The sequence below is a fragment of the Limanda limanda genome, chromosome 3, assembly GCF_963576545.1.
Source record: "Limanda limanda chromosome 3, fLimLim1.1, whole genome shotgun sequence".
NCBI lineage: Eukaryota > Metazoa > Chordata > Actinopteri > Pleuronectiformes > Pleuronectidae > Limanda > Limanda limanda.
Window position 1 is genome coordinate 6900414 of NC_083638.1, and position 53108 is coordinate 6953521.

Below are 53108 nucleotides of genomic sequence, written 5' to 3' on the forward strand. Positions count from 1 at the left end.
TCTCTGCAGTTTTCCTCTTTCATCTTTTTCGAATTATCTCCACAAAGGAAGTTGTTGTCTGTTGTCTGTTTGTCTCTTAGCAGGTTTACGCTAAAACTGCACTAACGACTTTCACCAAAATTGCTGTAATGGTCGTTCTGATGGAGAAGCGCGAGTTTCTCTTCAGCCGTGCGCTCTCTAGTTTGGTTAATGCATTTTCTACTTTTAAAAATCGGACTAACAACCTGTTGAGAAGACGTCCCAGTCATGATTTCAGGATTTTTATTTCAGGCCTAGATTAATTTCAACACTTTCAGCAGGAGCACATCACCGGGATGATAATTGCCTCAATCACAGCAGTGGTCTTCATTCACTGATGATGCACTGAGCAGCTTGTGTGTGTTTTTATCTTTAAGAGAATATAACCAGGCGGTGGGTGGGGACACCGGGAGCCCACGGGACCCTTTGATTATTGATTCCTTGTCCGGTGAAACTAAAAATACCCCCCGGCGGAGCGGAGAGTCACAACATCATCTGTTCCTCATTTAGACGTAACGCACTTAACATTGTTTGTCCTTGGCAGCGAGTCATTTAATAATGCAAATGTGATGTTGGCTCTTTCTGTTACGCTCGTGGGTAAATATGAACTCAACCCTCCCTCCCCCCATCCCTCCTCCTGGCGGTGCTGACACACTCACACACTAACACACTCACAACACACACAGACACACACACACACACAAGCTTCAAACTGGGCACATGTTGGGATAAAGGCTGCCTCGACTATGAAAAGGGGAAAAAGTGAAGACAAGAGAGAAGCTGAGGAAAGACCTGGGGGGGGGGGGGTTCTAAAGGCTGATTTGCAGGTGAAATGATGGCACACTCTGCTTTGTGGCCATTGTCCTGAGCTCTTGCCAGATGGCCTCCTAAAGTGCTTCAGAGCAGAACCCCCCCCCCAACAGACACACACACACACAAACACACACACACACACACACACACACACACACACACACAGTGGGGGTGCATGTGCGTCCGTGGGGTTCAGTCTCACTAATGGGCTAATTTGGCAGCTACAGCTCATATTAAGTGGTTTAATTTTAAGATTGACAGCCTGGTCCCTAGGATTGTGATTATGGAATATCTCATAAAACCTCTCATAATGCATTTCACATTAGATAATATGATGTAATATACGACAGATGATAAGCTTGACCTATGTGGAAAATGTGTCTGCAGTATAAAAACACACGGTATAAAAACCTGCAATAACTTTAAAGATGTTTTGTCCAACTTATAACTTGAATTGATTTTTTTTCTATATGTTTACACAGGGACACTTTAACATTATCAGCGTGCTCATCTGCCTCAGAGTCAGCATAAAACCAACGATCTGTTTTCTCACAGGACTGCAGCTATATTGAAAAACACAATCATCTTCAAATCTATATACCGACGGCGTAATTTATAAATCTCAGACCAGTGTTTTGAAGCTTTACGATGTTTTTTTAAAAGCTGAAAACTCAGGAAAGCAGCTGAAGTGTTCATCATGTGTATAAAGAGCAGTCGGACAAGAATGGGACTTAACGGCTTAATCTGTGTCCAGTGCAAGATTTTAGCCACAGAAACATTTTCACAATGCACCAGAGACATGTTGCACATAAGAATGTTTCATTTCCTATGATACAAATAACTGTTTTTGCAGTTATCTTCTGCAGGAACCCTGGAAGGCATAAACTTTACTGGACTATTTGTGAGGCATTCACTGGAGAACTGAAGTAAACTTTCAGAACTGTTGGGATAAGGAATCAAATCAAATCAGTGAAGAAAGTTCTGCGCATAAAAAATGTTTTGGGTGCGTGTGAATAATCAATTTGCATTAATCAACGAGTGAATTCCAAGTTGTTATTTATCATGTTTTTGTTTGCAAATGGAAAGTCACAATGCTGAAAGGAAAACACCCCGGAGCAGAAAATACAATAAGACCAAAATAAGGAATCAAACAGTTTATTAAAACTGAAATATTTGTTAAAATTTACAAGCTTCTTGCGTCTCAGCCATTGAGGACAAAATAGTGCTTTTTGTAAATATCATTAATCGAAGCAGCTCCGTACATTAAAATCCATTCAAAAGATACAAGAACAATAGGAACAAAAATACATTCTCTTGTTTGAATGTTCAAAAACTTGAAAAAACAACATCATGATAAGTTAAACAAACATTTTTAGAATAAATAAAAAAATGCCCATAAATAATATAAATAACACAAAATTGTAGAATTTCATGTCAGGAACACACACACACACACACAAATAAAAATGAAATACTTTAAATTAAAATAACGTTAAATCCCTTGGGTCCAGTCCAGGTAGATGTTCTGCATGTGGAAATATACATAGTCTTTAAGTTTTGTTCGGCAGATTGTTCATCTTATTGTTTTGCACTGAGTTGCGTCACTGGAGCTTGTGTGGGTCTGGATCTTAGTGTCTGTCGATCTCCTCCTCTTTGCGAAGAAATCTGCAAGAAGAAAGAAGAAGTTAGGATGAGACCAAGTTCTCCAAATAAGAATATGTTACAGGATGAAGTAAAATATTGAAAAACACATTGTGCATTTGTAGTTTTCTGCTTGTTCCTCACCTGTAATTCGTGCGTAATTCCGGGCTTTGGCTGCGGGTTTGGAGAGAGACCTCTTCCTCCGGACGGGCGTCACCTCAGCGGGTCGCTTGGTGTTGAGGATGCGGGGACAGTTCTCCTGGTTGGTCCCTGCGCTTCCTCCACCATCCACACCATCACCTCCATCACCACCAGCACCATCCTCCTCCTCCGGGGTACCAGCAGCCTCCCTGGGCTCCGCAGGCTCCAGGTAGAAAGCAGCAGCGCAGTCCGATGGCATCTCCTCCCACTGGAACCGGCCGGGCAGCGGAGTCTCCTCCTGGAAGTTGAAGTTCCAGCGGCGGGTGTCCTGCTCGCTCATCTCCCGCAGCCGGAGCTTCAGGTCCCGGCGCAGCTGCTCCTGGTCCACGGGGCCGAACAGGCTCCGGCACACCGACTCCCTGCGGCTGATGGAGGTCATTGTGCAGATGGGGGTTTTCCTGGAGAGTCTCTGTGCAGATTGGATGAGTGAAGCTGCTGCTGTCTCCGTCTCTTGGCCTCTTGGTCTGATGCGTGATTTGGCTGCAGGGAGCTTTAAAAGCGACGGGACGCACGAAGCTGTGTTTGTACACAATGAGAGCAGGACGCTGATTGGCTGCGGAGGTCTGAATTGGAGGTTAAAGGGGCGGAGGGTGAGGGTCATCCATTGTGTGATGACGACCATTGACACAATAAATAAAAAACTCATTGTTTATATATAAATGAACCAGTTCAGCCAATGATGGCCTTCGGGTTCTGGGCTAAACTAAATGGATATGAGCCTAAATCTGGGTTTGACCCCCAGTGACCCCAGTGGTAGATGCTGAATAAAGCCTCAATTATCACAAAAGAAACGTGGGCCACCTTTGGCACCTTTATCTGACATGAGGTATTGTTATGGCCCAATTTCCATCTTCCCTAGTGCTATTTAGCCCGGACGTGGGCCAAAACAATCTTGGATCCAACCTGCCTGTTTGGAAAGGGCTGTTTACTTGGCCTGTGTTGATGCTCTGCAGCTTCTGGAGAATTATTTCTTGTCTTTAGCGAGTGCTTTACAATATACTGCCACTTTTTATTGTTTGTGCTGGATGTTGTGTGCAGAGTTGAAAACTTTGCGTTCATCCTACCTGGTTTATCTGCAATGAGGATTTTATAGTCAATGATTTTCAGACCCAAATCCAGAACTTTTAAAGAGAAAATCTCTGTAACTCAGGTCCATATAAAGCATTAAGGCAACAAAGTGAACATTACACTATTACCTTAAGGACAAACTCTGTACCCGGAAGTTATTCCATAAATGTTGCTTCCAAGACGGAGATCAGCACCAGTAACTAAAGTATAACTGTCTGTGTCAGGTGGATGTTGCTGCTGTAGTTTATCTGTGGACGTGGAAGAAAACATGTTCAACTTGCCCCCGATGACTTCTGCAGAGCGTGTTAATTAAATTTGTATTAATTTGAACCTGTTGTGGGTCTGAACTGCACCAAAGTTACCACGGATGTTCCCGAGGACATTGAGAATTCACATACCAAGTGTCAAGCTGATGAAATGAATGGTTTCCACAGACGTAGATACAGCGGTAACGTTTTTCCTAACCAACCATCAGTCTTTAATCTTATCCTTGGTGCATGTGACCTTTACATTTTGAAGTGTTGTCATTGTGAGTCCATCCTACTTTTCATTTCATTTCCCTGTTGCAGCTGTTAGTGAGTAAAAACCCTGGTTGCAGCCGTTCTGTTCCTGTTCAGCCTCTGTGCATTTCTTCTTCTCAGTGAACTGAATCAAGATGCAGTACTTCAGCCGAGCCTCCAGGGAGCGGTGATAAGTGGCCGCTACCGGGATTTCTGCCTGCGGGCCAACGAGGGCAGAGTCTTCTCAAGACTGAGAGTTAAATGTATGGTCTGAAATGAGAACATGGTTCAAATCAGGAGAAGAGGTTTTCTTTAAGTTACATATAGGTCAGGACGAGAGTAATTAAAAAGTCTTTGCTTTAATTGCTTTTCATTCCCATTGGAAGATGAGTCTCCACAGGTTGGAGTTTGTACAAATGTTCCAGTTTTGACATTTCCTCTCGAAACCCAAATCACGTGTGTGATAATTAATATCTGAAAGTGTAATTTCTACTCAAGTAAAAAATAATTTCTTTAACTTTGACTGAGAAACTTGAGGCTGGTCCTGTCCTCACTCACCTTATCAGACTCTTAAAGCTCCCAGTGAAACCACAGACTGGTTTTCTGAACACACACTGTGCAGCTCCACTGGAGACATGGGGGGTTATGGGTCTTGCACCAGGGCACCTTCACTTGGTCATGATCTGGCCAAAACTGACTGGGATTCAAACCTTCACAGGGTCATTATAATATGAAAAAATGGTTTGGAATATTGAGCCACGAGTCTGGAAAGTTGCTGCTCGATGTGTTCGGCTCAGTTCAGTTCAGTTGTTGTGTCCCAGGTGGGAAACTTAGCTCGAGTCAGGTGCACAAGATAAACACAACAGTACAGGTAAAAAAACAATAATAAAGTGAAAGTACAGATATGTTTCCAATGCAGAGGTGTCTCCATAACAACTAAACAAAGACTGATCCACAACACCCCCGATCCCCAAAATGACCGATCGGAGAATAAGCTTCACTACGTCTCTAACTTTGTTCTGCTTCGGAACAAATAACTTTCAGATGTTGTGTTATTGATCAGAGTTTGCTACGGGCTGCAACTTTGTTTGTGAACTTTCGTTATATAAAAAAATATCTTTTATTTGCTTTGTATTCCACTTTAATTTACTCTGATCCCGTAACCTCTATTCTGCTGCTTATCGAACAAGTGCTATTTATGAAGAAACCAGGATTATTCATATAGACCTTGTAATTGCAGAGCTATACTCATTTATTTTAACAGGCACAAGCCTGAGGATCGGGGCCAGGTGGAGAGATTAAATTATTTTCCTATTTTCCACTGATTTGAAATGTGTACAGTTATAAAATTGTATATTGGTACATAAAACATGTAGGAAGTAAGTCACGTGACACCTGAAGTGTGTCTGTGGCCAGCAGGTGTGTGTGGTGCTGATGAGAGGAAAGAGGCCACAGGCCAACCGACATGCAAAGTGACGGAGATGAGGCAAGGCCGCGATTGGCCGGAGGGAGAGTCCCACCTTTGACCCACTTCCTGATGGCCCAGGTACTTCACCTGAGGGACAGAAGGAAAACGTCCCCTCACAGGTGTGGTTCAGCAGGAGGAGTTGATCTTTCCCAGACATGCAGGGGAGAAAAGAGATACCTCTGGTGAGTGTTTATCACGTTTGAACAGGCCTATGAAAGAATGTTATATATTGTTTATAATGACAAGTGTTTAAACTTAGAACTTTGCGCCTACTCTTTGTATTTTTCTACTTTATGTGTTGCATGATGAAAAATTGCATATGGTTTTATTTATTTCTAATTTAATGGAGGAAATAATTACACATTTGACTTGAAGATGAAGCCCAAGTTGTGGATTTGGTGTTTTTCTGAACCATAATTCTGCACCTACAGTATTTCTTCATAAAAACCACGTCCTAAATGAATATTTATAATGATCAAAATCGTTTTATGTATAAATCCTAACTCTCATGCCTTATTGCAATAATTCAAAAAGAAAAAATACCAATAATTTATTCGAGATTGGAGAATCATTGAAGAATCACATCAATAGTTTTCCTCAAAAGTTTATATTTCTTTCTTTAGGTAGATACATACATTTATTCTGTGTTTTTTTATTCCAACGATGCATCTTTTGGATCTTGTGTCTAAACCGGATTTTTCATCCCCACAGTTTAACATTGACTCATATGCTGTAGTTGTGTATTGGCTTTCTGCTTCAGTTACACAAATTGACTCAGACGTCCAGGATCAGCTTCTCTTCTTCCCGAGAAAAGAGGAGTTCATGGTGAAGCCCCACAGACACACAGTTGGCCCCTCCCTCCCTCCTTCTACCTTTGCATGCAAATCGTCCTGTTTGCATACCCAGTCGTCTTCTCTCTCCCCGACCCGGACTCGCAGTCAAATAAAAGCTCCCACAACAAGCTGCTCGCTTACATTAGAGCAGATGGCTCCACACTAAATGACTCTCAGCGTGCCTGTTAACCACTGCGCCACCGCTCTATTAAAACACTTCCCTTTCAGTTCAAGGTGCACAGAGAGTCTGCTGCTTTTTGTCAGAGAAATACAAACTTCTGCTGCATCTTTTATTTTCATCATCTTTCACGAGCGGCTCAAGTGCCCGATGCAAATAAGGCCGGCAAATGAAAGCCATCGTTTACTCAGGCAAAGGGATAATCTTATTAAAAATGAATGAGTTTCTTTTCTGAACCCGGAGCCATTTATTCCTATGAACATAATCATTGCGAGAAATATGGACTGTGGCTGTTTTCAGGTTAAAACTCTGCACACACCACATTGTGCACACTTGTATAGGGAGAGTTTTATGTTTAAAGGGTCTTGTTGGAGCTAAATATGAATGTTTCATGTTCTATATATATATATTTATATATATATATAAACACCTATGTCATCTACTATATATGAGTGACAGCATTTTGTGGTTCAAAGTTCAGGCAGGAAGCTCTTTGCATATGAGGCGAGGAGGAAAATCCTGATAATTTTGCATTGACCACAAGTACTTCTAAGGACCTTTGCATATGTGATAAGTGAGTGGTTAGTGAGTCATAAAGCATTAAGGGAAGAGATTGGACGTAATATCTCTGTTCTACATTTGTGTGCAAGGGGACGCTGCAGCCACGGACACGATGCCTCCGATGTGGGGATGTACTGGAGTGGTCAGAGGAGCACAGGTCTGTGTGTGTGTGTGTGTGTGTGTGTGTGTGAACCGATGACTCATAAACTAATCTATACCATACGTCCATGACTATAGTTCAAAGCTCTTATCTGACGCAAGTGACAGCGCTGTTTATTATTCAAGGTGAAAAAAGAGAAGAAAAGAATCAGATCCCCAGAAAACAGACGTCCAGATCAGTCCGGTGATTCACGGACAATAAGAGGCCTCAGCTGATTCCAAGTAGAGTTTCCCGTTTAAATTATTCATGATATACATTATTCCCGAGCTGTAGAATAAAATGCTCCCCTCCAATGTTAAATACTGAGAAAAGCAAAGTGCTGCATCCTTGATACAGTAGATTAAACCATAAAGCTCGTTAAGTACCTCCAATGAAACTAAATCATACAAACAAGGTTTTTTGTTCAAAGAAACAAACCCGTGTTTCTGCATCTGGATCCACTTCAACACGAGACGCCTCAGATGCCCAATTAAGGGATGAAAGTGAATATTAAATTACACTCGAGATTAATTCAGTTATATGTCAAACAAAAGAAGAATAAACCGGCATGTAAACCAAATAACAAAAGAGGGAGTCAACATTTGTTTTCCTGTTGAGGAGGAACTTATTGAACAGGGAACATAAGTGGCTTCATGGTGGCATTTGTCTTTCACTTCCCTTTGATCCACAGGTTCACTGTCCTGCAGCGGCGATCAAGCTTGTTCCCTGATAACATGCAAACGAGCAAACAGTGACGGTGAAACTAGATTTTGTAGGTTAGAACACTGGGTGGTTAAAAGAGAGATTGTGAATTTCCATGTAGAAGCTGTAGAGATCAAAGTAAAACTTCACCTTCAAATTCAGGCCGAAGTTCCTCAAACCTAAATTATCTAGATTGTCCCTAACCAAGTAGCTAAGGTGTTGCGGCGCCATACAAATAAAATTGAATTGAATTGAAAGATTTGGATATTGGTTTTCAGCTATAATAAAAAAGGTGACTCTGGGTTCAATCAGACTCTAAAAAGCTGAGAGTTGAATCTTAAGTCTGCGTCGGAAGGTTCCTCGGTACTTTCTCGACTCCTGGAAAGTGCGAGGACATGATGTTCCAGGTGAGCAGTTCACCTGAGACTGCGCCTCGGGAGGCAGAACTTCTTTTTCTTCTTCTTTTAACTTTGTGCTTTTCGTAGAACCGACTGTATCTTTGTGTCTGTCAGTGTCCTGCTGGGCTGCTCCTGCTGCTCCACGGCAGATGAAACACTGGAGAAAGTAGCCAGAGGCCTGGCCAGCAGAATGAAAAGGGAGAGGAGTCACTGGGCAGATGGAAGAGTGGGCGACATCGACTTCACTGGCTCCACTAAGAAAAGAGGAAAGGTGAAGAGCAGGCAGCATGAGAGACACTGTGGGTTTTTATAACGTGAGTTGGCCTCGAGCGCCGCTGACTTATCAACTTGTCCGTTTGTCCAGTTTGTGAGGGTGTCCAGCAACACGGACCCGGTGCGGATCTACCAGATGCTGACGGAGGAGTGGGGCCTGTCTCCTCCTCACCTGGTGGTGGCGCTGGTGGGAGGAGACGAGCTGGCCCAGATGAAGCCCTGGCTGAGGGACACGCTGAGGAAGGGACTGGTGAAGGCGGCCCAGAGCACAGGTCCCATAAACCTCATCTGTTGACTGGCTGCAGGATTAATATAGAAACACATCCAAGAGATAAAAGCTGTTTTTTTTCTACATTGAGATGCACAAGGCCTAAAATAAGAGTTATAAATTATTTATAGTTCTCCATGTGTTTTTTTAAGTGCATGATTATAAAAATATTTTTTCATCAATTTTAATGTATGTAAGGAGGACTAACACTGAAGGCTTTATAACCATATAGGGCTAAAAAATCTAATTAGCACCATCAATGGACCAGCTGCTTATAGGAAAATAGCAGAACCCAACTTTCCAACATAGTCAATATTCCTTATTAGTTTTTCTGGACCCCACAGAAAACACACAACCACACACAATCAAACACACACACACACACACACACACACACACACACACACACACTCATATGCATCTGCTTCTCTGTTCTCCAGGGGCCTGGATTTTGACTAATGGGCTTCGTTTCGGCATCACCAAGCACTTGGGCCAGGCGGTAAGAGATCACTCCTTGGCCAGCACCTCCTCTAAAGTTCGTGTAGTGGCCATTGGCATCGCACCCTGGAACATGATCCACAACCGGGAGGCTCTGCTCTCAGCCAAGGTTTCACCCACACACACACACACACACACAAACACACACAAAGATAATCCAAAAAAACAGCAAAGCAGAAATGGCTACGTCTCCCTGCTTCTCAAGGTGGATGAGCCCGCTGCCTACCAGCCACAGGACCTGCCGCACGGCTCGGTGTATTCCCTGGACAGCAATCACTCCCACTTTGTGCTGGTGGAGGAGGATCCCAGCCGGCCCGGAGCCACCAGTGAAATGAGGGTGAAGCTGCTCAAGCACATCTCTCTCCAGCGCACTGGCTACGGAGGTAAAGCCCCTCCAAGTCACTGCTGGGAACCAGTAATAGGATGAGAATCGTTTCCTCAAGTGGCGATAAAAAAAATGCCAGAATGCAGATTTGACTCCATTAGATGTTGAAGTCCTGCATTGGCTGTTTCTTATATGAAATGCACAGAAATATAAACCGGAAAATGTGCTTAAATATTAAAAAGTGGGAGTTCTCATTCTGACAAATGGTCCCTTTCATGGTATTAAATGTTAGATGTGTTAACCAGTATTTAACTGTGGTTCTGTTTGTAGTTCAGGTAGCTGCTTTATTCACTGCCAGCTTCAAAAGAGCCTGATTCCTATTTCATCTGTTGGGGAAAATCATATGGTTTAGAATTGTAGACATATAAAGGGGTGAGAGTCAATGTGCTCAGAACAGTCGCCTCGGTTTCTGCTGTTGAACCAAACACTTTAAGACACACTACTTCACGACGCGTCTGAGTAATCAAAGGTACTTTGGGGGGTTTTTCCTTGTAAACAAACAAGTTGTTTACTCACCGTGTTCATCTCGAGGTCTAAGAAATGTGTCCAATGCATTTTCTTCCTCAAGACAAGATTTGTAAAAGCCAATGTTTTGAATAGTATATATAGTTTGTACCTTGTGTTCTTGTCGTCTGCAGTTTCAGGGCCATCGCTGTGATGCTTTGTGTTTTAACCACATAGACTGTGAATAAGGATGGAGGACACAAAAAGGAAGCCAAAATATCACAAAATTGGTTTATTTTTTACCCTTTTTCTCACCTACATATTTTATATTTGTCCTCAGGCCTCCGAAACGGTCTTAAATTCACCAATCTGATCAGGCAACATCTTCCTTTTAGTCTAACTGCTCACAACTGGCAAAAAGAAGCTGCGGAATAAAAGCTATTTGTCACCATGAGTACGAAAAACCACTTTGGGCAGAGATGGGTTGTTTTGCAGTTGGCAGGAGAAATGGATGCATCATTCACACGAGAGCGGACAGGAAATAACAGAGCGGCAATAACTTGAGATGCAAACAATAGTATCATGAATTGTTGCTGCTTTCAGGTGCAGGCAGTTTTGAGATCCCTGTCCTGTGTCTCCTGGTCCACGGGGAGCCCAGGATCCTGAAAGTAAGTTGGATTTCATTATGCATCTAGCACGATTTCTAAACAAGGCCACCTTTTCGGAATAAAGCCAGATATCTGCTGTGTCATGTGAACGTGCATCATCTGACTTTGAACGCTGCTTTAAGATTCAGGCTCCGAATCAAATCTTTCTGTTTACACAAAACGAATCTCTGCGAGTTAAAAGCCTGTCAAGACACCCATTCATTTGCATAACTAGACCCATATCTGAGGAGATTAGAGGCGACGTCTTGCGCCGATCAATTCGCTCCTCTGTTGATATTTACCGGCAAAGTTATTAAGTCCAAACAATGAGCTCGTCTGCCCGTCTCCACACTGTGTCCCCTTCTGCAGAGGATGTACAAAGGCATTGGCAATTCCACACCATGGCTGATTCTGGCCGGCTCGGGAGGCGTGGCCGACATCCTGGTCACGCTGATGAATCGGGGCTGCTGGGATACGGACGGCGTTCGGGAGCTGCTGCTGGACACCTTTCCAAATGCCCACCACAGCACAGACATCAGTAACTGGGTCAAGCTGGTGAGAGCCATGTGCACACAGCATGGAGGCAGCCACATGCACAGACACACACATCACAAGGCTCGAGCGGTGCCAGAAAAATGGGGCACAGTGGGAAAGAGTGAGAGAGAAAGTAACGTAATGAATGCTAATGTTTCATCCTTATCTCGAAAAATGTGTATGCGATGACCTAATTAACAATATGAAGGAGTTGGGGGGAATAATATAACGTATTCTATTCGAGCTGACAGTGAAGGGGTTGAAAGTCAAAAAGAAAAATGCACTTTATTTGAAAATCTGTCCACCTGCCATTCAGATCCAGAAGGTTCTGGATCACGGGCATCTCCTCACCGTGCACGACCCCCAGCAGGAGAGCTCGGAGCTGGACACGGTCATCCTCAAAGCTCTGGTCAAGGGTAAGGTGCTTCTTCTGAGGGACGAGTTATCAAGGAACCTGCCAAAGAAACCTCCTTGAAAACCCGTGTGATGTGTGTGTGTTTGTGTGTGTTCATCAGCTTGTAAGAGCCAGAGTCAGGAGGCTCAGGACTTCCTGGACGAGCTGAAGCTGGCCGTGGCCTGGAACAGGGTGGACATTGCCAAGAGTGACATCTTCAATGGAGACGTGGAGTGGAAGGTGAGAGACGTACAGAGACACTTTATCAGAGGTTTAATTACACTCCAGGAAGTATCCTTGCCCTACATTCACTGAGGCTAACGCTGTGAAGTGCGTATTTATATATTTACATTTCCTGGTATAAAGGATGGCACCACTTGTACCATAGGATGACATTGCTGGCACGATATGACATAACATAATATATCACATACGTTAGACCCTATTACTTCATTGTATGACACCGTTCTTGACCTTATAGTGACATCATGATGACATCATTCCTGCAATGTGATCGTTTATTGTTTTTTGATCCATATAAACTTTAGGTCTTGTCTATTGTCTTTCAATACGCCTTAAAAAAGTATTTTTGATCAATGCATGATGTAATTTTGTGAATTCTTTGCGACTTCTTTATGACGTCTCTTATTGGATGACATCACAAGATGGGGATTAGGGATCGAGCCCTTTTAGATCGAGACGAAAGCTGATTCATGAGGCACTATAACAAAGACACATGATCTCTGCAGGCAACCGACCTGGAGGAAGTGATGATGGACGCACTGATCAACGACAAACCCGACTTTGTGCGCCTTTTTGTGGACAACGGCGTGAACCTGGGCGAGTTCCTCACCTACGGCCGTCTGCAGGAGCTTTACTGGTCCGTGTCGGAGAAGAGCCTCCTCCACAACCTGCTCCTGAAGAAGTACGAGGAGAAGCAGCTCCTGCTCGGAGCCGCCCGGACGCATGGTCCGCCCGGCAGCCATCCGCCCGACCAGGGGAAACCACGCTTCACGCTCTTCGAGGTTGCCAAAGTGCTGAAAGACTTTCTCCACGACTCCTGCAAAGGCTTTTACCAAAAGATTCCCACAGTGAGTGTGTGCGCCGGTAAATCACATGCAAACGAATTTCAGCTGATAGGTTCCATTTGGTGTCGTTGTGTCGCAATTATTCAAATCAGGCTTATTTATGCGACGGACATCTGTGACTTTGTGCAATTTGCTGCGGCTTGATTGAATTTGAGGGAACTGTTGGGCCTTGACGGAGGTGAACGCTCCACTGAGTGACTTTCTAGTTTGAAACTCTTAAAGGGTATAAAGGTTGAAGATGCAATGAAATGTGACCTCATCTTCTACTCGTTGGGAAGAAACGTAAAATAAAGTCCTGGCAGTTTTGAGTTAATCCGACTCTTCTGTCCCAACTTTCAAGTCCCTCTCCCCCAAATTGATTTTCCATTGGTTTGAACTTCGGAAGGATCTTCTCCTTCATTACGTCTTATCTCCAGAAACTATTCTAACCCTGAACCTGAAGGTTGCCCAGAGAACACATCTCTGCCTCGTTAAAGAAAGACAATAAACAACCATTTTCTGTGTCTGCCCTAAAAATTCAATGGGTTCCACCCTTTCAAAGATTCATGGTTCCTTAGTTTTTGACTAATCTAGTTAATGGACAGAGCAATAAATACATTACCTCCTCGGCAGAAAGTAATTACTCATTTTGTTTCCTCCCAGGGAATAATTTACAGTTTTTGATGAAAAGAAAAAACGGCTGTGTTCGACTGAATTGAAGTGGACTGTTGGGCCTTGGTGTGGTTATGTGCTCAGTTTACCGATGTAATGGGAAAATTGAACATGATTTGTGCATCAAAACTCTGTAATTTTCTGCTCTCCCATCACCATTATTCATTATTATTTCACAATAACTGGAGAAAAGTAGAGAGGAATAAAAAACAAGCCTGCTGGCACATCCTAAAAAAAACCTGTCTAAACACTGTATATCCTCAGCACCCTCTCTATGTGTTAACAAATAGTCGTGCTGTCTTTTGGCTGAAGGTGTGATTCCTCATCTTATATCATAGAAATCCCTTAATGCTCTTTTAAATTCCTACAGTATACATCTTGTTAACAGAAAAACAGACAAAGAGGCAGAAATAACCCTCTTGGCAGAGGAAGTGATTGGCTCCCCAGTGAAGACCGCCATAGATTGTGTGACATCTTTGCCTGTTGTGTAAAAGTTGTGTAAATGTAATACATGTGGAGTCGTGTCCGTGTGCTCCAGGAGAAGCCAGCGAAGGGCCGACTGTTCCACAGCCAGAAGAACCTGGCGGAGTTGGAGGAGCGCTGTGAGCATCCCTGGAGGGACCTGTTCCTCTGGGCCGTGCTTCAGAACCGACAGCAGATGGCCAACTACTTCTGGGCCATGGTCAGTCTTGTCAGCTACTTTCACTTCCTGCTCGTGGTGTCTCAGCGCTGTGCGGTCCAATCAATAACGGCTCCTCCATGTGCCCGGCATCGGCAAACACCCCTCAAAGCCGACCGGAGTGGGCTGAATTACACGCTGCTCGTTTGTATTCTAGATTCAGCGTGAACCAGAGTGATGTGGGCCAGTGTGGCGCCGGCGCAGGTCACTCCTGCCATATGAAAATGTCACTCCAGATAAAAGAGCCCGGCAAACGGCGTACTTATCAAAAAACCGGAGGTGAACTAAAAAGCCATCTTATCTCCAAGAGCATTATTCAAATGAAGGTCACGCCAGTGTGCAGGGGGAACAGATTCAGCAGCAGTAAACCAGCAGCAGGTCCTGAGGAAATTAATGAGTATATCCTGACATGTAAGTGATGCTGTGTGATTAGTTAAATGACACCAGTCAGTGGTAACTGCTCTTTGTTTTTTCCGCATCTTTTCATTTCTTCACAGCGCTTCCCTGAACTAAGGGAAGCAATTATTCTAATCTCTCAGGCGGTCACCCTTTCCTATGTCTTATTTCAAACATTATCTGAAATTATGGTAATTGTATTCAGTGTGTGTGTGCCTGTGTGTGTGTGTGTGTGTGTGTGTGTGTACATCCCCCCGCTGCTGGAGCCTGGTCGGGATATCTGCATTCATAATTTGATTGTTTGAAGTATCTCTCATGTTGAAGGCCTCATCGCAATTATCTTTGCGCGCTGGCGTATGCAACCAGCCCGATAGCTCACGTACACATGTATAAACCCAGAAGTTGACATTATACAGTATAATATCATGGGATCATTGTTTTTTTTAAAGAGGGGTGTGAGCCATCCGCTTTTGTATGTTGGGCCACAGTTACACAATTGTCGTGTTAAGCCCGGTTTCCTCTATGAATCATCAACTCTTTAAATACTTCAGCCTATTAAAATGAATCTCTTTAGGACCAAATGAGGATTTTTCTCTGTGAAAAAGAATATATGGGTTATTGGTCAGCGTCTCTGTTCCTCTAACCATCATCTAACTGGACAAGAAATCAATCTGATGTTAAAACACTGGTTTGAAGAAGCAGAAATAAGTTTATTTATTGTCTTGACGAGAGATTGATGAGAAGATCAATACAGCTTTTTTTAAGATATGCTTATTTTAGCCTAGCGAGTGGAAACAAAGGGAAACAGCCTGCCTGCCACTGTTCACAGGTAATAAAACCAATAAATTAATTATCAATATGTCATATCACGTTGGATTTGTTGAGAATTTCGTAAATACTACTGAATACTCATTGGTTGGAAAAGCAACATGTGATCCTGAGGCCTATATCCCCAAAACTCTTGCTTCTTCTCCCCCTGCTGCTGTTTGTGTTCATTGTGTGTCTCTTTGTGGTGATTGCACACATCCATGTGGTCTGTTCACTTCTCTCTGGGATCATTTTGTGTCTTTATTGTGTTTTTCTTTTCTCTCCTTCTAAGCAATCCCCTTGCACAGAGGTTCGGCCCCAGTGCCCCCCCCCCCCCCCCCCTCTGGCCCTGGGCTTGTTTAGTAATCCATCAGTGACCCGAGCTGACAGCGGGTTCAGCCGACACACTGGCACAATCCAAATCCAAGATTTTGATCAGATGTGATGCTGTCAAAGCTTTGAGCATATACATACTGTTGGTTAACACAGGGTAATTGTGTGTGTATATATAGCATAGCTCTAATTTACATCCTCAGATCAAACAGTGAACCTCAACAAACACGGGGAAGTGTATCTATTGCAGCCTGATGCCCTCAGTTCACCCATTCACGTGCAGCAGACACAGCGCTCCACAATTCCAAACCTGATTTCTCAGATCCCTCTTTCAGACTCATTTCTTGGATTCAGCTTTCTTTTAATCCTTCAGGGCCCCGAGGCGGTTGCGGCGGCGCTGGCGGGTTGTAAGATTCTGAAAGAGATGGCGCGACTGGAATCCGAGGCGGAGTCTGCACGCAGCATGAAGGAGGCCAAGTACGAGCAGTTTGCCCTCGGTGAGTGTGTGCACCGCTTGGTGAGATCACAGGAGAGAAAAGAAAGATAAAAGGTAGAAACAGAACCGGAAGATCGTTCGCTGACCTCTAAACAACACGTGCACAAGATGATCCCGCCGATGGGGAATAAAATATGATTCTAAATGTGTGGAGTTTTGCAATGTAGCCGAGTGGTTGACTCTTTTTTGACTGTGGCAGATGTGTTCGGAGAGTGTTACTCCAACAGTGAAGACCGGGCTTATGCTCTGCTGGTGAGGAGAACTCAGTGCTGGAGCAGATCCACAGTCCTCAACTTGGCCACCGAGGCTGACGCCAAAGCCTTCTTTGCCCACGATGGCGTTCAGGTAACAAAGACTCCCCAACACAATCTTTAAACCACTGCAAAACATTTCACTTCCAAGCAATCCTTTCAAAGTTGTGTGCCTGTTCTAAATCCGCCTGTTTGGACTGAGCTGGTCTCTGGTGCTGTGTTGATGCTCTGCAGAGTTTAGCAAAAGTGAGAAAGCTTTACATTCATCCTACCTGGTTCATCTACAATGACAGTTTTATCCTCAATGTTTCTCTTTATTATTCAAGCGTGTGTGAATGTTTTACTCAGCTGTTGCTATTTTTTCAAACATTGCACGTTGACTATTGCAGAGTTTTACTCTTGCACGCGACACAATCCTCACCACAAAGTTCACAGCTCTTCAAAATAATAGTAGCAGCTGTTGCTCAGCTTGATCGAAAACATCACAACAAAAACAAGAGCTGGGATTTTACTTGCCCCCAAAAAAGAGCCATTCTAATGATGCTGTTGCCATGACAGGGATGAGCGTCACCAGTGAATGTTTGTGTTGGTCGGATATGGTGAAATTAAATAATATCAAATTATCTAAATGATCTACTGGTGAGTTTGACCCAGTTGCCGACCACATGCAGTTAGTTTGTCCGAGGACATAGAAGAAGACATGTTCCGCTCCCTGCTACCACTGACTGCTAGTTACCTGTTTATTCAATTTCTATTAATATTGAACTTGTCCCAATCGCACTTCCTCAGGTAATTTACAATAAACAAGCGTGATGCCGATTCAGTGAATGGTTCGTTGTGTGGAATAAGAAGGTAGATGCCTCCTTTAGTGAATTACACTGTATCCCAGCAGTAAATAAAACCTTCCCCAGGGTTGTGCTTACTTTTTTTTTAAAATCATATTTGTGCTGCCCACTGGACTCCATTCACTGAATATCCCCCAGCAGACGTCTCTGTCATTAGAAAGTCATCATTGGGAGTTAATTGCAATTCACTGTCAGCAGGGGATGTTAGCGCGCCGAGACTTCTCCTGAAAGGGAAGTGATATTTTATTTAAGGCACACAGATGGAATAATGTCGCCGTTCACAATGTTGATTATAACTCAGTACATGCGTCGCGTTTCAAGAGAATCTGCATTTTCCTGGTGTGGTTCTGACATCGTGCACAAACCAGGACATGGACGTGACTCTGTTCTAAACTGTGACTTGACAGTTGTGGTTTCAAACATCATATGAAACAATTTGATCAGGAGGGATCTGATATTTTTCTTGTAGGACTGTAGGGCAGAAATATAACAATGGCTGTGCTGCCCTCTTGTGGTTTACCTAATTCAGCTAAGTGATCTGAACTCTCCCTGCAGGCCCTCCTCACTAAGATCTGGTGGGGGGCGATGACCACCGACACGGGCATTTCCAAACTCGTGGTGTCGTTCTTCTGTCCGGCGCTGATCTGGACCAACCTCATAAAGTTCAGGTGATCGTAATAAGCATATCTGAATATTTTTTCTCTTCATCTGTAAAGATATATATTTAGATATATATATATATTATTTTCTATTCTAAATTTTTGATATTCTATTTTCTTCTATTTTATTGATATTCTATTTTATTCTATTTTATACTATTTCTATTTTATTTTTTTGGTTGAAATTACTGAGCATTGCTTAAAAGAGAGCCTGTGACCCAAGTATTTCATTGCCAGTGACTGCTTCATGTTATCTCTGTGCATTTGACAATACAAATTTTAATCTTGAATCTTGAATCATGATCGATCTCATGCTGCCTCAGCTTCTGCCTGCCTCATGTGGATTGACTGAATGTCAGTTTTTGGTCTGTTTGTCATTTTATTGTTTTGATGTCGTTTTCTTGTCTGAGTCAGATCTGGCTTTTCTATGATTTGATGTCTTTGCTCTTATATTTCATTTTTTGCTGCACCTTGTAAACTCTCTTTTTGAAGGACGTTATAGAAATGTATTATTATTATAATATTATTATTTTGCTGTGTGTCTCAGTGATGAGGAGCTCGATAACCGTACTGGCCGCGAGCAGCTTGTGGAGCTGGACAGTCTGGATACAGAAAAGGCTTTGCTCTTAACTGACGACGATGATCCTTTGTGAGTTTACAGTCTTTACTTAATTACTTTACTTAAATCTGTGTTAAGTAATATGAAAATAAAGTTATTTAGCTATGAATTCCAAATCTTAAGCTTTACTTTTGATGTTTTATTGCTGCATTTCCTTTTCCTATTCGCATCATTTATTTCTAAAATGTGTTGCTTTTGTTTACTTTGCAGTCAATGACCTCAACCTTAATTCAGTTTAAGCATAACAATCAAATGCACGACTACACCAATACACGTAATTTGTCTCTCTTCTATTTGTTTTGCAGCCAAGTTAAACACATTTCACACACAGACGTGAATAAAACACAACATAGACGTATTAAATATAGGTAAAACACACACTCACATCTCTTAACCACTCTTTCCTCCAGGGACTCTGGAGATCCTGGAGATCCAGCAGCTCAGAGCTGTGCCTCGGTCTGGTGGCGTTTCCTGCTCCGCCGGTGGCGTCGCTTCTGGAGCGCTCCTGTCACCGTGTTCCTCGGTAACGTCATCATGTACTTCGCCTTCCTCTTCCTCTTCACCTACGTGCTCCTGCTGGACTTCCGCCCGCCGCCACCCGCTGGCCCAGGACCCCAGGAGATCATCCTCTACTTCTGGGTCTTCACCTTGGTGCTGGAGGAACTTCGACAGGTGACTGGTTCTATTGTGAAGTGTTGACTTTAAGGTGTTTTTTCGTTATCCACATCAATGGTGGTGCGTTGGTTTGTGCTATTCCCGGTTCAAAACTCCAGAATTTGGCTGAAGTCTTTCTATTCGGCACGTTCCTCTCGTGTCCTTGTGGGTTTTTACAGGGTCCTCCGGTTTACTCCCACAGTCCGAAAATTGTAGATGGGGGTAATGTTAACTGGAGACTCTAAATTAAACGTGTGATTGTGATTGTGAATGGTTGTTTGTCTCAATATGTTGGCCCGGTGGGTCATGTAGTGACCTCTCCAGGGTGTAGCCCGCCTTTTGGCCTGTCAGCTGGCTCCAGCCTTCCCCCGTGACCCTCGAAGGATAAGCGGTATAGATGATGATGGATGGTCGGACGCATGGATGGATGAAGGCACTTTAGGTCAATGGGAAACTCAACAATTCTCTGCGATGGACTCGAGACCAGTCCAGAGTCAGTCTCTCACTCGATGTCAGCTGGGTCTGGCTCCGGCCCTCCACTCCTCTCAAAGGACAAGCAGTTCAGCTCATGGATGGATGAATGGACATCGATCAACTGATGCATTGTGACACTTATTTTGAATAACTGTTATTTTTACTAGATGTGTTTGCATGACAGTGTTTATGGAGGAGCTGATGCGAGTCGCTGCATGGAGCTCGTCCTCTCCGGGGGTTTTAAGGATTCATGAGCCTCTTTACCTCTCAGCCTGAGTCTCTCAGGTCGAACAAGCACAATCCACTCATGCCGTCGAAGCCTCCTCCCCTGGGCACAGAGGCCCCAGATGAGACAAGACCTTCAGCTCTGTTTCCTCAGCTCAAAGATTTCCATCGTGCATCTCAGGAAGTCCCTGAGCTGAACAGAGCAAAGTCACAGGTTTCCAAAAAAAGAACGGCGCTGCCTGAGGCGGTGCTGGCATGCTACCAAGCCCAGCGGGAACCATGTGCCTTCAAAGTGATGGCTGGAGGGTGCATACCTTCCCTGAGGGAGGACAGCGCCACCGGGGGCACTGCTCTTACTGTAACTTCTCACAGGACAAGATTAAAGACTGTAGATGTAATAGCATTTTAAAACTGATAAACGTACTGACGCAAAGCTCCTCACTCTCACTAAGCTGTGACAAAACATCTCGATTGACGTGAACCCAGCCTCCTTCATGTTAGTTGATGGGACATCCATCCAATTAAAAAGTTGAAGTACACGTTGTTTTCTGAAAGATGGTTTCTGTGATTTTAGGTAGTTCAGATTACACTGATGTAATTCCCAGTGCAATTTTTTTTTCCAGTAAGTTTAGGTTAGTTAGATTAGTATTGTCAAAATGTTTACTATATTACAGGAAGTGCATTTTGAAATAAATTGACGATCAGATTCACAACTGCTCATCCAAAAATCAACAGTGCACTCAGAAATACTCATGCAGAGTTAAAAGTTGAAGTTGTTGAGAAACTTGAAGTACAGAAAGACAGATTCCTCCATTTATTATTTGCAGAAGTGAAAAATAAATATTAAAAAGACTCATCAGAGACCTAGATGCTAAACCTACCAAGAATATATTTTCATTATATGTCTTAACTGAGCTTAATATAAATATATATAACAATATAATAATATAATACAATATATATAGTAAAGTTATGACCCAGGCTAAAAGCAGCTCTGTTTGTATGTCTGAATTAATAGGTTTATAATAATAGTAATAGAAATGTAATGTAATAGGGCCGCGTCATTAGAACAAGAGTAGATGAGACTGTATTTGTACACTGCATGGCTCTGCGTGGCGTGAAGGAAAATTTCTTATTCAACTGAAATAACATAAGTCTCCCACAAGTCTCACACAAGTCCAACACTTTCTAGGTTTTAGAGCTGCAGGCGCTGTTGCAGCAGTAATGAAATGGCTTTGGCAGCCAACAGGGGAAAAAAAGCTGAAATGAAGATGACAGGAGGAGGCCTCCTACACAGGAGCACGATCCTGCTGAGGAGCTGGGCCTCAGATAAAACATCATCAGGGAGAGCCAAGGAGGTTTGACAGTCTCTGAACACTCTCATCCTCCCGAGAGACGCTCTGAAATCTGCCCACTGAGCTCAGGGTCGTCTAAGAGGGACGACGCCACTTTCCCAGAGAAGTGATTGGTCGGACCTGGATGTTTTTCTTACACGTTTTCCTCAAACACAACCTGCTCCAGACATAGGTAAGCGTGCAGGTTTTACCCCTGTGAGAAGTGAACCACAGCCTCTACGCTCCAGTTTGTCTCGTCGTGAAAGCAGCACACGTCTCCCGGCTCAAATCATTGTTGCCACCAGGAGAACATGCAGTGTTGTATATTTTTTCTGTGGAATCGCAGGTGGCCCAGTTCAGGCCACAGGAGACACTGAACCTCGCACTTCAGGTGTAGGAGACATTTCACAGGGGTGAGAATGTGGGACGCTGCAGGTGCTTCTAATGCAGCCGGGCTGTGAACCTGCTAACTCCCTGCAGTGTGTCTTAATGGAGCTGCAGCGTTTGACCTGGAGGAGACGTGACAAGTCAGCATCAGGAAAAAAATAAATCACTTTGGTTATATAATAACTGATGTTTATAAAGGTTTTATTAAGTCTCATTTACCTGCAAACTGCACAATTGCAGAATCCCTCTTCTAGTATTTTTCATATTTAATTTTTTCCTATATTCCTTTATTTATTTTTTTATTATGTATTTATTCATTTTTGCACAAATACACGACAGCAAATTCCTTGTATGTATAAACTAAATATTTTGAATATTGTGATTTATTGTGTAATGTAAATAACACATTACCAAAGTCCCAATCTTTGAGGCAACATTTTCAATAGAATGTATGAAAGATGCACGTTAATATCATGCAGTGTATACAATTTTTTTTCTTTTATAAATCAAAACACACATCAGTTTCTGTTAAATTACCAAAGTTAACAAAGAATATTGAGCAATAAAACATAAAAAAAGTGAAACGCAGTCTGAAAGAGAGGCACAGTGAGGCTGTGTTATAATCAATATTTATATTTGATCATTATTATTTCCTGATACTATTTCATTAGCATTTTAATGTTGACTATATTTTATGATCTAAAAGTTGTTTTATTGTTTTCTTTTCTATTATTGATTGTTTTGCTTTTGTCTCTAAATCTTTCTCAGTTTTTTAATACATATTTAAAGCACTTTGAATTGGATATGAACTGTTTGATTGATTGATTGATAATATTATGACACAGAGCTTTTTCACGGATGAAGAGATGAACATCCTGAAGAAATTCAAACTGTATCTGGAGGACAACTGGAACAAGTGTGACATGGTCGCCATCTCACTCTTTGTTGTCGGGGTTTCCTGCAGGTCGGTAACATTAAAATGACCCTGTTCGAAAATAACTACACAGCTTCTATACTTACTTAATGTTGTTATGAGTATTAATGTTTGTCTAAATTGGTTTTGCAGGATGGCCAGTGGCACCTATGAGGCCGGCCGGACGGTCCTGGCCATAGACTTCATGGTTTTCACGTTACGTCTCATCCACATCTTCGCTATCCACAAGCAGCTCGGGCCCAAAATCATCATTGTGGAGAGAATGGTGGGAAAACCAAACACGAGTCAAACACGAAGACGCTGCCCACCTGAGGGAAATTAAATAAAAGTCTGTTTCCTTCTTGACAGATGAAGGACGTCTTCTTCTTCCTCTTCTTCCTGAGCGTGTGGATGATTGCGTACGGCGTGGCCACTCAGGCTCTTCTCCACCCCAACGATCCCAGGATCGACTGGGTGTTCCGCCGAGCCCTGTACCGCCCCTACCTGCACATCTTTGGTCAGATCCCCCTGGAGGAAATAGACGGTAAACTACACTGGCACCACTTTCTTTTGAAATGTTTCCGGGTTCGTACAAACAATAGTTTTGTGTCTTCTTGTTCTTTCGGATCACAGCTGCTCGCATGCCTCAAATTAACTGCACCAATGACCGAGAGGAGATCATCTCGGGCCTGCGGCCGCCGTGTCCCAACGTCTACGCCAACTGGCTGGTCATCCTGCTGCTGGTGATCTTCCTTCTCGTCACCAACGTCCTGCTGCTCAACCTGCTGATCGCCATGTTCAGGTCAGGAGGGGAGAGAAGCCACAGAACTGTCCATATATCTGAGGAAATGAGTTCCTCTCTTTAGTCTTTGGAAGATCGGAGGACACAAACCCGGTTGTTTTATTGTGTTTTTCCTCTTGTTTTCCTCCTGATACCCACAGCTACACATTCCAGGTGGTGCAGGGCAACACGGATATCTTCTGGAAGTTCCAGAGATACAACCTGATCGTGGAATACCACAGCCGCCCGGCGCTGGCTCCACCCTTCATCATCATCAGCCACCTCAGTCAGATTCTCCTCAGCTTGGTCAAACGGCCCGAGTCCAAGCAGGAGCACCTGGGTACGAGGGCTCCATCTGCTTATTTCAGCACATTTTTTCCTTCAGGAGCCTGTTATGACATTCTGCCTCATTTCAAGCAGATGAAATAGTTTTCTTGTGGCTTATCTGGTTAAATTTAATTAAATGGAATAGAGGCAAACACACACTTGGCTGTTATCTCTGACCTTCACCTTCTCTGTGCATGGAAATGCCTGTTGTTTAATTGGTTTTTGGAATGACTCATGTTGTGTGTGTGAGCGTGTGGGTGTGTGTTTTTGTGTTCACGCTTTTCTATTGCTGTCTCGGTTTTAAATCGAATGTTGTGAGGACATTTGATCCTTTCCTAACTACTTCAAAGGGTTTTTTTGATTGTAAAGTTTTAAGTGTATTTTATTTGTCTATTTATTCAACATGGACAGATAGATAGATAGATAGATAGATAGATAGATAGATAGATAGATAGATAGATAGATAGATAGATAGATAGATAGATAGATGATAGATAGATGGATATGTAGATAGATAGATTGGTTGATAACTGTGTGTGTGTGTGTGTGTGTGTGTGTGTGTGTGTGTGTGTGTGTGTGTTTGTATGTGTGTTGTCAGAGAGGGAGCTGCCAGTGGGGCTCGACCAGCGGTTGATCACATGGGAGACGGTGCAGAAAGAGAACTACCTGGCCAAACTGGAGCGGCAGCACTGGGAGAGCAGTGAGGAGAGACTAAAGAGCACCTCCTCAAAGTAAATCTCAGTTTGTCAAACACTCTGATTCTAATAGGATGTAATAATATTCAATAAATCAGCTCTGATAAACCCAGTGCACCTGACCAGCACCACAGCACAGCTTGTTATAAACCTCTTCTACCTTCTAGTGGTGATAATGGATTACTGCAGCACTGAATCTGGCTGTGACTGATTTTTATTTGTGACCCAGAGTTCAGAGCTTGCTGAGGATTGTCGGTGGGGTTAAAGACCAAGAGAAGCGCCTGGCGTCCATGGAGGCTCAGGTAAACAAAACCTTTACAGCAAAGTAAAACACCCGTGTTACACATATTCTGCGGGTTTGAGCCTATTATCAACCAGTTTAAATAAACCTGTCATTTCTCTCTCTCTAGGTCAGATACTGTGGAGAGGTGTTGTCCTGGATGGCCGAGTGCTTTGCTCAGAGCACGCTCAACTGTGGGAAAGACGCTCCAAATGCTCCGGGTGAGTGTCAAAGCCCGACACAGGAACTGACTTGTGATGTACTGTGTGAAAATACCGTTACTGTGCATTTAATATTAATGTGGCCGTTACTTTTCAGTGTCTCTGACGGGCTGCGAGGCGAGCGGCACCAAGGACGCATCTCCAGGTCAACCAGAGAGAGAGGTCAAAGAGGAAAGTGGAGAAGTCAGACCCGGTCACCCAGGATATGGAGCTAACAAGAAATATCCTTATATCGATGAATAATATAACAGTCAATCTCTTTATTTATTATTAATATTATGGTACATCGTTCTGTAAGATGATGGAGATGTTGTTTGGACTTTAATTTAAATGTATAAAAGGAAGATGCCTGCCTGGTGTTTCATTGTTGTCTCATGTCAGGACACATTGATGCGTCTGCAGCTTCCTGTTGTTGACACACATTCTAACAACACGGCTCTGACTGTTCTGTGAAACACAAGGTGGAGCAAGTCATCACATGAGTCACTGTGGTTCCTCAGGAACGTGACAAGCACATACAGGAATAAAACTCAGCTAAAAGGCAGTTTTTCCTATTATATTGTAACAATGACAATGTTTACATGGACACCAATAATCCATTATTAACCAAACCATTAAGACAATACTCTGAATAAGACACTGGCATGTAAACAGCAATTTCTGATGACCTTAACCTGAATTAAGGTCAAACTCTGAATAAGGAATAATCAAATTAAGGCATGTAAAGTCTTCCGACCTTAGTTTCACCATGTTTACCCCTTAATCACATTACTACATCCTAGGGGAGTTTTTACATCATTTACGACACTGACAAGTACATCAGACTCTGTAATGTAATTATGAAAGGTATATTCTATTAGCAACTCATGTAAACGTTGTCAATTATTGATATTAAGTAAAACCATTGCTTGTACACTGAAACCAATGCAATGATAAAGCCAGCGTAAAATCTTTTATCCACATCTTTAAAAGCTTAACAGGCAGCATAATATATCAGAGTATGTGATGTACATCTGCTCTCGAAATATTTGTATAAGTCACATTTGGCAGGAGCTACGAGTGAAAGGCACAAATAAAAAGTACAATGAGCAGCTTCTGCTCCGCTGTCATGCTTTCCGCAAAAATATACAGTGTTGACGAAACAGAAAAATGCTCCGTGTTGACAAAACTTGTGCGTCAAAGAGACACAATAAGGTCAGAAGAGGGAAGAAGGAATCGATGAATGAGAGTTGGCTTTTGGAGAGCACATGAATTAGAAAACGGATTTTCCTAATCCTTACAATGACCTTCTTTTAAAGAACCCTGTGGAGCTGTACTGTAAAGACAAGATCAAAATACACTGGTGTATCTTTAAGGTGAATTTCCTTCCTCCCAAAGCAGAGTGGTGAATATTCTGAAACTCGCATTGTCTTTAAACATCGATAAATACACCAACTTTTACACTTTCTCTTCAGTCTCTCTTGGAAAATTTCTAAGATACTTACAATGATACCGCAACCACATATCCAACATACAAATGAAAATGAAACCATACAGCTGAAACACATAGCCTTTCTTCTTTTAAGAGGTCATGTCCAGACTTGCTTTTGCTTTCAGATTGTGAGCACGTTTTCACCAGCACTCTCTGTACATACATGTGGATGAGGTTAGAAGAGGATAAGGTTAAAACGAATGTGATCTATTTGACCAAACACTGCTCCAGAGAAACACCAGAGGTCTTAAACTCTTTATCTTGAAAACAATTTGTACCACTTCCAACAACCACAAGCAGAGAGCCATGTCTGTAGTAATGCTCATTCTGCAGCAGCACGAACACGTCTTTAACTGGAGATCTGGAGCTGATTAAACATGAGCTATTTAAACAATTGGTACCACGTGTGGGTGAGAACACGTATCGAAAAGTGAACTATAAATGAATGTATTGTATTCATCTATTTATATAATATATATTTATGTCAGCATAATGACAATCCCATAGATGTGGGTTTGACTTTAGTCCCTTGAAACCGATGCCTCGGGCCCTCGAGGCTGCACCGCCGGTCCCTCACGATTCGCCATATTGTCAAAGCGTGACGTCACATCGCAGCGGATGAGTAAGGTGTCATCTTTGACGTACGCTCTCTGGTTCAGCTGAAGCAGGTGCATGAAGGTAACGTAGCCAAATCCTTTGGGATTGCGCTGGATGGTGGGCTTCTGAAAGGCCTGCAGGTCTGGTTTGGTTTCCATCACCTCCACGTGGTGCTGACCCTCAGGGCCCTGGTCGAGGATGGAGAGCCGGATGTTGCCTTGGAACGGCCAGGTCAGCTCCCCGTCGAAAGCCCCCTGCATGGTGTGGACAAAGAGCGAGATGTAGTTGGAGCAGCGCACGGCGTTGGGCGTCTGCAGGTGCAACCGCAGGCACAGCTTGTAGCCTGGGTAGCCCGTGTAGAAGCCGGGGCTGTGCTCCACCACCGCGAGGCCGGCCTCTTGGTTCCGCTTGTGGGCAGAGAAACCTTTGAGGCGCCAGATGAAGATGCCGCGGCACTGCTGGGCCTCCAGCTCCTTCACCGTGTCCTCCAGCATGGACACCCTGCTCCGGAGCTCTGCAAGCTGACCTGCCTGTGAAAGAGACAGAACAAGAGGTTTAAAGAACAAGGGCTTCAAGACGATTGGGAGAAGATCTAAAAAGTTTAAAAAAAAAGCTAAAGACCAGACATTGCTAACAAATAGGGAAAGAAGACGTGGATAAATATAGCTTTAGCGTCAAGCATCACGTTTGAATAAATAAATAGAGCTTTGTTATACAAGTCAAGTTTGACGTCTCCCCAAAACGGCCAAATCAGATGCACTCGAACGTCTCCTACGTGTGTTTCCTTTAAGATGGAGAGCTCCACTAGCCGCTGATCCTGCTTCACCAATCGTCCGTCCATCTCTCGGAGCCGCTGCATCTCTTCATTAGGCTGATTTGCCGAAGCACAGCTGCCGATGCCGCTGCCGCCGCCGCCTGCAGCTCCTCTGAGCCCCCCAGAGGAAGATAGCGATGCCGCAGCTCCTTGATCCTCGGAAGGGACAGAAGGTCCACTCGCCCACAGGGATTTGGGCGTGTTGCCGTTGAGGCTAAGGCCACGCAGGAACTCAGCCATGTACCACATGTGCATCTGCGTGAACTCCTGCATGTGCTGAGCCAGGTTGTGACGCTGCATCTGCAGAGGCAAGCAGTTGTTCTTTGTGACATCTAGTTTGCGGCGACTGACTTCTCAACAATTTTTCTCGTGTGTGGGAGATTTGTAAAACAGGAAACTTAGAATTTGATCACCTACCCTTTCCTTGCATCCAAAGGTGCTGAAGTTACAGGCGATGGGGGCCTTTGGGCAATCTGTGTCACAATGAGATTCAATCTGCAAAACAGAACATCGGCAGATTAGTTTCACAGGTTGTTTATTAAACTCAGGTGTTAAAGATGTATTTCAGGATATCGGTTATTACTGTGTCGTAATTTCCTACAAAACTCAAACACAAAGACTATTTAAACATCAGTGTTTGCACTTGTTATTGCAGAAGCATTGGGTGCCATCAGTGCATAGTGATTGTGTTTGGAATGGTTCCCTGTCATTTAAATGAAAGAGAAGTTCTACTGATCCACTACTTCTCACTTAAACCAGTTTCCCTTTTCTCATGACCGACATTGTTGCGCTCACCTGGTCTCTGATGAGATCCATGTCACAGTACTGACAGTTCACGTTCGCAAAGGGACACTGCAGCTCGTGAAGCTGACGGGAGCAACCGAGAAACACAATGCAAGAAGTGAAATCCTCAGACACACAATGCAACTACTGCTACGACAACTATAATGGGGGGGAAAGAAGCAGGAGGGGAAACTGAGTAAGTGAGTGAGCAGTACCTCGCTCTCCTCATAGACGAAGCACTCCACACAATCAGGGCAGGACACAGGCCTCCTCTGGCACTCCACAATGGTGTGCTCCTCTAAGTGGCTCTTTCTCACCGACTGCTGGCACTGTGGACAAGTCGCTGTCGCAAACTGACACTGCGCCAAATGATTCTGGAAAGAAAACGATATATTGAAACACAATAATACTCTATAGTAGGGGGGGGGGGGGGGCAGCAGCAGCTCATACACTCTTATTGTCTACAGCAGAGAAAGATGAAGATCCTCCACTGACAGTCTTTTTAGGTCTGCTGGAGTTATCAGCGGTTCAACATGTGCACAATTGTTACTCTAGTTAAAATACAGTGGTTCTCCAGCATAAAATTTTCACTTTCAAGCTCCTTTAAAAAACCTACAGTGACATCCAGACATTTTGTATTTGTTGTTCTCATAACCAGCATGATTTGAAATGTCTTGCCTCTGAGCCACAGTCTCCATACGGATGATCGTCACTCCGTAAATTCTCACCTCCAAATGTCGAAGCTCCATTTCATCAACACAACCGGAGTTTGGACAGCGAACGGTCAGCGATAGAATCTCTCGTTTGGCAAAGTTATCCGGAAACAGCTGATCTTCTGTCAGCGTTTCGTTGTCCACAGGGCATCTCTGTCCCGTGTCACTGTTTCAGCAGGAAGAGGAGTCATTTAGGCTGAGCAGGGAGATCATCAGTTTCTGCACAGTGATTTATACTTGAGTCGGAAAGCTACTGATCCTTTATCACTTTCTAACACATTGTCTGTTACTCTAAAGAATCAACAACTCTTCAAGAGGGATCCATGAAGTTAGTGTTTACAAAAGGCCTCATAATTCTGGGTCTGTCTTCGGTTATATTTGAAAGAATCACAATAGCATACCGTATGGATTTCTCAATGCAGTTCTTGCAGAAGCGGTGACCGCAGGGTGTTTGAACAGCATTCCTGAGAGCCATGAGGCAGATAGGACACTCGTATTTACTCTCCAGGGGCGGGTCAAACTCCACGTCGTAGCCCTGGATGGGCATATCAGCCTGCAGGCTGGCGGAGTGGCTGAGGATGAGGGTGCCAGACGTCTCTGTTGGGCTGAAAAGGGATTCTCGCTCTCTTTCCAGCATCGCCAAGGCACAACTAGACATCTCTCCACCAACAGCTCCCTCGCAGCTGTCCTCCTCCAGACTCCCCTTGTTGGCATCATAGCAGGCCATCTGTGGAGAGTGCAACAAAAATGTAAATTTCCTTTCAATAACTGAAGTAGGGCAGCCAAGTTCTGTAACAACACATAATCCAGAGACTCCTTAACCCCTGAAACACGAGAGGTGCTATGACTCTCTAACATGTTGATACTGTTATGGTACATAGATTTACACCATAGTGCTAATAGCATTTCTAAAGAATGTTTTATCAATGCTCTTTTTACATGAGACAAATAAATACAGAAGATTCCTCAGAATTGAGAACCAGACATACAAATTTGTAAACTTTTTAATACCTTTCTGTGGCCTTATCGAGGAGATACAGCCCTTGAAGGAAAGCTTTGTATAACTTTTCGAGGGCCAGCAGAAGCCATGTGACTGTTGAGCCTTGAAATTGAATTGAGTAATCTTCCCCTGCACATGGTAACTCATTAAATGAAGAGGGAGTGTGTAAAAGAATGTCAACACAACTTCAGAGATGCTTCTTTAACTAAGGAGGCAGCATTTATCTTTCCCTTCAGACCATCTATGAAAGGTTCTATGGTCAGACTAGCACTCAGGATCCGTAATGACCCCTCACACATTATGTTCTCTACCTTCAGGCAGACGTTACAGATCCTGTAAGTGTGAAAACAACGACCTCAAGCTCTCATTCATCCCAACGTCCATCACACTACTCAATATGGAAACATGTGGATTCGGCCATGTATCTTTAGAACCTTTTTGCACTTTGCCTGACACATTTTACTCTCTGGGTTTTAGATTTTAAAGCCAGTTTTAGATGTTCATCTTTTATGCGTTACATCCTTTTAGTGTTTTATCGTTTTAAGGGCAGGTGCAATATTCAACCCACTTTTATTCTGTATTATTATTTGATGATTGACTGTGATTGCAACAGGACTGCTTGACACACAATGCACCAACTCACATTATTCTACCATTTCTGACAATAACTCCTCAATTAATTTGTCATTGCTGCTCATTTCTTCTCTATCAGACATTTTCTTACGTTTAAATACTTTACACATAGGCCCAACATGTTAGAAACAGTTTTTTGGATTAAATATGTTAAATACAGTTATTTTGCTGATGCTGGGGAGAGGGTCTCTCTCTCTCTCTCTCTCTCTCTCTGAGGTTTCTACGTCATTTCCCCTTGTTAATAGGTTTTTCTTTTTAGCTCCTATTCAGGGTTAAGAACAGATGATGTGCCACCTTGTTAAGTCCCTACAAGACAAATTGTAATTTGTAAATATTGGCTATACAAATAAAATGTGATTGATTGATTATTATTCTGTGTCTAACACGTTATAGGACATATCTGCACTGTTTTCTGTTCTGCAGCTGCTGTAGCAGTTTGACATAGCGACCGTTTAACACCCATGGAGATAATAAAGTATATTTAATCTAGTTATTAACTCTGTTCTCCAGTGATTTCAGATTTAAGAAACACAGACAGACATGTGAACCACAGTAAGGTGGTCACTGGATGAGCAGCCATGCCCCAGGATGCGGAACTGGGAACTTTACTGGTGAAATAAGAGGTGAAAGCAAAGACTCTGACAAACAAAACACAAACCAACACGAGTGCTGGGATTCGAACTCATAACCGGGCAACAATCCAGATCGATACTCGTACAAAAAAACGCACCTTTCACGCGAGGAAACTCCTCTGACTTTTCGTTTTCAGCTGAATTTCCTGTTTTCTTCTTCTTCTTCGTCTTCTTCCCCGCTCTCCCCGCCCCCCGAACGTCATCGAGGGAACCTACAGTTGACTCGTTTTTCTCGAGCAGCGCCCCCTTGCGAGCGGAGGCCGGCGCTGCAGCGAGTAGGGGCCACCGAAGACTAGAAAAGATGGCGGACCTCGGGAAAGCCTGTCCCGAGTCGTCGCCCTGTGGCGTCAGCTGTCCGCGGAGGGGACCGTGGTGCCGGGGGAGGCTCCTCGTCCTCCTCCTCTGCCTGCTCATGGTGGACTCCGGCGGGGCCACGACGCACTGGGTGGTCACGGAGGACGGGAAGATCCAACAGCAGGTCAACAGCTTAGCTAGCTTAGCATGTCCCCCCTCCCAGTGCTAGCTCGTACGTTAGGCGGCTAACTGTTTTGCTAGCATCAATACAACGGGGGTGTTTATTGTACGACTTTATCTCATTTGCTATTTGTTTAATTGAATTATTGTATTTGAAGTCAACGAGAGTCTTCTAATGGCGTCAGTGTTATTTCAAGAGTACGCGGGAATTTAGCCTGAATCGCCTCAAATCGGACGTTATCGTGTTCGGGGTCAAGATGACCGGAACATTCCAGGGCCCGTGTCATGTCAACGTCCGCTAACGACACGTTGTCATGAATACATCACAGATTGTGTTAGTGTGAGTCGGTGTCAGCTGTCAGGAAGCTGCCTCCCTTCAGTTCAGAGCTACAGACAAAGTGACAGATTTGACAGGTCGTGGATCAGCTGAGTTTTGCTTACCTGCAGTTTAGAGAGACGGGGATTCGAACCTGTGTCACGCCTGTTCGGGTTCCTCCACTTGGCCCTGGGATCCTCTGTTTTGTTTCAGGGGAACTCTGGTCATTGCCAGGATGTCATGTGTCATGTGCTCACTGTTAAAAATCTGTTTGTTTGTTTTTGGTTTCAGGTTGACTCGCCTTTGAATCTGAAGCATCCACACGACGTGGTGATCTTCATGAGGCAGGAGACTCGGGTGAACTACCTCAAGAAGCTGGAGGTTCGTTGGTTTCACTTTGACTGTGTTGACTATATATCCCCCCCCACCCCATGCCACCCAGCTCTCTTGGTTTCATGACAGTGTGAACAGCACAAGTCACATGGAAAGTCCTCTTTTCAAATCAGATCTTTCACAGGTGGTTTTTAAAATCAGATACAGATCAGGTTTATTTGAAACAGCCATGTGAACCGTTTCCAAATTCAGTCCAACTTTTACGTCACTCTACAGACAAACAAACATGGAAGACATCTGCAGTCTGGGTTTTTATTCATATCAAGAGACAAATGGAACCGTAAACACTCACATCTGTGGCCTCCATCATTATTACCGACTTCTTCTCTTTGTTGACTTCTGTACACGGCGTGCTGCGTGTGATGTCTTGTTATTCTTCTGCGCATGTGGGTCACATCAGGGCCATGACCAGTTCACATTGTAGGCAGATCCAGGCCACATTTCAAAAGATAATGTGACCAGCTACATAAAAGAATCAGATGTAGAATCAAATCAGAATTGAGAACTAAGCCGTGCAGTATGAACGTAGTGTTTGTCTGTGTCATGTGCAAGGATGTTGTTTAAGTTTCTGTCTGATCCTTCAGGTCGACCTTACCAACTCCAGAGATTTGCCTTTTTTACATTTTCTGTCCACTGCCCATTTCTTGTCCACACACTGACTGATCATCCTTGGTTTATTGCTCAACAGAAGCAGCTTGTGGCACAGAAAATTCACATTGAGGAGAATGAGGACAGAGACACAGGGCTGGAGCAGAGACACTACAAAGAAGATGCTGACTGCGTCATGGCTAAGGTTCCCCTGGGAGACCTGGACCTGTACGATGGAACTTATATCTCATTGGAGAGCAAAGACATCAGGTATGTTCCTCCTCAATAAAGCAACATTATTATTCTCACCTCTACAGTGTGTTTGTGAGGTGGATGTGGAGCTATTGAATGTCTAGTGTTTATTAATGATCTTGTCATCTGTAAACCATTCTCTCGTCCCTGCAGTCCTGAAGACTATGTGGAGCCGCGGACAGCTCTGCCTCCAGATCTAGAAAAGCCTGACTGCGCAAAAGTCTTTGAACTACCTTATAGTATCCATGCTTTCCAGCATCTCAGGGTGAGTGGAGGTCAAACCTGTCGATACAAAATAGAACTGACTCACATAAGCATCACACAGCGAATATTTTGTTAGAACTAGGGTTGCAAAATTCCGGGAATATTCAAAGTTGGAAACTTTCCATGGGAATTAACAGGAATATACGGGAATTAACGGGAATATACGGGAGTTAACGGGAATAAACTGGAAATGTTGTGGGTAATTTATACTAACTGTATTTACCTTTTCATATACAGACATAAATATAAACATTTTGTTTTGTCATAGGCTGATTTGAGCCCTGAGGAAACTTTGGGCACTTGACTATATGCTTCTGCATCTTTGTGTCATTCTGAACATAGGTCTTTGCACAGTATTTGCAGATGTACACAGCCTTTCCTTCTACATTGGATGGGGTGAAATGTCTCCAAACATGAGATAGTGCACGTGGCATTGTTCTGTAGAATGAGATGAGAAAAAAGTTTGTAAAAGAACACTAATGCAATGCCAGAGATATAAATAGTTAGCCAAACAATTGGAATAGTCTGTAAACATATTTTACAATTGATGGATAAATGAATGGAAATGGAAAGATGAACAGATGAACAATCCTCAATCAGCATGCTAATATATTTACCCAGTAATATCATGGAAACTTACCTGACTAGTCCTGCACTCTACAGCAGGCCTCAATAACCCTGTTATAGAGTGAAGGATGCTGGGAGTTATCTGTGCATGTGATGGAAGAATGCACAGTGGAGGGTTGAAACTCAACGTGCAGCGTGTGCTGCATTCCATACATCTTTAAAATAGAGTTTTGAATGATGTTTTTATTGCTCAGCGTTTAATTTGCGTATTTTTTTTTTTTTTTCAAAATTCCCGAGCTAAAGTTCCCACGGAAAGTTTCCGGAAATTTACCGGAAACTTTCCACCCCTTTGCAACCCTAGTTAGAACTAATATGGCAAAGTACCCCTCGGTTTCCTTTTAGAGGGGGAAGCACCTGAGATGTCGTTACATGTCCAGTGGAAGGTTTAATAGGATTCTGTCAGGTTTTTCTCATGCAAACATCCAATTGGGAATTTAATTTACTCTTAGTTTGGTTAAACATACTTTTTTCACCACAACACTCAATTAACAGTTTCAATTGAATATTATTTAAGGGGTTTAAGAACAGACACATACAGAGGATAATGAAATACAACTAGAATATGGGCTCGCAGTTTTAAAAAAAAATGGAATGAAGAATGCATACAAGTGATTATTCATATTAAACTTTGCCCTTACACTATCAGTTCTGGCTGGTTAGTGAAACTTTAGACCAGAGCACAGAAGACGAGATATTAAGTAGATATATATATATCTAATAATCTAATATATAAATAGTGATGCTAATTATTAAGTTCCTCAGTCAAGAAGGCTCAGCCAACTCTATCAAACAAAATGCAGTGTTGATTGTTTTAGTATTGCTTCAGTATTGACCCCGAGATCTTAATGGGAAATTCAGTCTAAAGAGCGATAGTGGAGGCAGCTGCGTGCCAATAGATTAGAGCACAGTCATCCAGTACTTAAAAAAAACAGTTTCAACCCTCCCTTTGTTACAGCAGAGCTCCAGACTACCTTTCCACTGTTGGCACTAGCACTGCCAACCTTTGTACCGAACACATGGTTGGTTCACACCCTTTTTCACTATGGTGTTAAGGACACAGAGTCACAGAAGAGGTTTCTAAGTTGTTTGAAATCACACCTATAGAGTATGAAACATGTCGTTGGCATAAGTTGGATTCACTCTCTGCCAGTTTTTCTCCACCTGTGTGATGTTGGATTTGAAAGTTGTGCAGCAGAGTTTCTCTTTCACTGTTTTATTGGCAGTGTTGAACTTGATGATTAATTTGCCCTGCTCTAATCTAACCACTGAAAGGAAGTGGATAGGGCGACTGTGATTCATATTAAGCACCTGTTTCTGCAGGTTTTCTGTTTCTTACTGTGGTTGTACATCTACAAAGTTAATGTTGATCCAGGACAAACAAGTTTCCAGCAATGGTCATACCTCATTACTTTTACATTATTCACACTGTTTCCCTGTCTGCACTATCATCATCAGTTAGATCGGAGTTGAGTCCTCTCATCGGCTCTCCCTCTCCTTATTTTGTTTTCTAAAATCACCAGCTGAAGAGTTCATCATCTTTAGAACCATCATCTTCAGTTGTAGATACATTTCAATTGTGTTCTTGAAAAGTCAATATGCTGTTTATCTACTTGTAAAATACCTTTCAGTTAGCTTTGCTGCCTGTTGACACTATTTGTGCACTACACAACAGGGATGTGGCCATTGTGATGACTGATCACATGTTAAAAGTAAGTGATTGTTAATATTTATCTGTTCCAGGGTGTTCAGGAAAGAGCAAACTTGACCTCCCCACTTCTTTCGAAGGAGGACCCCATTTTTATTGCACTGTCTCATATGATGGGCCGCAGTGTGGATGAGGTGGGCCACCGCATCCACCAAGGTTTAATGAGGGTAAGGTCTGCGGTACAGCTTTACCTCACAAAGCGACATCTTCTTTGTGGGAAAAATAGTACATACTCTATTCTGTAGCCAGAGGAGGAAATATTACCAACTGTCTGTGACTGCATGTGCGTTCGTACACCTGCATCACATTATTAACACATCGGTGAAGCTTAGTCCTAAGTTACAAGGCCTAAAAGTTAGGAGTTAGTCCTTTTTGAAGAAGTTTTAAATTAACTGTATGTGTGCTTGTGTTCATTGTCTGTGTTTTCTAGAATTCCTCCTCCTGGGTTTTATACAACATGGCGTCATTTTACTGGCGTATGAGGAACGAGCCTCAGAGAGCTGTGGACTGTGTGGTGCGTGCTCTGCATTTCTCCCCCAGGTACTTTGCTCTTTCCTGTTCATAAAACCCTCTGCATTGGTAAACTGTGCAATGTTATATGAGGCTGCTCACAGGTGTCCATGTTCTCATGTTCTGTGTGTGTGTGTGTGTTGTACTTGTAGGCAGCACAAGGATGTAGCCTTGGTCAACATGGCCAACATCCTGCACCGTGCCCATTTCTCAGCAGATGCTGCTATTCTCGCCCATGCTGCCCTCGATCTCACATCAGACCTCTTCACCAGCCACTACACCCTGGGCAACATTTATGCTGTAAGTCAAAGGGACTGCATTCAACTGCTCCAGAGCCTATTGTTATTAAACCCCACATGTACCTACTGGTTAATCAAATGGTTTACGGCATTCTATCACTATTGTTTTCTGAATTTGTTGGACTAATCTAAGGCCCAGGCCACACCGCCCACCTCACCTGTGTGCTATGGTCACAGAACATCTTGGTTTCCATTCAGTCAGTACCAGATGTGTGACTAAGGATTGGCTCGAGTCTGGAGTCTTGCACTTCATGCTGGATTTACACGAGTGACACTTCTCAGCAAATATAGACAGATCTTTGATAGTCACATTAACAATACATCAATCACGTAGTCGTCATGCACAGGTGAGGTAGGTAGTGTGGCCACGGCCTAACAACTTAGTTAAAGACTTTTTTTTATTCAACAAAGTGTGTCTTAAAACTTAATAACAGGAAGCTGAGTTTTCATTCTAACTAGTGAGACTGGAGCCCACAGAAAATGGATGTGTACCTAATGTACACAATGACAATGATTTTTACTCACCAGTTTTGCTAAAACACACAAACCAAAATTTAGTTGTCAGCTATTTCTTTTCTCACTGTGTTCTGACGATACAGTGTATTGCCTGCAAAGACTGAAAATAACATATGTCTGAAAGGACTCTATTAAATCTACAGGATTTTACAAAACTTATATTTATATTCCCATAGCTGTATACCAGTGTGTCATACTCACTGTTCATAATATTTGCTCAGTTTAGTTGTTTTATGACACATTGATTGATTGAATCAATCAAATCTGTGTTTGACCTCTGCCATATCCATGACTCCTCTTCCACTGCTGTCTAACCAGATGCTCGGGGAATACAACCACTCAGTGCTGTGTTACGAGCAGGCACTGCAGGCCCACCCGGGCTTCGAGCAGGCCCTGAGAAGGAAGCATGCTGTGCTCTGTCAGCAGAAGCTGGAGCAGCGACTGGAAGCCCAGCACAGGTAGACGAGCACTGAAAGGATAAACAATCAGCTCACAAGTATGGTGTTTAATCCTGAACATTCTTTTGTCTTTCTTTTCACTTTTACTTCTATTTATTAGTTCTCTACAATTGAGCTTGTTAGTTTGTGAGCAGGTTTAAGTACCTAACGCTCTCCTCTATATTTCCGATTGAACAATGAGGATTTCCACCGACAGTGGCTTGCAAGAACAATCTCAGAGTTTCAGTGTGTGATTTCTCTTTTTTCCACAATTTGAAGAAGTCGGTGTGTAAGAAACAGGAAAGCACCCAGAGCTGGCAGAGAGTCAGTGTTCCGTTCATGAATGCAGTGGATCTATTTGCAGATACCCTGCATTGTATTTCTGCCAACAGCCCTGTATTTCCTGTCCTCATTTTCCTGTATTTATAGGTCCCTGCAGCGAACGCTGAATGAGCTGAAGGAGTACCAGAAGCAGCACGACCACTACCTTCGCCAGCAGGAGGCACTGGACAAACACAAGCTGCTGCAGGAAGAGCAGATCCTGCGCAACATTATCCACGAGACCCAGATGGCCAAGGAAGCCCAACTTGGTATTATGCCACACACGGCAACGACACCAGGGCATGATAGAGCTGAGAGCAGGTGTACAAGAAGTGTACTTTTTTTCCGGATATAGTCATTTATATTTTCAATATACTAAATTGCAATAGACGAAGAAAAGTTTGTTTTACAAAAAAAAACATGTTGACTTTTGCTGGATGTGATTTTAGAATTTTCTTTTCTAAAAAAATTGTATTTATAAATAATTATAAGTGAGAAAATTAAATGATGGATATCAATTTTAAGAAGGGGAGGGACTCAAGATGAATGTGACTTTATGAAAAAGAGAAGCATTATTTTACTAGAAAAGATGTATTGTCACTTTACCGAAGCTTTAATCTTCATGCTCATCAGTTCATACACATCCTCCTTTTGATTGTGAAGCATGAAGCAGCACCTGAGTATTGTGTGTCATGTGCTCCAGGGAACCACCAGATGTGTCAGCTGGGTCAGCAGCAGCGCAGCCTCTACTGCCCCTTTGACCTGCCTGTGCGCTATCACCGGGGGGATCTGTTTGAAAACGTCCACTATGTCCAGGTGAGTCTGGCATATATTAAACAGTACGACAGTAATTAGCTTTCAGTGGATATTTATAACTGGAAGCAATGAAAAGAACAACTTTTATTTTTCCAAACACAAACGAGGAAAATTTCTGCTTCTCAGCTCTTTCTGTTTTGTCTCTTTGTTCTCAGTTTGGAGAGGAGGTGTCTGTGGCGTCCAGCGTCGCCCTCGTGTCCGAGAGGAACTCAAACCAGACAGCAGCCAGTCCGCAGCTTCATCCCTCTGTCTCTGGAGACCAAGATCCTGCCGCTGCCCTGTGGGGCAGCCGTCAGGATTACACACAGGTAAGATGAGAGCTGCGTGCAAGTGGAGAGTCCGCCATCATATCGATGATACCAATGCAAATGCACACTCAACAAATTTCAGAGACCATATTGGTCAAACAAGGTAATTTGAATCTAAGTAGCTGTGCCATCACATTTAGTCTTGCAGATAAATATTAGGGGAGTCAAAAAAAGTTTATATAAAAAGATATTGCCTTTGCAAACATTAGATGGAGGAAATTGCAATAAGACAAACACAAATCCCTGCAGAAGATTTGTTATTTCTTCCATTTTTGTTTGGTTTGCTTATGTACTCTTGATAATGCTGAAAATAGACCTTGGACAGCAAGAGTTGCTAAACTGTATTTGCCTTAGGACATTCAGAGGATGCTGTGGCCTCAGAGGACTGACTGTAATCATGAGTACCCAAGTGTCCCCCCCGCTCACCTGCTCCCGACCTTTTTCCTTCCACCTGAAACTCAAGGCCTCAGGTCAGTGCACATTACTGAATTCGGATATTTTGTGGGCAACATGTAGGAGCATAGCTTCATTCCACTTAAGTTAGAAGTTCCTCAGAGGCCCTGTTAATACCTGCAGTTAAAGGTTGTGCTTATGTTGGCTTTTAGGGGAACGTATTGACAGATATGTGTGTTAAGAACTGTCCACTTCTGTTTGGATCACCCAAAATGCATTTTGATGCCAGATATGCATAGGGCCAGAGTCATAAAATAGAAGCACCTATCAAAGGATAAATGAGCAAATGGCAAGTTTGTGTCAATCTGACTTTGTTTAATTGTGCATATTCAGCCCAGTGGCATCACTTCTCTATGGAAAGAGCAGTCCTCCTCAGACTGTAGCTCTGCCGGACTGTGGTCCCATCCCTCAACCATATCCCGCCCTCCTGCCAGCCTCACTAGACTGGCCGCTCGAAGAGAAGGAGCTGCCAGATCCCTTTGCCTCCCAGGTACCTGTCTGAGTGTGTGTGTGGTTTGAATAGGAAAGTGAGTGAGATAGACGCACACCATGAGCACAAAGTTTGATTGTTCCTTCACTTTGTATCTCTGTGTAATTTACTGGTGTGGATTAGTTTGGAAAACAAATGTTTACCCCCATGTATTTTCCAAAATACAATTCTGAGTTTCTATAAAGAAGTTTCCTGGTGTTTGGAGCAGCCAGCCAAGTGTATAAAAATAAAGTTGTTATTATTATTAAACATGAACACCAAGACTGCAAATGTTATGACATTTTGAAGTTGGAAATTTGTAGGAACCCTGTGTGTGTGTGATTTCAGATACTGCAGCTACGCAGTGGAGGATGGACACTGGAGCAGATTGGCTCCAGAGTTGCTGAAGTAATGAAGCAGGTGAGAGATCCTCTGTTCTCGTAGCACAATCATTTTAATCCCTCCACAAATTAAAATAACTTGAATCCGCAGAAAGTGGCGCAACTATTGAATGGGACTTTACAATATATTACTAACTCAATCGTGAATCACTCCTACCACTGTGCTCCCAGTTCAAACCAGCTTCAGTCGCTAACAGAAGTTTGTTTGTATATGTTTAGGCCACTATACCCCGCTGGCTGGTCCACAATGAGGCAGCTCTTTTCTGGCGGGCCAAAGGCAATGGCAGCCGTGCCCTCCAGTGCCTGCGCCAAGTGTTGAGCTCAGCTCCGCCTTCCCACCGCCACTTGCCCCTCACCAACGCTGCTAACCTGCTGCTACACCACGGCTTGACCACCCACGCACAAACACTACTGGAGCAAGCATTGGCACTTAATCAATCAGAGGTAAATGCACACTGGGAAACAACTTGCTGGGTTTCATCGTCTCAGAGTTCCTCACATACACTGTATTACCTGCACTTTACACTCTACTCACACGTGAGCTGCTGTTTGTGGTAAAAAACAATATCATGTCACAGTCGTGAACCAGTATTGATAAAATCCCAAGAAGATCATAGTAGTATCAGACTTGTGATGATCTTGCTGTATGGGCACCTATAAACAGATTTTTTTACTCATCAGAATTATATTTAAACAGAAATCTGAATATTGAGCTCTTTATTTCACTGTGCATGGTTATGCAAAGATACTCTGGCCTGTGTTCGCAGGTGTCTTTGCCCACAGTCACTACCAACTATACTACCAGGCACAAAAGATTTATTTGAATGCTGTGTCTTGCAGGAATGTTGCCGTCTTTTTGTAGGGGCAACATATTGAACTTTTCGTCAATTCAAATTGTACAGGATGAAGTTATATTGTGTCAAAAAAGCACTCATCATCTCGGGCTGATTTCAAGAAAATGAATTTAGTAGACCGCAGATTGTTCACAACCCTACAGATTATCTGAAGAAGAGGTGTTGAGTCAGCACGGACTGAAGTAGATAAGAAACATTTCCAAAACCTTGTTAAATCAAGCCTTGAAGAAAACATACCCTTTAAGAGGTAAAAGCCAAGGACGTGGTTATGTGTAAACATAACAATCCATAACCACAGGTGGAGAATACATGTAAAAACTGAAGAGTCATTTATAAGACTATACTCAATCTCCATAAACTTAAACTTTGTTCTTTCAGTTTTTGGAAAATATGCAGATACTTTGTTTTGTCCATTTGTCTGTTCACACTGTTCATGTGCGTTTCCCATCAGCTAATGTTCCTTTTGTTTTGTTTTGTTTTCCTCAGCCTCACACTCTGCTCAGCCTGGTGAGCGTGCACTTGGCCCAGGGCAACGTGACAGGTGCTCTGGCCTTGTTCCGCCACACTCTGGTGACGGCCCTGTCCTCCTCCTCTTCCTTCTCATCCTTAGCCGGCTGTGAGCAGTGTCGCTCCAGCCTGCCTCTGCTGCGCTGTCTGCAGTTTTACCCCTTCCTTTACAATCTCTCACACCGGCAGTCCTGCCCACGTGAGTAACTCACACACACAGGCAAAGCGTCCAAATCTCGTACATTTAAGGGATCTTTTTTCTAGATTGACTACTTTTAAAGTTACATAGAAATTTTTGTACGGGGGAGTTTTTAAAGAAAGCTTTGCCTGTCAAGACCTCGAGTCTGAACAATTAAGTCATTATCAACCTTTCATAGAAGCTACTGCAGTTCCCATGTTTATGTTTACCGATATAAATACATAATTTTAAGGAATAGATACTGCAGAAAGTATTTGCATTTATTTGCATATGGTATGTAAAACAATATTTATTTTTGATTCAAGATCGATATATTTGTTTATATATATTAAGTCTAATGAGTGAACATTGTTTGTTGCTCTTGTCTTTTCATAAATACCTGAGCTTTGCATCAGAACGTTTTACACATCCTGGAAACAAATCACTGACTTGTATTGCTCACAGGATGCATAAAAGATGTTGTGTGTTCTGAATATTGAAATATTTTAAGATATCCATATGGGTGAAAACATATTTAAGTGCAATTTATCCAGAACCAGACACTCTGTTTTTGTATTTATATTTATATTTTTTCCATATATATATTTATAGTTTGTTTTGTTTGGGTCTAGCTCTTCCAGTTTGGTAGATCGAACTGAAAATTTGCCGTAGACTCAAAGCGCACTCGCTCTGGGCCTCACGCTCAGAACTCTGTTGTCCCTCGGAGCTGCGAGAAACAAGTAGTATGTTCTGATGTGCACAGAGGCTGCATCTGCTTCTTTATTCATATCAGTGGGAGTGAAGAGAAAAGTGCTTTGAAGTGGAGAAATTTTGCCACTCAATAATTTAAGCTGCAGAAAATAGCTGATGCCAAATATAGAAGGGTCTATATTTTATTCTCCAAAGCTAAATATTGCTCCTACAAAGCACGCCGGGTACATGAGGTCACAAAAGCGATCATAAAACACACACCCACGCCCAAATTGTTATAGTGGCTGCAGGTCCTCCCACATGTTTGATCCTTTTAGCAGTATTGTTGGTTGTGGGGGAAAAAAAACAAAATATCAAACATAGGTCGTAATCCTGGTTTGACGTAAACAACTACACCTGAGAACCGGCTCCTTGTGGCTTCTTGTGTTTCCTCGATCCTTTAAAATGAACAAACGGAAAGAGCCAACATTATGACATAGCCCAATTAAAAGCAGTAATCAACAAAAACTCCACAGCTCGGCACAATAACAGTAAAAAATATTGTGGACCAGCTAACAAACAATTACAAATGCCATATACAGCTGCTACAATAAGACCATTCTTACAATGCTGCAGTGTCACGAGGTATAATCCACAACAGAGCATGTTAACATCATTTTATATTATCAAAAGCTGCACCTGGCATAAGAACATTTAAATAAATATTATAATAAATAATAGATACTGTACATACAACTATTTTTGTGGCTACTAATGAAGCGCGGAGATCTAATGTTTTCCTGACAGCTCTCCTCATGTTGAGAAGTTTAAAAGTAAATTTCCAAACTGCCTCAGTAACTTCTCTGTTGATTACCTGTTACATAATTCAACACACATGAGTGGGAGTCTCAGAATATTTATTTAGTTCCAGATTTACAAATGTACTTGTAAGCATCACTTTCATATCTATGAACACACAGAAAAGTGTTTGGGAATACATTGGACATTTGTGCTTTGCACACAATTGTCTGGATTTTGTGTAATATGTGATCTCTACTGTCGTGGAGAGATTTGGAGTTATAGTTTTTCCTTTGTTGCTCCAGAGGGCGCTGCCTGCTTGGCTGAGGAGGAACTTGGGATCCAGCTGGAGGAATGGGAGGAAGAGAAGCAGGACGCTCCGGCCATTGCTGCAATGGAGGACTCCTTACTCTTTGAGAGTAAGATATGATGATGATATTATCAAACATGCAAGAAAAGTTTGCAGCTGTAAAGAGAGTTCGGTCCAATGAAGTTGTTACGAAGTGGATCTTTATTTCCCCATGTGGCACAAGCTTCCTTTCCCTTCATAGATTTCAGACCACTGACGCACATGATGACAATTTCATATTTTGGGCACACTGTGGATTAATCTAGTTTATTTCCCCTTTTTTAAAATTTTATAAAAGTTGACTCAATTTGTTTCTCTGTAAAACAAAGTTTCTGTTCTACTCAGTTTGATGAATTTCCCTGCAGCTCGACACCACTCTAACAAAACTCCCTTCTTTCTCACGACCCCTCCAGAGGTCATCCTGGACAGTAATGGCTCCGGTGAAACAGCTGGACAGCTCCGGACTTCTCCTTCTGTCTCCGGAGCGAATAAAATGGCCGCCCCGTTCGGAGGCGGCGCGGTGGAAGGCGAGGAGGAGTGGCAGCTGAAGGAGGACCTGATCGGAGCGTTTGAGGGAGCGCTGGATGTCGGAGGCAAACGAGGGGACCTGCGAGGTATCCGGGTGCTAAAGAATGACCGAGTCATGGGTACCCGCGCCGGGGGGGGGCCCTGCTTTGGGAACTGTGAAGACGACGAGGGAGCAGAGTGGGTAAGAGTGGAGGAGTGTGACTCTTAAACACCAGGCTCCCTGTAGATATGAGTGTAAATAATTGAAGTGTGTATAGCTGATTGTTTTGCTGGTGTTCCTCAGATCACCTTCCAGGTGAAGCGGGTCAGGAAGGCGAAGGTCGATGGGACCGAGGGTGTTTCCGGCTCTGACGACAGCCAGAACCTGGAGTCTCTGCCTGGAGGACACTCTGTCCTGGAGATCAGCGGGCCAACTATACCATCGCCCGGCCCTTCAGGTGCAGCATACACCTCCATTCCATACATATCAGGCATCGAGCTGCTGGACTTCACCCGACTGAGAGAGAGGCCTTTGTGGTTTTGTGTGTTGTGCAGGTCGATGGAGGGACTACACAAGTCTTGGCTGGCCGGGACCGGAGGAGTGCCAGCGGACACGCAGGGTAGACCTCACCACTGTAGCTAGCACCTGGTTGGCTGTTTCTGCCAAGAACATCGAGTAAGACCCTGGTTTCTCATTATCACTTTGAATTCAGTAGATGCTGAAGTATGCAACATAGTTGATGAGATTCCATAGATATATTCACACATGTTTGATTTCTCTCAGGCAGTCTTGCATTTCACATCTAGACTTCCCTCCCTTGAGCAGTGGGTCAATAGTTCAACTCCCTGCCCGACTTCTAACCGCATGTCATCCCCCCCTCATTCTGTCTCTCTCTCTTACTCTATCGCTCTGTTTCCTGTCTCTCCCCACTGTCCCTATTTGAAATAAATATACATTTGTCTTTATTTCTTTTCAGCATCACCGAACACATAGACTTCGCCACTCCGCTCCAGGAGCCGGCAGCTGAACCTTTATGCAACGCCAACCTCGCCGCCAGCATGCACACCCTGGACCACCTGGCAGGCGTGGCCAATCGCGCCGCCATACACTACACCGGGGAGAGTCAACTGCGTGAGGTAAAGTCAGGATAATGTGAACTAACAATTCTCAGGAGGAAAAGAGAGCTTCAACTGGATACCACAGGAAATAACCAGTGCTGCTCCACTCCTGAGTCTCACCCGTGTCTTCTTGTCCTCGTCCACAGGTCCTGCAGAACCTCGGCAAAGATAAGTTCCCCCCCCAGTCCTTTGAGCAGGTGGGAACACGTATCGCTAAAGTGCTGGAGAAGGTGAGTGCTCTGGTAGATCCAGTTTGCTAGAAACAACTACTTTTAAATCCTTTATGTTTGTACAACAGCAAAGATTGAATAGATTAAATTAGCAGTATGTGACTTTACATTCTATCTTTAATCCCTGAAACTACAGAACCAGACATCCTGGGTTTTATCCAGCATGGCTGCTCTGTACTGGAGGGTCAAAGGTCAAGGCAAGAGGGCTATCGACTGTCTACGTCAGGCTCTGAACTACGCCCCCCATCACATGAAGGCAAGTTTCAATTCAGCTCTTCCAAAACACTTACAACCTACATAGTACTCACACAGAATAAAGTGTTGTTTTAAATATATAAATAATAATTTGTATTCTCTCTTCTTTCCTCCTGAATTCTAAACTAGGATGTGCCCCTCATCAGCTTGGCCAACATCTTCCAGAACGCCCGGCTGTGGGACGACGCCCTGACGGTCGCCCGCATGGCCGTAGAGATCGCTCCGCACTTCGTGGTGAACCACTTCACCCTCGCCAACGTCTATATAGCGATGGTAAGGCCTTAGTACCTGGTCCTCATTTGTCTCCTTGTGGTGAAGTTAACCCTGTGCAACAGCAGAAAGTCAAAGCATTGATCAGGCAGTAGTCCCGGGTCGACTCGATGACGTGCTTGTGTTTCCTCACCGCAGGAGGAGTTTGAGAAAGCCATGCGCTGGTACGAATCCACTCTGAAGCTGCAGCCGGAGTTCGCCCCGGCCAAAGATCGACTCAGAACCATCCAGTGTTACCTGCTCACCAAGAGGGAACGGCGCCAGCCCTAAACCACGATTCCAGTCCGAAACCAGTACCCCTGATACCAGTACCCCTGATACCAGTACCCCTGATACCAGTACCCCTGATACCAGCACCCCTGATACCAGTGCCCCTGATACCAGTACCCCTGATACCAGTACCCCTGATACCAGTACCTGTGCTCATACACTACCAGATACAGAACAAACATACAGACACACACACACACACACACACACACACTTATCTGAAGACCACTGATAATTTACACTAATAAAAGTGTAAGAAACAAATGTGGTTAAAGATGAGGTTTCAATATTCATCCTGACATGTATATCTTCTTCTCTTTGAGATCTGTCCTCAGAAAGAAGTAGGTCTGAAATGTCACAGAGAAACTGTAGATAATTTTACCCCTGAACATATTTCAAATAGTTCTTGTTCTCGAGTCAAGTTAAGACTCAAACTCCTTCAAGGATCCAGATTTACAGTTAATTCTGCTTTAATTTGAGCTCAATCGGTTCTAATTTGAAGAATAAATCTCACTGTCGTCTTCAAGAAGACATTTTAGCATCTGAAACAAAGGGAAATATAGTTTTTTTTTGTTCTCAAGGAGCAAACGCACTACATCCTGGACATGTCATTTTAATTTGATGTTTAAATTGGGATTATTTTTTTTATGGAAAATGATAAACCGTATTCGCTTCAATGTTTTGCTGAGATGGTTAGGAATGTGCTCCTCAGCTCGGAGGTTAAATGAGACGAATTGAATAACCCCTCGTTACTTCTGCCTCATAACATGGACGGGAATTCTCTTTTTTTTTGCACTTTTTTTCTATATCATTCCTATTTATATGGGACCTACAAACAGATTTTTTGCTCCAAGCTAATTTAAATACAGAAGAAAGAAGAAAATGAAATATGCTATTACATGTGCTTCTTAACTTATGGAAATCGTCCGGCAGGAAAAGGATTTGCCATTGAGCAGCTGTTTAAAAAAAAACCTAAAGTGGAATCTGTATTAAATGTACAGTATTAAAGGCAACGTGTGGATTTCATCAGTTTATTTCTCTGTGTCGGTTCTTTGTCTCTTGAGGAATAAAAAAAAAAACTGTTTAGATTTGTTGAACTTTAAATTAAACTGTGAATCTATATTTTACATCCACATGAAATTAATCCACGATTTAAAAACTTCATAGAAACAAATACAACTGCAGTATTTTTAATTTAGTAGAGATTATAAAACCGACCCAGTGGTGGCACTGTCCAACTTTTTAAGAATTGCTTCTTACTGAAAACCAACTGTTCTGACAGACATATTTACATCCAAGCCTCTTCTGACAGGATAAAGAAATGAAATTATTACAATTTACAAGTATTTCAACGTAAAATATACAAAGCAGGTCACGTTCGGGTTTGTAAATTGAAATTCATATTATTTTGAATTTGACTTGGTTTACTGTCTTGAAAGCTTTTAAAATAGTCAAAACGTGAATGGTTACTACTGGTTAAGTTTGTGCTCATCCAGTTTCACACAAACTCTTTTAATAAAAGAGCATCATACATCCCTTGATTTTATAGCATCACATAACTAACACAAATACAAACAGACTTATCAGGTGTATGAAATCATGAACATACACCAGTGAGATAATAACGACCCAAAAGAAAGGTATGAAAAATGTATTTGACGTATACTTTTATTTTCTGCTGTCTCGCAGGAGGCTGGGTTTACGACCTGTACTGCAGGCAGCCACCAGGGTGTGATCACGGTGTTTTGGCTTCACTCAGAAGATCTAAATAATTCAAGATAATTTCTATTTTTCCAGTCAATTACACACTATAAAAACAGATTTTTTTGACAGTCAATAACAGCCTTGGATTTTACCCTTCATAAGACGTGATGTATGTTGTCACGTGAGTTTGTGTGAAGTATTAAAACTAGAGTTTAGAAACTGCAGCTTGAATCGACTGTGCCTGCAGTGAGGTGGAGCCTGCAGACAATGAGCGCACACGACCGAAGCAATTCAGCAACTGTGATGCTGCAGCAGAATCGACAACAAGATACTCATGGATTTTTACACCTTAGTCCAGAGTCAATTTTTTTAAAGCTTCAATTAAAACTTTTCACCTCTTGCCAAATCTAATCTCAACTATATTCACATGTGGAATAACCTTTCGTCCAAAATCTGCTTCAACTCACAGGTGAGCTTCCCAAAGAGTCAAACATCACAACACATCAATCTTAGATGAAGATGTTGATGTTTTTTGTTTCCTCACCTTAACAACATGAAACACATGCAACAGTACAGATTTATACCTTTTTACTTCTACCGCTTTTTGAAAACTACAGCCCTGAAAAGTGATTTTATCTTTGCTTTCACAGCACTTTACAAAACAAGTGACTTTACTTCCTGTCTCATAAATGTTTAAAGCAATAAACGCGGGACACATTAATTAAAACCTTGCAGTTCGAAGCTGTTTATTTTAATGAGATTGGCGAGTCGGCTCGGAGCAGCAGCAGCAGCTAACTGAAGATGGAACACTGTGTCCGTCCGTTCAGACACAAAACAAAGAAAGTGCAACCCCATAGTACCCGTGTGAAACAGCACTTTCTTTTTTTTTCTGCAGCCTCTTTTCCTTTTTTTCTCGCTCTTTAAATTGCAAGAACTAAAAATGGCTCACGCACAGTGCAGCGAGCTATTTTTAGCCTCCCGTGAAGGAACAAGATGGATGCAGAGGAGCTGACGTGTATGCACAGACTCCTATAAATACAAGCACAACACATGAGAGAGCAAATTTGCATCCCACCATCCCCCCCACCCCCCCCCCGCCCCCCCAGAGCCTCCACCACTGAGGACAAACGCTGCTGTTGCTGCTGCTGCTGTTGCTGCTGCTGCTGCATCACTAATGGACATTATTTATCGGGAGCTGCTTTGGTCTATTCCTGTGCAACCGAGCCCCACTCCCAGCTCTGTTTGGGAATGTTTCTCAATGAATAATTGACTGGAGCGGTATTTTTGACCGGCCCCGTCTTGGGTGCAGTTTATAAATAGCTCATGTGTAGCAGAGCGTGCGTGGATTTGCCAGGGGCGTCGGGGGCCTGGGAGTAGGAGCCCTGTTATGTAATAGGCATGTGAGTTGGCACACCACAGAGACACTGCATTGAATGGGTGTGTGTGTGTGATGCTCTGCTCCCATTGAGTGTTTTCAGAGTGATAGTAGAGTGATAGTAGACTCACTGGTCCTTTGGTAAATCTGATTGTGTTGCTGCATGCACCTTGTACATATTCAAATTATTCACTTGAGGTTTATTCGCAGAAATTAGAATATCGACTGAATAAACAGTTTCACATCTACAAACCAGCATCATCACGATACAATTGAGCTTCTAATATGTATTTAAGTCTCTATTATTGATTTACATGAAACTAGAAAAGCAAATATTGCTGTTGACGTAGACCTGGTGTTGTAAAAATACAGTGAGACACTATAACAATCCCATACGATCGCTTGTAAATAATAGGCAAATGTTATAACAATGAATTATTATATTATTTGTGAAACACACTTTCTTAAAAGTTCCCTTTCCTCTGATGCAGCCTTGTGTTGACATATTCAAGTCAACAACTTTATCTGTGTTTGTGCCGGTCAGGCAAACTCACCGCGGCTGAATATAGTAACACTGAATGGATGTTGTTGCAGGATGTTATATAATAGTAGTGAATTTCCTACATGGGCATGAAAGGAGGAGGCTATTTTGAATCCACGGTGATGTAAGACTGGATCAAGATCTCAACGCACACGCAGGGGAAGGAATGTGAGTTTATGTGAATGAGGTTGCGTCTCATGTGTGGTGTCGACCTGCAGCACGAACATCCGCGTGTGTTGACGTGTGATCATGTGATGATGTCGGAAGCTGGCTCCTCGGCTGCTGCAGCAGAATAACACCGGACCTGTTTATTTAAATTACACATTATTCCTTTAAAAATCATTATAGTATGAAACCAGAAGGAGATAATAAAATGTAATTGCATGATATACACTAAACAATCAAACATCATGTCAAGTAGGCAGTTTGAGTATTTTGATATGTACATGGGAGTTTTCATCTCACCAAACATACAAGGCTGCATATTCTCACTATAGTAAAAATTTAAATACGAGTGTTTCTCTGCATTGAATCGGTTTGGATCTAGATTTTTGCATTTGTGGTCGAAGTCGTTCGTCTGAAGAACTCATGAGGTAAAATCCTATTTTCTTCATTTGCACTTGTTCCTTTTGTCCAGATTTCTTCTAAATCCTCTCCTCACATGCACAGAGCCTTCTTCCTGTAGCTTGAATTCATAAAGGATATTCAGTGTGTTTCTCTTTTTAAGTTCAGTGTGAAAAGAATAGTATGTGTGTGTGGGATTCATGGATTCAGCATCACAATGCCTTCTTGAAGTCTCCTCTTCTCGTCCTCTTCCTGCAGCGTCAATTAGATACTTCAGGTTACTATGTTACTTGGATGGGCGAATGTAAGACTGCAACTAAGTTATTATTTCATTATCAACTAATCCATTTATTCATCAATTATCTGTATTGCTTCTCCTTTGCAAACTCAAGCTTCAAACCCAGAACCTTCTGGCTGTGAATCAACTGCTGCCCTTATTAACTTGTCTGCTATATTGGTATTTCAACCATTTATCAATTTGTGTTTAGTCTGAAACATTTAAAAGAAATATGTGGAAAATACTCATCGCAATTTCCTAGAGTGACGACTTCAAAGGTCTTGTTTTGTCCAATGGAGAAGCCGTCATCGAATTGTATTAATAACATATTTTGACGAGAAAAGAAAAGCAGGAACATTTTACATTTTAAAAGCTGGAAAAAGTTCAAGTTTGACATTTTTTGGTGAAGAATCATTGCAACAACGGATCTTATGTATCACATGATATTTTTTACAGATGTTTGTATTTAGTTTAAAGGTCACAATGTGAACTCCTCACTCCCAGTTGTGGTAACTGTTTTCCAGTACCACGGACAGCTCCAGGGTAATCATGCTTTCCTTTCATTGAGACAAAATAATAAACTTATACATATTTATACAGCTTCTTTCAATCTTTCAGTTTTTCACACAACACAAATAAAGAACTGCCAGCAAATAATAGGAAATAATTAAACACAAATTTTACGATCACAAAAGATTAGGAAAGAAAAAGCAATTATTAAGATAGTCAGATCAGACTCAGGATGAAGTCTTTTCACAGTAAAATGTGTTCGTTTCCTTTATAAAAGAAGAACAGGAAGAGTGTATTTATGATGGGATGAATACAAATGTCCTCTTCGTGTTCTGAGAGGACGTCACGAACCCGTGTGTCAGTTCTGCATCTCACTGGGATCTGTTTGTTGGTGTTTGCTTCGTCACCTTAACAACATGAAACACATGTTGTTAAGGTGACGAAGTTGTCTCACAAACACAATCCTGGATCAACGTACTGTTACATCGCAATCACCCTCCAGTGTGTGAGAGGTGTCTGTAATATCATCTATAAATAGACCTGAGTGTGTTTTTCAAAGATTAAATCGTGTGTGCGTGTATACACCTGAATACAAATCAAAGTGTAAAGCAATGTGTGTCATCGTGCATCAATTGTTGTGACACAACTTCACGTCTAAATTAAGCAAAATGACGTCGAATCTCCTGCAACTTCCATCTGAATCCTACAGGTTGCAGCTTTAATGAATGAGGCAGGGTCTCGTTCTTAAAGGGACAGAGATCACGAACAAGAGAAGATCTCATAATGTGGATGAGGGTTATTTTTAAATCTTACATTTCGTGTATATGTATTAAAGGGTGGAACCGGATCCGGTCGTGCTCCTGGAAGCGGTCGTGTGTGTTTATGTTTTTGCCTCTCGTGCAGTAGTGGTGGTGGTGGTGGGGGGGGGGGGGGGGGGGGCACCTCGAGCAGAGAGAAACCCGCAGCGAGAGGCATGTCGAGCACGGGAGTTAAAAATAGCATCATGGCTCGGCCAAGAGCCGCTCCGTTACTACGCGTTTCAGCATTCTGCCCTGTGCAGGGGGGGGGGGGGGGGTGGGTGGGGGTGGTGGGAGTCTGCAGGACGGAGCCTGGAATCACACACCCCCCCCCCACACACCCCCACCTCTGCATCCCCACACACCGGGCAGAGAGGGCCTCTTCTCTGGGGGGGGTGAGGGGGGGACCTGCAAACCTCTCCTCCACCTCCTCAGGCCTTGTG

The 53108-nt window shown here is 42.9% G+C and overlaps 3 protein-coding genes across 4 annotated transcripts; 2 read left to right on the plus strand and 1 right to left on the minus strand.

Moving 5' to 3' along the window:
* Positions 1–5864: 5864 nt before the first annotated feature.
* On the plus strand, positions 5865–26167 carry trpm5 (transient receptor potential cation channel, subfamily M, member 5). Its single transcript, XM_061068398.1, has 26 exons — positions 5865–5891; positions 7371–7438; positions 8635–8791; positions 8885–9065; positions 9502–9668; positions 9765–9942; positions 10992–11056; positions 11405–11590; positions 11886–11985; positions 12085–12203; positions 12713–13054; positions 14241–14384; positions 16291–16414; positions 16613–16758; positions 18065–18177; positions 18716–18817; positions 19198–19459; positions 22707–22825; positions 22928–23060; positions 23144–23318; positions 23408–23576; positions 23717–23895; positions 24481–24613; positions 24807–24879; positions 24988–25078; positions 25176–26167. Exons 1-26 carry the CDS (start codon positions 5865–5867, stop codon positions 25319–25321), a joined length of 3699 nt encoding a protein of 1232 aa, XP_060924381.1. The 3' UTR covers positions 25322–26167.
* traf6 (TNF receptor-associated factor 6) lies at positions 25321–31886 on the minus strand. Its single transcript, XM_061068399.1, has 8 exons — positions 31820–31886; positions 29858–30183; positions 29472–29622; positions 28959–29117; positions 28756–28827; positions 28378–28455; positions 27922–28260; positions 25321–27676 (listed from the first exon to the last, which is right to left on the minus strand). The coding sequence occupies exons 2-8, from the start codon at positions 30181–30183 to the stop codon at positions 27071–27073; spliced, it is 1731 nt and encodes a 576-aa protein (XP_060924382.1). The 5' UTR covers positions 31820–31886; the 3' UTR covers positions 25321–27070.
* Positions 31887–32008: 122 nt separating this feature from the next.
* Positions 32009–47926, plus strand: ttc17 (tetratricopeptide repeat domain 17). Of its 2 annotated transcripts, none has more exons than XM_061068069.1 (25): positions 32009–32199; positions 32803–32892; positions 33593–33762; positions 33898–34009; positions 36376–36507; positions 36771–36880; positions 37003–37150; positions 37984–38123; positions 38532–38692; positions 39127–39239; positions 39395–39547; positions 39902–40017; positions 40334–40490; positions 40818–40889; positions 41090–41314; positions 42211–42430; positions 44203–44316; positions 44660–44955; positions 45058–45211; positions 45309–45429; positions 45731–45890; positions 46019–46102; positions 46239–46358; positions 46487–46630; positions 46766–47926. In XM_061068069.1, exons 1-25 carry the CDS (start codon positions 32023–32025, stop codon positions 46895–46897), a joined length of 3621 nt encoding a protein of 1206 aa, XP_060924052.1. In that variant the 5' UTR covers positions 32009–32022; the 3' UTR covers positions 46898–47926. The 2 variants fall into 2 exon arrangements, with proteins under 2 accessions (XP_060924052.1, XP_060924053.1); XM_061068070.1 differs by having other exon boundaries at positions 39911–40017.
* The last annotated feature ends 5182 nt before the right edge of the window (positions 47927–53108 follow it).

What these genes read in the sequence shown, in the direction of transcription:
- ttc17 (XM_061068069.1), top strand. Translation starts at nt 32,023, where the DNA reads ATGGCGGACCTCGGGAAAGCCTGTCCCGAGTCGTCGCCCTGTGGCGTC. An exon ending in TGGCACTTAATCAATCAGAG is followed by an intron (nt 41,315 to 42,210) that starts GTAAATGCACAC and finishes TGTTTTCCTCAG; the next exon opens with CCTCACACTCTGCTCAGCCT. An exon ending in ACACCGGCAGTCCTGCCCAC is followed by an intron (nt 42,431 to 44,202) that starts GTGAGTAACTCA and finishes TTGTTGCTCCAG; the next exon opens with AGGGCGCTGCCTGCTTGGCT.
- trpm5 (XM_061068398.1), top strand. Translation starts at nt 5,865, where the DNA reads ATGCAGGGGAGAAAAGAGATACCTCTG. An exon ending in GGAGAAAAGAGATACCTCTG is followed by an intron (nt 5,892 to 7,370) that starts GTGAGTGTTTAT and finishes TTTGTGTGCAAG; the next exon opens with GGGACGCTGCAGCCACGGAC. An exon ending in TCATCATTGTGGAGAGAATG is followed by an intron (nt 23,061 to 23,143) that starts GTGGGAAAACCA and finishes CCTTCTTGACAG; the next exon opens with ATGAAGGACGTCTTCTTCTT.
- traf6 (XM_061068399.1), bottom strand. Translation starts at nt 30,183, where the DNA reads ATGGCCTGCTATGATGCCAACAAGGGGAGTCTGGAGGAGGACAGCTGC. An exon ending in TGGATCTCATCAGAGACCAG is followed by an intron (nt 28,456 to 28,755) that starts GTGAGCGCAACA and finishes TCTGTTTTGCAG; the next exon opens with ATTGAATCTCATTGTGACAC. An exon ending in CCTTTGGATGCAAGGAAAGG is followed by an intron (nt 28,261 to 28,377) that starts GTAGGTGATCAA and finishes TTGCCTCTGCAG; the next exon opens with ATGCAGCGTCACAACCTGGC.